Source organism: Oryctolagus cuniculus, chromosome 16 (genome assembly GCF_051225735.1).
Source record: "Oryctolagus cuniculus isolate XC-2025 breed Fujian yellow rabbit chromosome 16, ASM5122573v1, whole genome shotgun sequence".
NCBI classification, from domain to species: domain Eukaryota; kingdom Metazoa; phylum Chordata; class Mammalia; order Lagomorpha; family Leporidae; genus Oryctolagus; species Oryctolagus cuniculus.
The window spans coordinates 3104972-3171578 of record NC_142882.1 but is presented as its reverse complement, the minus strand read 5'-3'; the positions used below and the strand labels follow the sequence as shown (position 1 = coordinate 3171578).

The window sequence follows — 66607 nt, the reverse complement described above, 5'->3', positions numbered from 1 at the left end:
ATGTCCCCGACTCTGTATATAGCAAATTCATGAGATTTTACACTTCAGTAAAAGTTTATAAAGAAGGCGCCCCCAGAAGATGAACTTGGAAACAGGATGGTGTCAGGCAGAAAAACCAGGCAACAGAATGCGACACCAAAGACCATCTAAGAAAATGGACCTGACTGGGAAAACGCTCACCGTAAGCATCAAAGGCCAAGAGTGTGGAGGGGGGAGGTCAGCTTAACTCTGTATTACCCAACTTCCCATTATGAAATTACCTCTTAATTTGCCCCTTTGGCAAAAACATGCAAACACTTACACATATTCCTCGTCTTGAGGGATGACTACCCAACAGAATTACACCAGTCCCCGTGGCCGGTGAGATGCTTATCTGAAGTTTGTCTCGTCTGTATTAGAGACCTCCCAGCAAGACTCAGCCCAAATACAGCAGACACCCCCAAAGTCAGCCACTCCAAATACACAACATGTGGTTCACTCCTAAGCATCCCTGCAGCATGTTTATTTTAAAGATTGATGTATTCTTTGGGGCTGGTGCTGCTGTGTAGTAGGCTAAGCCTTTGCCTGCAGTGCCAGCATCCCATATGGGCACCCAGTTCAAGTCCCAGCTGTTCCACTTCCCATCCAGCTATTGCTTGGGAAAGCAGTAGAAGATAGCCCAAGTGCTTGGGGCCCTGCACCCACATGGGAGACCCAGAAAAAAGCTCCTGGATTCAGATTGGCTCTGCTCCAGCTGTTGAAGCCATTTGGGGAGTGAACCAGCGGATGGAGGACCTCTCTCTCTCTCTGCTCTGTAACTCTACTTCTTAAATAAATAAATAAATCTCTTTTAAAAAGACATATGTATTTTTGAAAAAAAGAGTTATAGAGAGATTGAGAGACAGAGAGGAGATGAGAGACAGAGAGAAGATGAGAGAGAGAGAGATGAGAGAGATGAGAAAGAGAGAGAGAGAAAGCCTTTCATTCACTGGTTGGCTCTCCAAATGACTACAGTGTCTAGGGGGCTGGGCCAGGCAGCAGCCAGGAGCCTAGAAATAAACCCAGGTCTCCCATGTGGGTGCAGGGGCCCAAGCACTTGGGCCATTCTCCACTGCCTTCCCAGGTACGTTAGCAGGGAGCTGGAATGGAAGTAGAGCAGCCAGGACTCAAACCAGTGCCCATAACAGATGCAAGCATAGTAGGCGGTGGCTTAACCCACTGCACCACAGCACCGGCCCTGAGTGCACCCCACTTCTGAAACGTGGCCCAGTTATTCCCAGTGTTAACACCTTCTTTTCTTCATGCCCACTTTTTTATAGATTAGAGCTGTGCAATACAGTCTTCAAACAAGCTGCTAGAAACAAGCCCCATGGTGTGATCTCAAAACCTGGGCTGCATCACTTGTCCAACTGCAAATATCCAGGGTTCAAGCCCCTCGTCATCAGCTCCAATGAAGTGGAAACTGTCTGAACTTCAAACTTAGTGACCTGGGGCAGTCATGTGGTACAGCAGCTAAGTTACCCCTTAGGACACCTACGTCCCATATTGGAGGGTGTAGTTTGAGTCCCAGGTACTCCAGTTCCAATCCAGCTTCCTGCCAATGCACACCCTAGAGGCAGCGGCGGCGGCTCAAGTATGTGGCCCCTGCTGCCCACGTGGGAGACCCAGATGCAGTTCCAGGCTCACAGCCTCTGCCTGGCCCAGCCCTGGCTACAGCAGATATTTGGGGAGTGACAGCAGATGGACGAGCCCTCTCTGTCTTTTCTCCATCTCCCTCCCTCTCTCTCCTTCAAATAAAAATAGAAAATAAGTAATTTTTAAGCTTCAAATACCTAAAGGGTGGGTGTTTGGCACAGCAGGTAAAATGCCGCTCGAGGACACCCACATCAGAATTCCTGGTGTAAGTCTCCACTTTGCTCTTGACATCAGCTCCATGGAGGTATCAGGTGATGGCTCAAGAGTTGGGTCCCTGCCACCCACCTGGGATACCTGGGACACCTGGACTGCATTCCAAGCTCATGGCTCTGGTATCTCCAAGCCCTGGCTGTGACAGGTATTTGGGGAGTAAGCCAGTGGATGAAGATATCTCTCCTTCCCTCTATCCAACCATCCCTCCCTTTCTCTCTCTCTCCCTCTCTCCCTCTCTCTCCCTCTCTCCCTCTCTCCCTCTCTTTCTCTTTCTCTGCCTCTCTGTAACTCTGCCTTTCAAATAAAATAAATCTTTAAAAAAAGAGAGAGAGAGCCCATTAGAGACCAGCCAAGCCAACCCACACTCAGAAGACAATGTCTAGCCAACCCACAAAACCATGCACTAAATGAAGTATTGTTATTTTAGGCAAAAGAAAAAAGGTAAATCATAAGTGTGAGTTGTTCTACAGCCAAAGTTCCTTGCACACAAGCAGTCAGCCTGGAACAGTCTGACTTCCCCTCCCAGTCCCAGCTGACTGGACCATGGATTGGTCCACAAGGCGATCAACGGGAGCCAAGCAGAGACGCCTCCCTTGGAATGTTTCTCTCTATTGGACATTGGCGCACCTGTTCATCCAGTTTGTGTTTCTCTTGGACAGTGGGAGTGAAAATACCCAGAGAGGGAGGCACACACATACTGTGGAGTAGCCTCTGAGCCAATGAACAGATGAAAAAATAACAGAAGCAGAAGCCATGAGGAGGCTTGGTTGAACTAAGCCATGAGGAGGCTTGGTGAATAAGCCATGAGGAGGCTTGGTTGAACTAAGCCATGAGGATGCTTGGTTGAACTAAGCCATGAGGAGGCTTGGTTGAACTACGCCATGAGGAGGCTTGGTTGAACTACGCCATGAGGAGGCTTGGTTGAACTATGCCATGAGGAGGCTTGATTTGAAATTTCCCTGCAGTCTCTCCTTAGGGTAGAACAGCAGGAGGATATCTTACCCATTACCCTCGCAGAATATGAGGGAACGAATGCCCATTTGAGAAACAAAATTGGGTGTGGTCACTTCTCAAACTTAAGATTCATTTCAAAGGCAGAGATGGAAATGTAGAGACAGAGATCTTCTATCTGCTGGTCCACTCCCTAAATGGCCACAACATCCAGGGCTGGGCCAAGCCAACGCCAGGAGCCCGGACCTCCATCTGGGTCTCCCAGGTCAGTAGTATGGGCCCAAGTACTTTAGTCATCATCTGATGCCTTCAGGTACATTAGGAGGGAGCTGAGTTGGAAGATCAGCCAGGACTTGGCATGCCAGCATTGCCACCGGTGGCTAAACCAGCTGTGTCACAATGCCAGGCCCCCTTCTCTAACCTGAACATGCATTTAACAATTCACTCCAGGCAACTGTGGGAAAATCTGCCCTCCCTCCATCCTCCTGTGCCCTACTCCAAGCACGGAGACGCCGTCTTTCAGGAACTGTATGTGGAGCCCTCGTGTGTTCTGTCTGCCTCTGGGTTGGGAAAGGGGAGCCATAGAAGGAGAGAAGATGGCTAGAGGGGTGAGAGATGGGAGACTTAGCTCCCCAGCACCTGTTGAGCCTGCGCATCTGGGTAGTGGTTGTGTTCTGTTTCTAGATTAGGAGTCTTTTCCATGTCACCATGACTTCCTCCCCCTTACCCCATCAAGCCAAGGAGAGAACTCCCCCAAGCTTGCTGGCCCCAGGGTCTCCCTTAACCCTACCCACATCTGAATAAATAGTCCCTTCATAAAATGCTTGATATTCACTGGGTCAGCTTCTTCTCACCAAGTCACTGACTTCCCACTCCCCGGCATTAAATAGACCCTACTCACAACACCCAGAAGCCAGACCCTTTTTTACCAATCATCACACAAGAGGAAACCACAGTTCAAGAAAGGAAGAAAAGCATCAACCCTCTACCTACAAGCAAAGCAAAAACACAAAACATGACCACTGCTTCCTCCTTTGCAAGACACCGTGTTGAAAGATTGCTTCTCTGGGGGCTGATGCTGTGGCGTAGCAGGTGAAGCCGCTGCCTGCAGTGCTGGCATCCCATATGGACGCCAGTTCATCCCAGCTGCTCCACTTCCAATCCAGCTCTCTGCTATGGCATGGGAAAGCAGTAGAAGATGGCCCAAGTGCTTGGGCCCCTGCACCCATGTGGGAGACCTGGAAGAAGCTCCTGGCTCCTGGTTTTGGATCAGTGCAGCTCAAGTTGGGCCATTTAGGGAGTGAACTGTGGATGGAAGACCTCTGTATCTCTAACTCTGCCCTTCAAGAAAATAAATATTTGTAAAAATATAAAATCACATGATCAACTCAAACATGCAGAAAAGGTATTCAATAAAATTCAACATTCTTTCATGACAAAAAAAAAAATACTCAACAAATTAGTTCTAGATTCCAGAAAGAAGGTAGCTCAGCATAGTAAAGTCATACAGAACCAGCCGACAGGTAAGTTCACACTGGGGGGGTAAATGTGAAAGCTTGCTCTCTCAGCCCTGGAGCAAGACAAGCGAGCCCCCCCCTCCTTCTCCACGTTCACAGCAGCTCCCTGCTAACACGCCTGTGAAAATGCTTACCCATGGGGCAGCCCCAGCCAGAGTTCCAGGCTCCTGGCTTCAGCTTGGCCCAGCCACAGCTGTTGTGGCCGTTGGGAAAGTGAACCAGCGGATGGAGGATCTGTCTTGTGTCTGTCACTCTGCCTTCCCGATACATCCTAAACACCTAAAACCCTATCTCTTAGCAAAGTTCCAGCACAAAGCACTCACTGGAAACCTCATGACATCCGATAGTCCCCAGGCTCTTCTCTTCCTGCGGGACTACAGCTTCAGCTTCGTCTCCAACGACCTCCCCTTTGCCAGAAAACCACCATTCTATCCCGTTTCTAGGTATTTACTGGGTTTTTGTCATGTTTTAGATTCCACATATAAGACAGATTATGCAACCAAGCTCCCCTGGTACATTCACTTTTTTAAAATTTTTTTAAAGATTTATTTTATTTATTTGAAAGAGTTACAGAGAGAGGTAGAGACAGAGAGAGAGGTCTTCCATCTGCTGGTTCACTCCCCAGATGGCTGCAATGGCTGGAGTCGAGCCAATCCAAAGCCAGGAGCCAGGAGCTTCTTCCTGGTCTCCCACGCAGGTGCAGGGGCCCAAGGACTTGGGTCATCTTCTACTGCTTTCCCAGGCCATAGCAGAGAGCTGGATTGGAAGTAGAGCAGCCGGGACAGGAATCAGTGCCCATATGCGATGCCAGCACTTTGGGCCAGAGCTTTAACCTGCGGCGCCACAGCGCCAGCCCCTTAAAAATACTTTTTGTTTTAGATTTAAACCATTTTTAGCATTTTCCACACTCACTTCATACACAGACATTACATACATGAACATTTATGCCATTTTTCCTTGCAAAGAGGAATATTAATATCACAAGATGAGGGATTCATGACAATGAGAGTAACGTGGGGGAAAGGAGGGTACATTGTTGTGGACGTGGTATATAATTCCATGAAGCCATCTTTGGAGCTGTACACCAAGTGACATGACAGCCACACAATTTTTGTGTCCTACGTATATTAACTTCCACGAGCATTTGTCTTCCTAAGTCTGGCCAATTTTGCCCATCACCATGATCTCCAGGATTTCCTTTTTCAATATGGCTGCGTAATGTCCCCTACACCCCACTAGAGGGAGACAAGAGACTCATGCTAGAAGCTGCAAGGTTCTCACGTCTCATAACCGCCACATGACATCATTTGGTCTCAGGGTGCAAATCATTTGGGGTGCCCTCCTAATTGTGCCTCTGCTTGCTGCAAATTGCAGGACCACATTCTGTGGGTTCTTTATAAAGATTTATTTATTTATTGTAAAGGCAGAGTTACAGAGAGGCAGAGACAGAGAGAGAGACACAGAGAGAGGTCTTCCATCCACTGGTTCACCCCTCAAATGGCCGCAATGGCCAGAGCTGGGTTGATCCAAAGCCAAGAGCCAGGAGCTTCTTCCAAGTCTCTCACGCAGGTGCAGGGGCCCAAGGACTTGGGCCATCTTCCACTGCTTTCCCAGGCCACAGCAAAGAGCTGGATCGGAAGTGGAGCAGCCAGGACTCAAACCAGCACCAGTGTGGGAGGCCAGCCGTGCAGGTGGTGGCTTTACCTGCTACACCACAGCACCGGTCCCCACCTTCTGTTTTAAGGCCGAATGATATTGGTGACTAGTTTTTTTTCCAAGGTGGATTTGAAAATATTGTTTTTGAATTCACTTCTCTTAAAACCACGAAAGCAAAATTGTGATAATGCTAGTCCAAGACTAAATAAAATGCTTAAGCCTAAAATGATGCTGTAAGTTCTCTGAAACCCTTGTTTTCAATTGTTCAATACTTTTCCAAGTACTTTAGTATTCTGAGTCAGGGGCACCACAAAACATCTGGACAATAGGAGGGTAAAATGGGGGATACATTTAGCTCAGGAGTTCAGAGGCTGTTGGGGGGGGGGGCAGCACTGTGGTGCAGTAGGTCAATCCTCCACCTGCAGTGCCGGCATCCCATATGGGTGCCGGTTCTAGTACCGGCTGCTCCTCTTCCAATCCAGCTCTCTGTTGATGGCCTGGGAAGGCAGTGGAAGATGGCCCAAGTCCTGGGGCCCCTGCACCCATGTGGGAGACCTGGGGAAAGCTCCTGGATCCTGATCGGCCCAGTTCCAGCCATTGCCACCATTTGGGGAGTGAAAAAGCGGATGGAGGACTTTTCTGTCTGTCTCTCCCCCTCACTGTCTATAACTCTACCTGTCAAAAAATAAAATAAAATAAAATAAAATAAAATAAAATAAAATAAGAGGCTGCTTGGGGGCTGGTGTTGTGGCACAGCAGGTAAAGCCACCTTCTGCAACCCCAGCATCCCACAGGGGCACCAGTTCATGCCCCAGCTGCTCCACTTCCAGTCCAGCTTCCTGCTAATGAACCTGGGAAGGCAACAGGGATGGCCCAAGTGCTTGGGTCCCTGCCACACATGTGGGAGACCCGGATGGAGTTCCAGGCTCCTGGCTTCAGCCTGGCCCAGCCCTGGATGTCGTGGGCATTTGGGGAGTGACCCAGCAGATGGAAGATCTTGATCTGTGTGTGTGTGTCTTGCAAATAAAATAAATACCTTACAAAGGAGGGCAAAGTAATTTCACATTTTACCTATGAGATTTGAGAAACCCTGTCGTTTTCATGTCTATTATCTCCCTCTAGTGGACACAAACGGGAGTCCAGAGGCAAAGGAATTCGCTGTGGCTGGTTTCTAAGAAAAACTGCTGCAGAGGTCACAGCTTGTCCCCACTCACCTCAGAAACACAGCTCCCTCTGTGACTGTTTAGAGCAGCACAGGACACCCCTACAAAGACAAAGCCTCGCACAAGTCTTCCATCAGGAAGAACTTTATTCAACCGGTCCAGAATGCGCGATGCCCAGAGCTCAAAGGAAACCCAGGCTGGAATTAAACAGAACGTGGACACCCTACCATGTCGTGCCCGGTGGCCTTCACCACACACAAGGCTCCTGACAAACCTGCCCCAGAACCTGGGGCCTTTAGCCTCTGGCGTTTACAGCTGCTCTCATCTGTGGGTGACTCAGGCCTGCTGAAGTAGGCTGGACTCACTCCCACCACTGCAGCTGGCCACAAGCTGGTGCAGCCAACTTCTCCCCAGCCCGCCATGCTAGGGCCTTTGCTCAGGGTGGAGGTAAGGGAGCGATCATGAGCAAACCCAATGGTGGTGTGCAGGTAAGGGAGCGGTGTGCCCGGCAGGAAGGAAATCACATCCGTTTGCAACTCCTGTTCGAGTCTCCATCACTCACCTTCAACTGGCCAAAGTGAGCTCAGATCTAGACTGAATGGGAGAGAGTCACAAAGTGACGGGGACAGGGTGTGGGCAGATGGAGACTGTTCTCGGGGCCACTGATGCTATCAACCCCCACAGCTGGACACGGGTGAGACCCTGACACCTCTGGCTCCTCCCATGCCCCCGGGAGCTTCCCCTTGGGCACAACAAACCCTCCTTGGAAGCATGGGCTGCCCCCCTCCCTGGTTGCAGTTCCAAGAATGGCCACGGTGGAGCCTCCATCTACTGAGTGTTAACATCGTTATCCAACTCTCCAGCACCTGCTGCTCCTGAGCTAACTGGATCCCAGTCGCTCGGATGACTCAAAGCAGATTTTCATTCCTTCTTTCCGGTGCACCCAGCCTGAGGATTCCTGGTGGCAAAATGGAGAAGGAGCAGGACAAATGGTGCAGAGGACAAATTCTGTGGCCAGCAGCTCGAAGCCCAGCTCAGCCACCTGGAACTGTGTGACCCTGGGCTGGTGGCTTCACCTCTCATCACCTGCAACACGGGGAGCAACCACTCATTCATTCAACGCATTTATTGAAAATCTACTGAACAAATCCCACGCCATCTGGAGCTCACAGTCTAAGTTGAAGACACAAAAGAAATTATAATGCAAGATGAAAAACCATGAGTCTTTAGGAGCAAATAATCCCCTGTTTCTCTAAGCCTGACCCCGTTAGTAAGATCAAAGGACGCTTCCTAGCAGAGGCCATGCCCAGACTGCGTCTCAAAGAGAAGACAGAAACGACTCAGGATCTGACAGATGGCAGGTGCAGTCCCCACATCAACAGGAAGACACTTCCCCTTCTGGTTTCTGGACAAGCTCTGCTGTCGGCTTAGGTTCCAGAAGGTTCTAGAACACTGAATCTCATACAACCATATCTATGGGTCCCTGGGACATGAAAAGCACAGGTTCTGGATGAGCAGGTCTGGGGTGAATTCTGAGACCCCCAATTTTCTCATCGACCGCTTTGCCAGCCATTCTCCCACTACCGATCCAGGCATCCTCTCCTTGGGGAGGCTGGGAGTGTTTGACTCCTTAAATGTCCACCTGCTTCCTCGCTAAAGCTCTCCAGGCGTTAGGGATGGGTGGCCATCACAGTGCAGGCACAGTGAATCCAAGCTGAGTGCTAACAAGGTTGAGCAGAGGGAACCGTTGGTTACGCGAAAACCCCAGGAAACCAGAGCCCTCGTGAGAGAGGCGTCGTCAGCAGCGAGTGCTTCAGCCCTCCGGGAAAGTCTAGAATTCGCTCCGTGGAACACTCTAACACACCCAAGCAGTTCTTTTGTGTCTGTGCCAGTGTAGCCCGCATATCTGTGTGCTGGGGGGAACCACGGGACTGGCACAGATGAGTTCCTGTTTCTTTAAAACAAGAGTCTTTGTGCCAGTGAGACAGGGGACAGACCAGTGAGGACCACTGTGTGTCTGGGACGTGCCCGGTGCTGGAGGGGCAGGCTTGGAGCCATGCACTGACAAAGTCGGGAGAAAGCAACCTGGCAGCCAGGAGCCCTGGTCACGCCTTTGAGTGGGGATCTGTCACCTCCCAAAACTGCAAACTCGAGTCGCAGAACCACAGAAGAAAACAGTCCCTGGGAACAGAACGCTGGCTCCTGGCCAGTGCAGGAATCGAGGAGGACGGCCCCACCCACCCCGGCTCTGAGTCCCAGGGGTCCCTGGCAAGCGGGCTCTTGGTTTCCCCAGGAAGCTGCAAAGAGATTTCCCAGGAGGCTCCTGGAGGCTTGGCCAGTCCTCAAACGGCGCTCCATGGCGTACTTGAAAGCGAGAGAGGACTTCAACCCTGGGAGAGAGAGAGAAGGGTTTTCTGAGTCTACAGCACAAACATTATGCTGGGATTCTCAGGATACATTCCCTGGGGCACGGGCGTTTCACAGGCTCACAGAGAAACACAACCGCAAAGACTAGAAGGAGACCCATTAGCTACCGCAGGCACTGCTGGAAACCGCCAGCCACTCCCAACCTCTCAGCCACAAGTCCTCCCCCTGCAGACACCAGAGAGCCAAGTGCTACTTGGCTGCAAGTGCACAGGCTACTGTGCACCCGGGAGTGGTCACAGGATACAGGTCTGACCAAGTCGGTGAACAGGAATCCACCGAGTGCATGCTGGGAAACCTCTATTTCCTGTCATAGAAAGAGGCACAGAAGGAGAGTCTCCGCTTCTGCTTCATCCATCTTTTTCTCGCCTTAGACATATTTCTGATGTCTGGAGCTGTGACAGCCATCTTGCAACCATGAAACACTAAGCTGAAAAGCCAACGTGCCCATAGCTGAATGGAAACTCATGGTGAGCCTGTATCTTTCACAACACCACCGAGCAACAAAACAATTCCAGCAATGCCTCACTCGGGACTTCCATTGTTTGAAGATTTATGTTATTTATATGAAAGGTGGAGAGAGAGAGAGGGAGAAGGAGAGAGAGGGAGGGAGGGAAGGAGGGAAGGAGGGAGGGAGGGCGGGAGGGCGGTCTTCCATCCACTGCTATGCCCTCCCAAATGGCTGCAAAGGCCAGGACTGGGCCCGATCGAGGCAGATGCCTGGAGCTCCACCCAGGTCTCACACGTGGGTGTAGGGGCCCAAACTCCTGGGCAGTCTGCTGCTGCTCTCCCAGTTGCATTGCCAGGGAGCTGGATCAGGAGTGGAGCAGCCTGGTGCCAAGCCTGCTCGCTGACACAGGATGCTGGTATCACCGCTATGCCAGCCCCTGGACTTCCGTTTTTAAAAGGAAAACAATTCCCTATTTATCCAAGCCACTGGATCTTGGTTACTTGGAGTCAAAAGTATTGCGGACCCTCATGTGTGGGAGAATGGTAACTTTCATTTCCTTGTTGTTATTGCTTCTAATAGTTTTCTAAAATTTTCTATACCTATAAAACCTTTGTCATGTGGCAGATAGTACATCTTATTACATACACATAAGCTATACAGAGACAAATATAGAGGCAAACAGATACAAAAAGACTTCAAAAAATTTATGGAAAATAGAACCAAAAATTTTTTTTGGTGCCAAGAAAACCTGAAATCCATGCATATTGTTTATACTATGCATTTTCCACAAGCTTTGTAAATTTTCTGCACCTAAATAAACTGATCTTTTAGCTCCATTTTCAACAAATGTTTAGAAGTACCTTGGACATATAGCCGCTCTTTGATTTCTCTCTTTTGAATTTGAGAGAGAGAGAGAGAGAGAGAGAGAGAGAACCCCCCTCTGCTGCTCCCCAAAGGCCCACAGGAGCCAGAGAGGGACCAGGGCCAAAGCTAATAGCCAGGAACACAGTCCAGGTCCCCCACAGGAAGGTCAGAATCCCAGGGCCGGTGCCGTGGCTCAATAGGCTAATCCTCCGCCTTGCGGCACTGGCACACTGGGTTCTAGTCCCGGTCGGGGCGCCAGATTCTGTCCCGGTTGCCCCTCTTCCAGGCCAGCTCTCTGCTGTGGCCCGGGAGTGCAGTGGAGGATGGCCCAAGTGCTTGGGCACCTGCACCCGCATAGGAGACCAGGAGGAAGCACCTGGCTCCTGGCTTCGGATCAGCGCAATGCACCGGCCGCAGCGGCCATTGGAGGGTGAACCAACGGCAAAAGGAAGACCTTTCTCTCTGTCTCTCTCTCTCTCACTGTCCACTCTACCTGTCAAAAAAAAAAAAAAAAAGAAGGTCAGAATCCCAGGCACCCTAGCCAGCACCGCGGCCTCCCTGGAGTCAGGAGCCAGGATCTGAGCCCAAGCAGGCTGATGGACGCTGTGCGTGTCTTTACCACTAGACCAAGGCATCTTCTGAGCTGGCTGCAGTCTACCTGCTTCCTCTGATTAACGGGGTGGGATACGATTGTTCATACTCGCTGATTATGCCAGCCTCAGGCACTGCGTGATCTGCTTTTACATTGCACTGTTGGTTAGGGCCAGGGCTGGGATTTAAACCCAGGCTGTCTGGCTCCTGAATCTCAACTCTTTTCTTTTTTAAAAAAATTTGTTTATTTGAAAGGCAAAACAACAGAGATAGAGACAGATTCCCACCCACTGGGTCACTTCTCAAGTGACCACAACAGCCAGGGCTGGGCCAGGCCAAAGCCAAGAGCCTGGAACTCAATCCAGTCACCCACGTGCCTGCAGGGGCCCAAGTCACTGGACCATTACCCCCCCTTCCCAGGCGCATGCACAGGACGCTGACTAGGAAGTGGAGCAGCCGGGACTTGAACCTGCACTCCGATATGGATGCCAGTGTCCCAAGAGGCAGCTTAACCTGCTGCGCCCCAACACCAGTGCCCCAAACCCCAACCCTCAGTCCCCACTCTCCATGCAACCAGCCAGCCAGGGTGGACAGGCCCGGCTCCCACCCCCACCCCGCAGTGCCAGCAAACCCACAGTCCCTCACCATTTTGGAAGCGGATGGCGTGGACAACAGGACCATCCCCGTGCTCTGGGACTGGGAGCTGGGCTCGGGCCTCCTGCACAGGCACCTCCTGTATTCCTCTCGTACCTGGGGGTGGAGGCAGAGCACGGGGAGGGGTGAATCCCTCCCAGCCCTGGGGGATGTAGGGAAGGGGCGTGGGGGAGGGGAGGGCAGCCCGCACCTGGCGGCTGAGCAGGCAGTGGATGAGGAAGATGAAGGCCCCCTGCAGGCTGTTGACCACGGTGAACAGGTACGCCATGACACTGGCCACGGGTCCAATCTGGAAGATCCCCAGCACCCAGGTGCAGCCCAAGATGAAGAGCTGGGCAAAGGCCTTGAATGTCAGCAACCTGGGGGAGGGGATTCGCAGAGCGTGAGGTTCGGCCGGTGCCCAGTCCTCCCAGACCACACTCGCTCCAGGAAGGGCCCGAGGAAGCTGCCAAGTGACCCAGGATGCCACCTGGGAGTGGACAGACGGAGGGTGGGGCCTCCAGGCCCACATGGGGGGAATCAAATCCTTATAGGTACTTAGATGAGGGGAGGAAAGGGGAGAGGGGAGGGGAGGGAGAAGGGGAGGGGGAGGGGGAGGGGAGAGAAGTGAAAGATATGGGAAGGGAGGGAGGAGGGGGGAGGGGAGAGGGGAGGGAGAAGGGGAGGGGGAGGGGAGGGGGAGGGGAGAGAAGTGGAAGGGAGGGGAGGGGAAGGAGGGGAGGAGAGGAGAGGGGGGAGGAGGGAAGAGGAGAGGGGAACAGAAGGTAGGGTAAAGGGAAAGGATGGGGAAGGGAGGGGAGGGGGAGGAGGGGAGGGAAGAGAGGGAAGGGAAGGAGGGGAACAGAAGGTAGGGTAAAGGGAAAGGATGGGGAAGGAGGGGAGAGGGGAGGAGGGGAGGGAGGGAAGGAGGGGGAGGGGAAGGAGGAGGGGAGGGAGGGAGGAGGGGAGGGGAGGAGGGGAGATGGGGAGGAGGGGGCAGGAGAAGGGGAGGGGAGTAGAAGGTAGGGTAAGGGGAGAGGATGGGAAAGGGGAGGAGAAGTGGGGATGGAAGGGGGGGAAAGGGAGGGGAAGGGGGAGAGGGGAGGGGAGAGGGAAAGGGAAGTTGGGAGAGGAGAGGGGAGGGGAGGGGAGGAGAGGGGAGGGGACGGAAGGGGGAGGGGACGGGGAAGGGAAGTGGTGGAGGGAGCCGCACCTGGTGTCTCTGAGCGTGGAGACCTCCGCGTTGACACTGGAAAGCTTCTGCCGCAGGACACACAGCGTCCATGTGAGCAGCACGGAGTTGATCTGCGGGGCAGGGGGAGGGGTCGAGAGGTCGCCAGGAGCAGGGCCACGACCCCCAGGGCCCGCTGCAGGGCCCACAGCTTCCCTGATCGCTGTCCGCGCGAACCCCCGCACACCCCAGTCTCCCAGGCCCAGAGCGCAGTATCCCGGGGCATCCTTGCCACTGTGTGCTTGGAGGAGCCCAGCCAGGCCCCTGCACTCCCTGGAGGCCGGGGTGGAGCTCCTGGCTCCTGGGTCCACCTGGCCCAGCCCTGGGCCGGGGCCATTGCGTGGGCAAACCAGAAGATGGAGGATCTGTCCCTCTCTCTCGCTCTCTCCTCTCCCTCTCTCCCCCCCCCCCCCACTCTGCCTTTCAAATAAATAAATCTTTTTTTAAAAAAGATGGAACAGAAAAAAAATCCTAGCAGACGGAAAAAGAAGGCAAATTTTCTGTCTGTGCTTTAGAACTTAATGCAGTGGAAGAGAACGGAGAGAGGGAGGGAGGAGGCCTGAGGAGGGGAGAGGCGGGGACAGAGCAGGGTGGAGCCCTGGCCCCTTGCGGGCTGGGGGCTGAGGCTTCCGCTTCCTTCACCGCCTGGGAACCCTGACAGAATTTATGTGAAGTTCTTCAGGCGGTTAACACCTGCAGTGGCTTGAATGTGTGTGTGTGTGTGTGTGTGTGTAAGACAGAGTGTGTGTGTGTGAGTGTGAGTGTGTGAGACAGTGTGTGTGACAGTGTGAGTGTTTGTGTGAGACAGTGTATGTGTGAGTGTGTGTGTGAGTGCATGTGACAGAGTGTGTGTGTATTGTGAGTGTGTGTGTGAGACAGTGTATGTGTGTGTGTATGTGACAAAGTGTGAGAGTGTGTGTATATGTGAGTGTGTGTGTAAGACAGAGTGTGTGGGAGACAGTGTATGTGTGAGTGTGTGTGTGAAAGTGTGTGACAGAGTGTGAGTGAGCATGTGTGTGAGTGTGTGTGTGTGACGTGTATGTGTGAGTGTGTGTGACAGTGAGAGTGTGTGTGAGTATATGTGACTGTGTGTGAGACAGTGTGTGTGTGAGACAGTGTATGTGTGGGTGTGAGTGTGTATGTGTGACAGAGTGTGAGAGTGTGTGTATGTGTGAGTGTGTATGTGAGAGTGTGTGAGATAGTGTGTGAGAGTGTCTGTGTGAGAGAGAATGTGTGTGAGAGTATGTTTGTGTCTGTGTAAGGGAGTGTGTGTGTATGAGTGTGTGTATGTGTGAGTGTGTGTATGAGAGAGTGTGTGTGTGTGAGAGAGAGTTTGTGTGTGAGAGAGAGACAGAGAGAGAGATGTGAACCCTCCCCCCAGCGGTGTTTTCTCTGGAGGTGGGTCTCCACAGGGGCGGAGGTGGTGGGAAGTGGTCCTCGAGGACCGGACCATCATGGGACAGGAAGCTGAGACACAGAGCCGCCGCTGGGAGACACGGGGTTGGGCAGCCCGCGGCTCGCGGGAGTGGGAGACAGCCTTGGGAGGGACCCCCGCCGCCTGCCCCATGCCTCGGCTTCAGCCCTGGAGCCGCTGGACCCCAGGAGGACTGGCACCCGTTTGACAGCCAGAGGAAGGAACCCTGTCTGGGAGACACAAGCCCCAGCATGGCCAGGATGCAGGTCAGGACCGAGCTACAACCAGCCACAAGGCAAAGCTGAGGTCCTAGTGTACAAGGACAGCGACAACAGGGACGGTGGGGTGGCAGAGTCTGCCCTGGAGCTGAGGAGGCAGCCATGGGCTCAGCCATCAGCCCCTCTGCCTGCCCCCAGCTTCTCACTCCATCCTTCCACCCTCACCCTGCACTACTCAGAATCCATTTCTGCCATTCCTCTCATCCAGCAGCTGCTCTTAGGAGAGGCTGATAGACCACACTCTAAATAATAATAATAATAATTAATTTGTGTATTTGAAAGGTGGGGTGAGAGAGAGAGGTCTTCCATCCACTGCTTCACTCCCCAAATGGCCACAACATCCAGGACTGGGCCAGGAGCTCCACCTGGGTCTCCCACGCAGATGCAGGGACCCCAGCACTTGAGCCATCTTCTGCTGCTTTCCTAGGGGCATTAGCAGGGAGCTGGATTGGAAGCAGAGCAGCCTACAGGGATGCCAGTGCTGTAGGTGGTCTAACCCAGCACCCAATAGGTTCCTTCTTACTGAAGCACAATAATGGAGACTGTGGCCTCTCCAAGGGACATCTGCATTTTTTTCTGAGATAAAAGTACTTTATTGAGGAGTTTGAGGGGGTGGGCGGGGGAATTCGGACATGCACTGGTACTGATTGAAGTCCAATGACCTCAGCCAGGACCTGCTGATGGTCCCAGTCCCCGAAAAAGGACATTTGCATTTTGAGCATGAAATAACAACTACAAGTTAAAAAAATACATAATTTTAGAATGAAAAAGCAATCAGAAGGGGCCAGCACTGTGGTGTAGCACATTGAACCACCATCTGTAACACATTTGGGCACTGGCTGAAGTCCTGGCTGCTCCACTTCCCATCCAGCTCCCAGCTGTGGCCTGGGAAAGCAGCACAGGGTAGCCCAAGTGCTGGGGCCCCTACACCTGCGTGGGAGACCTGGGTGAAGCTCCTGGTTTCAGCTTGGCCCAGCCCCGGCCATTGCAGCCATTTGGGATATGAACCAGCATTTGGGAGATCTCTATCACTATGCCTTTCAAATAAATCTTTCTTTAGGGGCTAGCACTGTGCCACAACAGGTTAAAGCCCTGGCCAGAAGAACCGGCATCCCATATGGGTGCCAGTTTGAGACCCAGCTGCTCCACTTCCAATCCAGCTCTCTGCTATGTCCTGGGATAGCAGTAGAAGATGGCCCAAGTCCTTGGGCCCCTGCACCCACGTGGGAGACCCAGAAGAAGCTCCTGGCTTCGGATCAGTGCAGCTCTGGCTGTTGTGGCCATCTGGGGAGTGAACCAGCAGATGGAAGACCTCTCTCAGTATCTCTACCTCTCTCTAACTCTGTCTTTCAAATAAATAAAATAAATCTTTTTTAAAAATCTTTCTTTAAATTACATTCATTTTTGGAATGAAAACAATTGCAAGTCAAAACATCACACTTCAGGTTCAGAAGGGAGAATTCTCAGGGCCGGCACTGTGCCGCAGCAGGTAAAAACTACCACCTGCAGTGCCAGCAACCCATGTCGGCACCAGTTCAAGTCCCGGCTGCTCCAGTTCCCATCCAGCTCCCTGCTAACAGCCCGGGAAAGCCGCAGGAGATGGCCTGAGGGGCGGGGACCCCCGCGGAGACCTGGATGAAGCTCCTTGGCTCCAGCCTGGCTCAGTCCTGGCTCTTAGGGTCACTTGGGGAGGGAACCAGGGATGCAAGACCTTACTGTGGGTCTCTTGACTCTAACTTTTAAATAAATAAATATTTTTAAAAAATGGAGGGGGAAGTCTTCAGGGGAACGGAGACTCCGAGGCTGGGCCTTTCATTCGCATTTTCTGATCCGTGGGGTCTCCTCGCTCCCCACCTCCACCAGAACACAGTTCCCAGATCCATCTGCTCACCTTAATGATCACACACACCGGCCCCAGAAAGCTCCAGACGAACCCGGTGTCCGTATTCAGCCAGCAGCTGTGGAGAGAGACAGGCGGCGTCAGGGTCCCGGGCTCAGTGACTCCGGGTCAAAAAACGCACCAGCGGAGAGGACCAGCAAAAACAAAGTTCTCTCCCAGGGCGCGTGGCATCAGGGCCTGGGCGCAGCCTCTTGCAGACTTCCCTGGGCAGAAGCGCGCCCCCTGCTTGTTCTCAGTCCCTTCTCAGTCCCTTCCTCATCTCCCCTGCTGCTCCGTGTCATTTGGCTCTCATCCCACAGGTCACCTCCCCTGAGAAGCCTCTCCTGACTACCCCCAACTACACTGCTGTATGTGGCAGCCCTGAGCCCAATACTACCACTACGAATATTGCTCTTCTAGGAGCTGGCATTTTCGCGTAGCAGGTTAAGCTTCTGCCTGTGACTCCAGCACCCTGTGTGGGCACCAGTTAGAGACCTGGCTGCTCCATTTAAGACCCAGTTCCCTGCTAATATACCTGGGAAAGCAGCAGAAAACGGTTCAAGTGCTTGGGGCCCCTGCACTCATCTGGGAGACCTGGAAGAAGCTCCACACTCCTGGCTTCCACATGGCCTAGCCCCAGGCACTACGGCATTTGGGGAATAAACCAGTAGACGGAAGATCTCTCTCTCTCCCTCTCTCTCTCTCTCTCTCTCTCTCTCTCTCCCCCATCTCTCTCTATTCACCCTCTCTCCCTTTCTCCCCCTCTCTCCCCTCCTTTCTCCTCTCCCTCTCCCTCCCTCTCTCCTCTCTCCTCCCTCCCTCTCTTCCCCTCCCTCTCTCTCTCTCTCGTCTCTCTCTCTCCCTCTCTCTCTCCCTCTCTCTCCCCTCTCCTTCTCCCTCTCCCTACCTCTCTCTCCCTCTCTCTCTCCCTCTTCTCTCTCTCCCTCTCTCTCTTCCTCTCCCTCTCCCTCTCTCTCTCTTCTCTCCTCTCCCTTTCCTTCTCTCTCCTCTCCCTCCCTCTCTCTCTCTCTCCCTCTCCCTCCCTCTCACTCACTCTCTCTCTCTCTCTCCCCTCCCTCCCCTCTCTCTCTCCATCTCTCCCCTCCATCTCCCTCTCTCTTCCTCTCTCCCTCTCCCTCCCTCTCCTCCCTCTCCTCTCCTCTCCCTCTCCCCCTCCCTCCCTCTCTCTCCCTCTCTCCCTCCCTCTCTCTCCATCTCTCCCCTCTCCCTCTCTCCCTCTCTCTCCCTCTCTCTCTCCCTCTCCTTCTCCCTCCCCTACCTCTCTCTCCCTCTCTCCTCTCTCTCTCTCCCTCCTCTCTCTCCCTCTCTCCTTCCTCTTCCTCTCCCTCTCTTCTCTCTCTCTCCTCTCCCTTTCCTTCTCTCTCCCTCTCCCTCCCTCTCTCTCCTCTCTCCCTCTCCCTCCCTCTCACTCCCTCTCTCTCTCCCTCTCCCCCTCCCTCCCTCTCCTCTTCCATCTCCCCCTCCATCTCCCTCTCTCCTCTCTCCCTCTCCCTCCCTCTCCCTCTCTCCCTCTCTCCCTCTCTCCCTCCTCCTCTCTCTCCCTCTCTCCCTCCCTCTCTCCCTCCTCCTCTCTCCCTCTCTCTCCCTCTCTCCTCTCTCTCTCTCTCCTCCCCTCTCTCTCCCTCTCTCCCTCTCTCTCCCTCCCTCTCTCTCCCTCTCTCTCCATCTCTCCCCTCCATCTCCCCTCTCTCTCCTCTCTCCCCTCTCCTCCCCTCTCCCTCCCTCTCCCCCTCCCTCTCCCCCTCCCTCCCTCTCTCTCCCTCTCTCCCTCCCTCTCTCTCCATCTCTCTTCCTCCATCTCCCTCTCCTTCTCTCTCCCTCTCCCTCCCTCTCCCCTCCCTCTCTTCCCCCTCCCTCTCCCTCTCCCTACCTCTCCCTCTCTCTCTCCCTCTCCCTCTCTCTCTGTCCCTCTCCCTCTCCCTCTCCCTTTCCTTCTCTCTCCCTCTCCCTCCCTCTCTCTCCTCTCTCCCTCTCCCCCCACCTCTCTCTCTCCCTCTCCCTCCCTCCCTCTCTCTCCCTCTCTCTCTCTCCCTCTCCCTTTCCTTCCCTCTCCCTCTCCCTCCCTCTCCCTCCCTCTCTCTCCTTCTCTCTCCCTCTCCCTCCCTCTCCCTCCCTCTCCTTCTCCCCATCCTTCTCTCTCTCCCTCTCCTTCTCTCTCTCTCCCTCTCTCTCTCCCTCTCCCTCTCTCTCCCTCTCTCCCTCTCTCTCTCTCTCACTCTCTCTCTGTCCCTCTCTCACTCTCTCTCACTTTCACTCTTGATGTTTCCCTCCCTCCTCTTCCTTTCTCTGTAACTCTGCATTTTAAATAAATAAAAAGTAAATATTTATTTTTTAAAGATTTATTTATTTACTTTGAAAGTCAGAGTTACACAGAGAGGAGAGGCAGAGAAAGGGGGAGAGGTTTTCCATCTGATGGTTCACTCCCCAATCGGCCGCAAAGGCCAGAGCTGCGCCAATCCGAAGCCAGGAGCCAGGAGCTTCCTCTGGGTCTTCCCATGTGGGTGCAGGAGCCCTACGACTTGCGCCATCTTCTACTGCTTTCCCAGGCCATAGCAGAGAGCTAGATTGGAAGTGGAGCAGCCGAGACTAGAACCAGCGCTCATATGGGATGCCGGCACTTCAGGCCAGGGCATTAACCCACTGCACCACAGCGCCAACCCCCAAAAAAGTAAATCTTTAAAACATATACATGGGGCCAGCGCCCTGGAGCCATAGGTTAATCCTCTGCCTGCAGTGCCGGCATCCCATATGGGCACTGGTTCTAGTCCCAGCTGCTCCACTTCCAATCCAGCTCTCTGCTATAGCCTGGGAAAGCAGTAGAAGGTGGCCCAAGTCCTTGGGCCCCTGTACCCACATGGGAGACCGGGAAGAAGCACCTGGCTCCTGGCTTCGGATCAGTGCAGCTCCAGCCATTGCAGCCATTTGGGGAGTGAACTAACGGACAGAAGACCTTTCTCTCTGTCTCTCCCTCTCACTGTCTGTAACTCTAGCTCTCAAATAAATCAATAAAATCTTTTTAAAATTTTAAAAAATAAAAAATATGCATTATACACACCGCTCTTGTCTACACATCATGAACTCGGGCAGCAAGGGTTCAGGGAGAGTGAGGCCAACACTCACCGGTTGTGCATCCCGTAGCCCTGTGGCTGGACGCCGGCAGAGACGGCCACCACCAGCGCTGGGAGCCCGTAGCCAAAGGCACAGAGGTATACCATCTTGATGTTGCGGGAGCTGAAGTAATTCACCACCTTCAGGTTCCTGACCGTCAGGGTGAGCACGATGGCCTCTAGTAGCATCCAGAAAAAGCAGGCGAGGAAGAGGTAGTGCAGGAAGCCCGCGATGATGGCACAGACCATCTGCAGAGGGCGAGCACAGGCGTGAGAACCCCCCAGCCAGGGCACAGGTCGAGGGGCAGTGAGCATGAAGGGGAGTGAGCAGAGCACCTGCAGAGGCCCCGAGGAGGGAACCGGCATGCAGGGACCCAGGGGTAGATACGGGGAGATGACGACCTGGGTGGGGGCACTGCCCAAGGGACACAGACCCGGTTCTCAGTCTTGTCTATCCCGACGAGGAAGAGAATCTTGGCCAAAAAGAGGCACACGCAGAGGTGCAGGTGCAGGTAGGTGTTGTGGTTGCGGATGGAGTGGCACAGCAGGAAGGTGAAGATGGCCAGAGCCAGGCACAGCAGGGAGATGACCATGCCCGTGTGGCTGATGACGTACAGGGCAAACTCCAGCTGTCGGGAAGCAGATGTGGTCAGCATCCCCCAGGCAGGGCAGAGAGTGACCCAGCCCCTCGGCATGGCAGGAAGGGCCATGCAGTCAGATCTCCCCGTGTTCAAATCCCACCTCTGTCTATTCATGACCAGGCAGGCTACTGAGCCCTCATCTCCCATCCTGGTATGTGGATGTAGAAACACTTAACCAGGCAAGTGAGTGGTGTCACGGTTGGGACACCACCTGGGGTCCTCACGTCTCATGTGAGAGGAACTGGGTTCAATGCCTGGCTCTGCTCCCGGCTCCGCCTCCCATTCGTGCAGCTCCTTGGAGGAGGCAGCAGGTGGTGGCTCAAATATTTGGGCCCCTACCACCTGCGTGGGAGGCCTGGACTGAGTTCCTGCTCCTGGCTTCCGCCTGGTCCAAGCCCCAGATGTTGCAAGCATTGGAGGAATGAACCAGCAGATGGGAGATCTCCCTCCCTCCTCCTCCTCCTCCTCCTTCTCCTCCTTCTTTCTCTCTCTCTCTCTCTCTCTCTCTCTCTCTCTCCCTCCCTCCCTCTCCAAAAACACCTAACAAAATAGCCCAGCTCATGCTAGGTATGAATTAAATGAGACTTGTGATTCCCACAATGTTGTTCCTCCCTAGAATCACCATCTCTCTCCGAGTCCACTACTTCCCAGCCTGACAATGGCGCCCTGAATGACAAAGACGACCCACCACTCTCTGTCCCCATGGCTAACCTCCCATGACACCCCAACCATGAAGGACACGACACTCAGTCAGCATTTTCTAGTTCAATCTGGGACCAGACTCTCAGAGCACAGATCACCAGCACTGACCGTGAGCTCCCCAGAGGCCATGATGATGGCCAAGTTCACCATCCGGTTACAGCTGCAGACGGTGTATGTCTCGGAAGCTTCCAGAATCACACAGCCAGAGCGTGTCCACCTTCCACCATCCACATCGGTGCTCCAGGAAACACAGATGGGCCTCTCATGCTCCTGTTTTGGCTGAAACACCCAAAGTTTGGGTCAACTGAGAATTCCTTCTCCAGCAATTCAACGGGGGCTTCCCAAGAGCCACGAGGGACAAGGATGTATCAGGTGTGCTCTGTAGGGAACGGGGCGGGTCCACCAACGTGCAACAGTGCACAGCAAGTCCTGTGGCATTCCATAGGCAACGGAGACCAGTCTGAAGGGGCAGCCCATTCGGGTTGCCAAAAAGACAGCTCCTGGCTCCATCTGGTCCACGACAGGGCTTCCAAACTAGCCATTCATTTCCTCACTCACTCATCCACCGTGTTTGGTTGAATACCTACTGTGTGCCTTGAGTGGTGCTGTCTGTGGACAACATCAGTAAGACAGACGCGGTTCTGTCCCCCAGTGAGATAATGGGAGGAGAAAAGTAAGGAAAACAAGTCAACAGGAATACTTCTAGCCACTGCTGAAAATGACCAAGAATGTATAAAAGAAGTTCAATGAGGCTGGAAGAAATGAGAGATGCACCGTGGCTATGCAGAAGAAACACTGGCAATGGAGCACAGCACAAGGGGGCAGGGTACTCTGAGCAGTGTGTGCAAGTGTCCTGGGGCACAGAGGAGCAGGATGCATTGTCAGAACTGAGTAAGTCTGCGGGGCTGGGAAGCAGTGAACAGTAGAGACATAAGACTGTGCACGTGCTGGTGCAAAACACAACACACAGGCTCACAGACCGATGGAACACATTCCATGGAACTAACTATACCTGCCGCTTATTAGAAAATTAAAACCTATTTGGCAAACTTTCAGAAGTGAGATTATGGGAAATTTAAGGGGGAAAAAGCAGCTGTGACCAGTTGAAGAGTGTTAGGGACTATTATGGAGAAGAGGAAGAAAGGATTTTGCTTATATTAGTGCAAGTCGAATTTGTTATCCCAGGAAATGCAACCAGGCCTTTCCTACTTCTTTAGCTGGAAGATCAAGGGGCCTGGGCATGGGAGAATTCCCTTTGAGTGGATTCAGTGTTGCCAACCTTAATAGCTGAGAGTGGCAGGCATAGGGCTTGGTTGTGAGGGTACCCGTTGGTGTCCTACTCACACCCCCCCCCCAGCGGAGTGCCTGGGTTCGAGTCCCGGCTTCGCTGCTGATTCCAGCTTCCTGCTAATGCAGGCAATGCTCAAGTGGCTGTACCCCTACCATCCACGTGACAGACTCAGACCGAGTTCTGGCTTCTGGCTCCATCCGGCCCCTGCCCCTGCTGTCGCGGAAATCTAGCAGATGAACCAGCAGACAGATCGACATCTCTCTCTCTCCTCCCACATCCCCCTGTCGCTCGGCAGGTACAGATGCATGTCGCTGACCCCGGGCTCACGTTGCTAACATGAGTGGCCTGCGCCTTGGCTGCATCAAGGGGCAGAATGCTAGCCATGATAGAACTTTCTAGATCTTACCATTTGGGGAACCTGGCAACAGCTATATTGGGGATCTCTGTGTTACATCCTACTGCTGAACCTACAGTTATCTCCGAATAAAAGCCTTCATCTATAAAATGAAGACCTTTAATGCCACTGAGAGAAGTGAGGATGGGGGGGTGGATGGGGGTCCCCTTCGCACACCTGCATGTTCTCCAGGGTGTAGACAATGGGCTCCGAGAAGCCCTCCTTCTTCTCCCCAGTCGTGATGCCACCAACAACACGCGAATTCATCTTCAGCTTCCTCCCGGAGTTGTCCCCAGAGCCCCAGGGGTCTTCTAGGAAGCGTTCGTCTAGAATGGACTCCATGCCCGCGAAGGACACAAAAGCCACTCCGGAGAGCCCTGCAGGTTCCCCCCGGACGAGAAAGCACAGGAGAAACCGTTAGCTGCACACACAGCCATTCCTGCGCCCATCTTCGTCGGTGCCCAACCCCCCGGTGCTGGGCTTGGACTTCGCCGGCAGGGGGCGGTCACCCGCACCATGCCCGGGACCCTCGGGAGCAGACTGGTACCTGTGGGCTCAGCTTCCTCCACCGTGGAGCAGCCGATCTTCATCTTGTCCCCTTTGGCCTTCAGGCTGAAGAACTTGCTCTCCCCGACGCACCCATCCTTGATAACTTTGCTCTCAATATCTAAGACCAGAAGGTGGTGGTGCATGAGGGGACGCGGATAGCAGGTCCCAAGAGGTCTCTGTCCACGAAAGGTGCTGTCCACAGCAGAGAGTGGAGAAGGCCATGGAAAAGGCGTCGGGCGCCATGGCATGTGGCCACAAACCAGTGAGAAAGGGAGCTGGAGCTTGGGAAGTGACCTCTGAGTCTCGGGGGGGCCGGTGCTGGAGAGACAGCAGGGGCTGAAGTCCAAGGGGACAGCGAGCCACAGACTTGGGACCCTCTGGCCGCTCCAGACTTTAGCAAGTTTCCCAAAGCAAAGGAAACAGAAAGGGAGCTAGGGGGACCCGGCTCTACCGCCCACCAGCTGTCAACCAGGACGGGGGCTCCCAAGTTTCCTCTCTATCTCATCTACTGTCATTAAAAAAAAAGCCAACAGGGGGCAGCACTGTGGCACAGTGGGCTAAACCTCCCCCTGCAGCAACGACATCCCCATGTGTGCCAATTCGAGTCCCGGCTGCCCCACTTCCAACCCAGCTCCCTGCTGATGGCCTGGGAAAGCAGTGGAAGATGGCCCAAGTCCTTGGGCCCCTGCACCTGTGTGGGAGACCGGGAAGAAGCTCCTGGCTTCAGCTCCAGTCATTGTGGCCATTTGGGGAGTGAACCAGCAGAGGGAAGACCTCTCGCTCTTTACCTCTCAAATAAATAAGTAAATCTTTAAAAGAAACAGATAGTAACCTTGGCTGTTGGGGGGTGGGGGACTTTTGTAGGAAGCTTAGGATTCTAGCACGGATCCTAAGAGACACAGGGTCTCTGCTACCCCCAGCACATGGAGGCAGCATCATCACACAGGACACATCGCGTGAAGAACGAGGAGACAGGCCCTGGAAGCTTCTGAGCGTGGAGCAATGGAGAGCAGCCCTGTCTGGCCTAGCTGTGACGATGCCACCGGCAGGAACACCATGCCTCGCGGCAGAACGCCTGGTTCCAGTTCCAGCTCTGCTCTTGAGTCCAGTCCTGCTCATGCAGTCTGGGAGGCAGCAGGCGATGGCCCAAAGCAGCCGAAGCCTGGACTGAGTTTCCGGCTCCCACCTCTGGCCCAATCCTGCCCCATTGTTGCAGGGTTACTGGGGGGGGGGGAGTGAACCTGCCCCATCTGTCTGTCCATCTCCACCTCTGTCTATCCCTATGTCCATGTCTGCCTCTCAGGGACTAAGGAGATGGAAACGCCAGTGATCCTGGTTGGACTGGGACACGTGGAGTGCATGGATTGAAATGAGTACCATTCTCATAGGCGAGATTTAAAAGCAAACTAGCAGAACCTCAGTGGCCGGGCATGAGCACCCTACCGACAGGCACCCTACCTAATTGTTGTGTGCGGACGCACTGGCCGCCACTCTCCGCAGTTCTCAGCAGAGTCGCCACGGTGGCGCTCTCCACACTCTGCAGCAACACCGTGGCCAGGGCTGATGACTCCGCCCTGGTGAAGTTGCCAGACGACACCGACGCTTGGTCCAGCACAGAAGCAAAGTTCTCAGCCACAGTCTGCAAGAAGAGACATCTGTCTCCCTCCCCCTCCCTCTCCCTCTCCCTCTCCTTCCCTCTCCCCCTCCCTCCCCCTCCCCCTCCCCCTCCCCCTCCCTCCCCCTCCCTCTCCCTCCCCCTTCCCCTCCCCCTCCCTCTCCCTCCCCCACCCTTCCTCTCTCCCTCTCCCTCTCCCTTTCCCCTCCCCCGCAGGAGAGCAGGCTGGGAGTAGAGCCCGAAGGAGAAGGGAAGGGGCTCACCCTCTCCAGGCAGCCCTCCTCTTCCTGATTCAAGAGCCCCCACCCCCAGAAAGCACACAGTTGCCCTCACTCACTCACTCTGCCTTTCAAATAAATATTTTTTTAAAAAAAAACCTATGCTTTATTTTATGAGCCAATGACCCCAAGGTTCCAACCACAAAGTAACGTTAGGGAGGGAAGAATGTGGATTACCTCAATTTGATCAGTACACATCACATATACAGGTACTGAAACGTCACAGCGCACTCCACACATAGGTACAGTTACCGTCAAAAGTAAACTATGATCTTTTCACTTTGTATTAAACTATTTAGTCTTTGTAATGCAAATTAAAAATGTTACCTCAAAAATAAATATTAAGCTGGAAAAAATAAATATTGCTGTAGTAAGCAAATTTTCAAAAATGAAAAAGTTCAACTGATTGGTGAAATAAATGAAGATGTAATCAAATTATGGAATAGAATGAAGCTGTTAAAAAATATTGTAGTATGTTCAAAAAGTTAGCAGAAAGTAGAAGTAAAACAAAACCATTTTGGTAAAAAAAACATCTGAAATCCATGCGAACTTTTTCATTTTTCCATGAGCTTTTTTGTGACACCTCCTATAAGTTCAGGTCCTGGCTCCTCTGTTTCTGGTCCAGCTCCTTGCCGTGCACACCATGGGAGGCAGCAGTGAGGGTTCAAGTGCCTGGACCCCTGCACCCATGTGGGAGACCTGGGTGGAGCTCCTGGCTCCTGGCTTCAGCCTGGCTCAGTTCTGGCTCTCGTAGGCATTTGGGGAGTGAACCAGCAAATGGGAGATACCTTTCTCTCTCTCTCTCTCTCTCCCTCTCTCTCTCTCTCTCGTTCTTTTTAAGTAAAATGAAAATGCTTTTGAAACTCTTAACAGTACACCAAGAAAAAAACTAATTTTGTAATACAAAGTAGCTCAAAAGCCTTCTTGGATAATGAGATTCAAAGATGAGCTTATATCTGAGGCTAGCATTGTAGTGTAGCAGGTAAAGCCGCTGCCTGGGATGCCAGCATCCCACACGAGTGTTGGTTCGAGCCCCGGCCGTTCCATTTCCCATCCAGGCCCCTGCAAATGGTCTGGAGAAAAATAGTGGAAAATGGCCCAGGTGGTTGGTTCCCTGCCATCCATGTGGGAGATCTGAATGAAGTTCCTGGCTCTTGGCTTCAGCCTGAACCAGTGCTGACCATTGTGGCCACTTGGGGAGTGAACCAGCAGATGGAAGCTCTCTGTCTTTCCTTAACTCTTTCAAAATAAATAAATCTTCTAAAAAAGAGCTTATTTTGATGCAAAAATTTTAACTCCTTGCATAATCTTTTCACAAGACATAGCTTCATGTGTGTCAGGGTTTTCAACCTCACCCTAACATGCTACACATCAGCTCACAGCTCACTTATCACTCTCTGCTCCCCAAGTGACACTGAGACATGAGGACGAAGGCAGCACCGTTACCTTCAGAGACGTTGGGGGAGCTTTGCTCTCACAGGATTCATCCAGCACGCCGAAGGTGGCATTCATGAGTGTGCAGAAGGAAACCTGTGCCCAGGAGAGAGACAACCTGTGAGCGTGGGTCCACCTGTCCCCCTAGCATGCCACCCAGGGACTGCACCAGCAAGACCAGCAGGGGGCGCTCCCTGTGAGCACAGGTCCACCTGTCCCCCTAGCCTGTCACCCAGAGACTGCACCAGCAAGACCAGCAGGGGGCGTTCCCTGTGAGTGTGGGTCCACCTGTCCCCCTAGCCTGATGCCCAGGGACTGCACCAGCAAGACCAGCAGGGGGCGCTCCCTGTGAGCACAGGTCCACCTGTCCCCCTAGCCTGCCACCCAGGGACTACACCAGCAAGCCCAGCAGGGGGCGCTCCCGAATTCCAGCATCGCCAGAGTTCTCAGAGAAGTGAGAAAACCCCTCAGAGCCTGTCACCATAAATTAACAAGTTTTGATCGCATAAGTCCATGGGGTGCTAAATCATGAAACAACATACATGGACAACTCTTGGAGAAATAGAACTACAAAATAAGTTTAGGTGTAGGTATCTGGGGCATTCCACATCCCCTATCAGAGTGCCTGGTTCAAGTTCCAACTCCTCTGCCTCCGATCCAGCTCCCTGCTAAGGTGCAACCTGGGAGACAGCAGGTGGTGCCTTGAACACTTGGATCCTGAAACCACGATGCAGTTCAGGCTCCTGGATTGGACCTGGACCAGCCCTGGCTGTAGCAGGTATTTGGGGAGCGAAGCAATGGATGGACAATCATGTGCGTGTGTGTGTGTCTCCCTACTTTTCAAATAAAAGTAAATAATTATTAAAAGTTTATTCGGCGCCGCAGCTTACTAGGCTAATCCTCCACCTTGCAGCGCCGGCACACCAGGTTCTAGTCCTGGTCAGGGTGCCGGATTCTGTCCCGGTTGCCCCTCTTCCAGGCTAGCTGTCTGCTGTGGCCCGGGAGTGCAGTGGAGGATGGCCCAAGTACTTGGGCCCTGCACCCCATGGGAGACCAGGATAAGTACCCGGCTCCTGCCATCGGATCAGCGCGGCATGCCGGCCACGGCGGCCATTGGAGGGTGAACCAATGGCAAAGAAAGACCTTTCTCTCTGTCTCTCTCTCTCACTGTCCACTCTGCCTGTCAAAAAAAAGTTTATTTTGGTGCAAAAATGCTTAATGCATGCATTGATTTTGCAGCATACTCATTTTCCATGAATGTTTTTAAGTAGCCTCATACGTTTACAATGCAGAATGATTAAATCAAGATAACAAGGCCAGTGCCTCAGATAACTAGGACTTTTCCCGGTGAGAACCATTGAAGGGCACTATTTTAACAGTTTTTAAATATTCAACGCACTCTAATTAGCCATAGTCTCCATTTTGCCCAATGAAGCTCAAAAAGCTTATTCCTCCTGCATAACTGAAACTCTGTATGCAAACTATCTCCCCAGCACCCTGCCCCCCGCCCCTGGAATCACCCCCTTCTCCTCTGGTCTTCCGCACAGGAGAAAGAACACCCACGCTTGGTCTGTGTCTGCTCCCACTCCCGTCACACAAAGCTGCCACAAGTGACAGAATAGTCCCTTTGCTAAGGCTGTATGCATCTCACCAAGTTAGAAACTTCAGTTTTCTCTTCCACAAAAAAAAAAAAAAGTAAACAAAAAGCAAAACTATTTAGTGTGGGGCTGGCATTGTGATGTACTTGCAGCCAGCATCCCACATCCGAGTGCTGGCTCAAGTCTCGGCGGCTCCACTGGGGACCCAGCTCCCTGCTACTTGGGTCTCTGCACCCCTGTGGGAGACCCGGATGGAGTTCCAGGCTCCTGGATTCCGCCCAGCCCCAGATGCTGTGAGCCTCAAGAAGTGAACCAGCAAATGCAAGATCCCTTTCTGTCTGTCTCCTTCTCTGCCACTCTGCCTTTCAAATAAATAAATTAAAAAAAAAAACTATTTAGAGGCCAGCATTGTGGTACAGTGGGTTCAGCACTACCTGCAGTGCCGGCATTCCAGATGGGCACTGGCTCAAGTCCTGGCTGCTCCACTTCTGACCCAGCTTCTTGCTAATGCACCTGGGAAAGCAGCAGAAGACGGCCCAGGTCCTAGAGCCCCTGCACACACATGCAAGACCTGGATGGAATTCCAGGCTCCCAGCTTCCGCCTGGCCCAGCTCTGGCCATTGCACCCATTTGAGGGATGAGCCAGTGGATGGAAGATCTGTCTGTCTCCAACTGCCTTTCAAGTAAATAAATACTTTTTAAAAAAAAAACTATTTAGTGCAGTAAAAAAGATGGGGAAAGGTGTGAAACCTAGCAGTTCAAATGGAATAGTATTCAGCCATCAAAAAGAATGAGCTTCTGATCTATGTTACAATGAACCTGAAAATCATTCTAAGTGAGAGAATCCAGACAAAATGACACAGATTGCATGATTATATCCATATAAAACGTGCCGAGTAGACAAATCCACAAAGACCACAAGCTGATTTGTATTTGAAAGCGGCAAAGCTGGGGGGGTGGATAAGTGGAAAGTTACTGCTGAATGGAGATGGGGTCTCCTTTTGGGAGGTGACAAGGATATTCAAGAACCAGACCATGGTGCTTGTCTCACAGCCCAGCGAATGTGTCCCGTGCCACTGTGTTGTGCACTCCAGAACACTCAAGTGGCGAGTTTTAGGTTGTTCTGTTTTACAACAAGTAAAGAGAACACCAGCACCCAAGGTACCCAGGAATGCCAGAGCTAGCATGCATGCCCATGTTTAGAACAACACATCACCCACCCCACGTCACCCAGAGGAGCACCAAAACCCTCACCAGTATGGAGACTCCTCTGTAGTTCTCTGTATTCTGTGAGCCAAAGAAGCCCTGTTACAGACAGGCAAAGACTACCTTTCCTGCATCCCTTGCAGCTAAGCATGGTCATGTGACTGCCTTCCAGCCAATGAGGCATAAGCAAAAGTGATAGCGAGTCATATTCTTAGAGGACTGGGCTGTGCCTTTCCCTTTTCCCATCTTCTTGTTCATAAACCGAAGTGCAGTTATGACAGCAGGCACAGGAGCAGCCATCTTGGGCCACACAGTGGGAGGCTTGTGTTGGTAGAGACTCCGATCAGGGGTTCCCAGCTTACACTCACTGCTACAGAAGAGGAAGGAAAGCAGCCGTCCACTTCAGGGCCCTGTGACCTCTGTCTTCACAAAACCTGGGAAAACAGCCTTCCTACGTGGTTTCCAGGGACAACTTAGAGAGAGGAGCTCCAGAAACACTTACGGCTTCAGGTTCCTCGGCTGCTGCCCCATGACATCGCTGCACCTGTTCGTTGTGGGGTATCACATCTTCCCTACATTTGAAGGGGACTCCTGGGAAGAAAACAAAACCATCACACCACACTCCAACCACGGCAAGGCGTGAGCAAGGGGCCAGCGTGGTGGCCATGGGCTAAGCCACCACCTGCAACACCAGTATTTCATAGGATTGCTGGTTCAAGTCCCAGCTGTTCCACTTGTGATCCAGCTCCCTGCTAATGGGCCTGAAAAAGCAGCCAGAGATGGCCCAGGTCCTTAGGTCTCTGCCACCAGTATTAGAGACCTGGATGGGTTTCCCAGAACTCAGCCTCAGCCTGGTCCAGTTCCATTTGGAGAGCGAGCCAGTGACTATAATTTATCTATTTCCTTCTCAAATAAATACCTCTAAAACGATCCAACATTATATTTTTAAATCTTTCATGTGTGTGCTTGGGGAGATAAATTCTCCAAACTACTTTGCATGGCACCAAAGCCCAGCAGAAACTGACCCCTGCCCACCTCATCAGGTGTGGCCAATGTCCCTGCCCCCAGCTCTCCCTCCACGTGAGCCTCAGGACCCTGAACACGCCCACCACCCTCCGTCCGGAATGTTCCTACTCCCCCTTCAAGTTGTCACCTAAACGTCATTTTGCTGGACTGCATTGAATACCCCGCTGGTCACCCCAAAGCTCACCACGGTTCTTAAACTGCTGCCTCCTGTGATTTCCATTAAATCACCGTGATGTGCGTGCACGTGGATGCTCCCCCCAATCTTATATTTTTATTTTCTAAGGAATACAGATTTCCTAAGTATAACTTCAGGAATATAGTGATTCCTCCCACCCCTCCCCCTCCCTCTCCCCTTCCTAGTCCCATTCTCCATGAAGATTCATTTTCAATTAACTTTGTACACAGAAGACCAGCTGTATACTAAGTAAAGATTTCAACAGTTTGCACGCACACACACAAAATAAAACTGAGAACAAGTTTTACCGTTAATGCTCATAGTACAACTCATTGAGACAGAGGTCCTGCATGGGAAGTTAGTGCACAGTGACTTCTGTTGTTGATTTAACAATTAACACTCTACGTATGACATCAGTGACCACCCAAGGCTCTTGACATGAGCTGTCAAGGCTATGGAAGACTTCTGAGTCCACAAACTCTCAGTATTTAGACAAGGCCATAAGCAAAGAGGAAGCTCTCTCCTCCCTTTAGAGGAAAGTACCTCCTTCTTTGATGGCCCCTTCTTTCGCCTGGGGTCTCACCCACCGAGGTCCTTCATGTAGGACATGTTTTGCCACAGTGTCTCAGCTTTCCATGCCTGAAATGCTCTCACAGGCTTTTCAGCCAGACCAGAATGCCTTAAGGGCTGATTCTGAGTTCAGACTGCTGTTTAGACCAATTGTCATTCTATGAGTCTGCTGTGTATCCTGCTTCCCATGTTGGAATGTTCCCTCCTTTTTAATTCTATCTGTTAGTATTACCAGACACTTTATTCTATTTATATGATCCCTTTAACACTTAATCCTATCTACGTGTTCACTTTAACACTTATTATGATCACTTTAACACTTCAGATGGCATTGTTACCACCAAGATTAATGGGATTTGGAGTCCCATGGCAAGTTTTTAAACTGAACCCTTAGAAGTGAGCCCATAGGACTGTATGCAGAACTATACAGCTTTATAATCACAAACTTCCTCCTCCCTCTCTTATTCCCATTCTGATTTTTCTTTTGAGATCTATTTTCAATTGACTTTATACACATATGATTCACTCTATGTTAAGTAAAAATCTCAACAAATAGTATGAAGAGAAAAAAAACTGAAAAAACTAAAATGAAACCGTTCCTCAACAGTCAAGACAAGGGCAGCTCAAGTCATCCCTTCTCAGAGTGTCAATTTCACTTCCACAGGTTTCCTTGTAAGTGCTCTGTTAGTGCTCACAGATCAGTTCCCCAACTGTAAGCTGCGTGACAGCAGGTACCACGCCCATCGTGTCCAAGACTGAACACAGGGAAACTGGTGCCCTGGCCTGTGGGGTCAATGAACTGGTTACAGCTCCAGAAATAGGTCAGTGGATGACGGTGGGAGAGAGAAAGAGGGGAGAGAAGGGAGGGAGGGAGAGAGGAAGAGGGGAGGGGAGGGGAGAAGGAAGGAGGAGGGGGAGGGAGGAAGGCGGGGGAAGGGGAGGGAGGGAGGCGGGGGGGGGGGAAGAGGCAGGGGAAAGAGGGAGGGGAAGAAAGCAGGGGGGAGGGAAGCAGGGGGAGGGAGGGAGAGGAGGGAGGAAGCAGGGGGAGGGGGAGAAAGGCGGGGGGAGGGAAACAGAACAAGGACTTTCTCAAAACAACAGGCAGAAGTCATTGCTCGTGGACCTGTTGTACAAGAAGTGCCAGAGACCAGACACAAATATATCACAAACTCAGATCTACACTAAAAAAAAAAATAACAGTTTCAGGAAAGAAATGAATGGAGGTAAAATCTAAAACTGAAAAGGAGAAAAACATGTGGATGAGGAGAAGGCAGGATAAGGCTCCAGAAGTCGGGGAGAGCAGGCGTCTAACAACCAGAGCGCGAGTGGGAGGTTTTTACTTTTGCAGCTGAAGTTGCCATGTCGCTGGGAGCCTTCTGCACGGGGACGGAAGCCCGCGGTGCAGCCGCAGCTGTAGGAGCCTGGTGTGTTGGTGCAGACAGAATTTGGGCCACACAGTGAGGGGTCTTGGAGGCATTCGTCGACGTCTGCAAGGAATTCGAAAATATCAACAAAGTTGGAGGAAGGAGAAGAAACGCCTCCCCCAGGCCGACTGGCAAGCCCTCACATTCCGCTTCATGGTTCTTGAAAGTCGGCTGCCCACTTCTGGGTGCAAAGCCAGGGTAGCAGGTGCAAAAGTAGCTCCCAGGGGTGTTGGTGCAATCCGAGTTGAGGGGGCACTTTTCAACACACTCACTGATATCTGGGGGTGGAGAATGGGGGAGATGAAGAGCTGCCCGAGATGGCAACAACACACTTCCCCTTCGGGGCAGCCCCGCGTTGCCCTGCACTGGCAACAGCTTCTGAGAAACACGGCATTGGGACACCCTGTGCCTGTGCGGTCAGCATGGAGCGCGGATTTGCACAAGCTTGGGTGGTGCAGGCTGATGTTGCATCGAGCGACGTGGGAGGTGCGGCTGGCGTGACACACGTGCTGTTTCATAGAAAGCTACTTCTATTCTTAAATAAATAAAAAAAAGAGAAAGCTACTTCCGGTAGGTTGAAGGAGCACAGGCTAAAATACTGGTGAAAAATGTACTATGTACCTAAAGCAGCCACAGTCCCTTATGCCCAAGGGTGCCGTCTGCACACTCGGGCGTGTTCTGCACTTACACGGCTGGCAGTCCCGTCATGTGCACCTCAACCTGCGTGATGCAGTGCACTGGGACCTCACTGGGCAACGGGAAGCACTCAGCTCCATTCCAGTCCCTGGGACCCACCACCTCACACACACCCATCATTCTCCATGTCCACTTATCGAACTCATTTGAAAGGAAGAGAGACAGAGAGAGCGTGGTGTTGGGCATTTGTGATTCAAGTGTAGATGGACACTGACACCTCCAAGGACAAGAGAATGGCCTGTGGCTGGAGGGTGTGGAGAAGTGGCTTCTCTCTAGTGAACGGATGACATTGGTAGTGGTGATCACTCCACTTCCAGAATTACTTAGCTGCAAACCAGGTGAGCTCTCGTCAGACAGCACAGGTGCAATTTACACTTTGCATATGGAGCTGGGTAACGTGCATGACTGCAAAACCTTGGGGCCTGGAAGCTGGAATTCACGTCATGTGAAACCGGAATAAGTCAAACCAGTAAAAGAGATGACAACTTGATAGACAGGTGGGTGGAGGGGCTGGCGTTGTGGTGCAGCAGGTAAAGCTGCCACCTGCAGTGCCGGCATCCCATATGGGTGCCAGTTCAAGTCCCAGTTGCTCCACTTCCCATGCAGTTCTCTGCCATGGCCTGGAAAAGCAGTAGAAGACAGCCCAAGTTCTTGGGCAGCCGCACCTGTGCAGGAGACTGAGCGGAAGCTCCTGGATCCCAGCTCCGGATCAGCCTAGCTCCAGCCATTGTATCAAATTGGGGAGTGAACCAGTGGATGGAAGACCTCTCTCAAAACTCTCTGTGTGTAACTTACGTCAAATAAATAAATAAATCATTTTTTTTCAAAAATGAACGGGAGCACAGGGCCTTATGGGCTGGCCTTTTCCCATAGCCTTGATGGGGACACACAAGGGCTCCTTGGGGTCCCCAGAGTTCTAGTAACATATCATCAAGGCCCCTCTAAGTTTCCCCTCTATTGTTCTGCTTCTAAAAACATCAGAATAACAATTAACAAACAGTTGTTGATTTTAGAAGCATGAGTTTTCCCAGGAAATTAGAGAACATAACACGGCCTCTGTGTGCCTTTGGTAGACACTGCAAAGACGGCCTCCAGTGATGCCCCACTTCCTGCAAGTGCAGGGGGATTAACCAGCGAGAGAGGGGGCTAGCTCCATTCCTTTGGAACCCACAGGCCCTGGGACTAATCCCACTAGAATGCTAGAAAAGACTCCTTCCCAAATTTCTTTTTTTTCTTTTCTGACAGGCAGAGTGGATAGTGAGAGAGAGAGACAGAGACAGAGACACAGAGAGAAAGGTCTTCCTTTTTGCCATTGGTTCATCCTCCAATGGCCGTCAGGGACGACGCATCGCACTGATCCGAAGCCAGAAACCAGGTGCTTGCCCTGATCTCCCATGCGGGTGCAGGGCCCAAGGACTTGAGCCATCCTCCACTGCACTCCCGGGCCATAGAAGAGAGCTGGCATGGAAGAGGGGCAACTGGGACAGAACCCGGTGCCCCGACCAGGACTAGAACCCAGTGTGCCAGCGCCACAAGTGGAGGATTAGCCTATACAGCCACAGCACTGACCGCCTTCCCAGATTTATAAGCCCAGATCACAAAAAAAAAAAAAAAAAAAAAATAGGTCCTGACTTCTTCCTCTTGGAAGTCGGTTGCCATGCTGTGAGGAACCCCAAGCAGCCATGAGGAAGCCTGAGGCAATCAGCAGAGCCCCGACAGTGGCCAGCACAAACTGCACCCATGCTAGCCAGGTTCCTTTGACCTCCCAACCACACTAGAGCCCCAGATGACACCTCGCTACACAAAAGAGCCCTGGGATCAACCCCTAGAACCATGAGCTACTGCAGGGGTCATTGTCACAAGCCACCTACGTTTCCGGATGGTTGGCTGCCCACTGAGAAGCCCTCGGCTGGGCTGTGAAAGTCACCTGTGCACTGCAAAGCCGTGGTGTCCGCGGGGGCCCGACCGCTGGCTGAGAAGAACCCAGGCAGGCAGGAGCAGCTGTACTCCCCAGGGGTGTTGACGCAGACCGAGTTGGCACCACAGAGAGAGGAGTTCTTGGAACACTCATCCACATCTAAGCAGAAAGCAGTCCACGTCACAGCCTTGGAGGACGCTGAAGCACGGCCCCTCTCTCTCGCCACTGACCACAGTCGGCAGCTTCCCCGGCTCCAGCCTCACCTTCTAGAACACGTGTTCACCATGCACAGAGCAGCCGTGTAGAGGCACACCCACCACCCTGTCGGCCTTCTGAGAAGTCTCCCCTCCACTCAGGAGGAAACCTGGGCCCTTCGATAGGTGGACAAGGCCCTGGGAATCTGGCCCTAGACAAGCTCTACCTGTCCCTTGCTTCTAATCTCTTCCTAATGTGTGGTCGAGATGCCTTAACTACTAGTGGCTCACAAAGGAAAACTGTGGCTTCTGTTAGCTTCCACACTCCCTTCCAGAGAATCACAGAATTATTAATAGTAGCACAAAGTGAAGGTCAAGAGCATCGACGATCGAGGTTCAAAGCTTGCCTCTGACACTCATGGCTATGACATAATCACACACCCTCCCCACAAATTCACATGCTGAAGCCCAACCCCTGGCAGGTGGTATTCATGGGTGTTAGCCACTGCTACATTCCTAGTACTGAGAACAGTGCCTGGAATGGTGTTGATGCCCCATTCCTTGGGGGAGTGCACGAATTAATAAATGAACAGTGACTTCAACTCTGCAGAAAATGTCTCTAACTCATCCGAGACCCTTCCCAACCCCTCACCACCGTCTCTGCAAATAGATTCAGACTGGAGTGTCCCCAAGGGCTCCACCCACCTTCACACGCCTCTCCCAGACCCCGGAAACTCTTGCGGCCACTTCTGGATTCAAACCCCGGGTTGCAGGAACAGGAGTAGCTGCCGAGAGCGTTGAAGCAAGTGGCGTGCTCCGGGCAAGCTCGAGGATCGGCACATTCATCCACGTCTGGCAGATGCAAGAGAAAACCCAACCCACACCGAGGGAAAGGAAGAATCAGGGCTGAGACTGCAAACAGGACGTTCACGCTGTGAGACAGGGACACACTGCCCAACACCCACACTTCCCTTCAGCTGGATGCACGGCTCATCGTGTGTGTGTGTGGGTGTGTGTGTGGGTGTGTGTGTGTGTGTGTGTGCGCAGCATGGTGGGAGAGGGGTGTTTCCCAGCCTCCCCTGCACTCATGCTCAGTCATGAGAAACTCTGCTCAATGCTGGCTGAGCAGAAAGGTGGCAAATACTTCGAACACATGACTGTCAGAGACTGCATAACCATGCATGGTCATCGAGGCTCCTGCAGGCACACACTGGCAGGTGGACTGTGGGAAGAGGCGGAGTACAGTCCTTCATCCCCTGAATCAAGCCAGCCCTGTGACTGCCAGGAAAAAGGGCACCCGTTCTGAACCTGGACCTTAGAACCCTGTTTTCAGGGCCAGCGCTGTGGCACAGTGGGTTAATGCCCTGGCCTGAAGCACCCACATCCCATATGGGTGCCACTTCAAGACCTGGCTGCTCCACCTCTGACCAAGCTCCCTGCTATGGCCTGGGAAAGCAGTGGAAGATGGCCAACGTCCTTGGGCCCCTGCACCCACATGGGAGACCTGGAAGAAGCTTCTGGCTCCTGGCTTCGGACCGGCCCAACTCTGGCCATTGCCGCAAACTGGGTCTGAGCCAGTGTATGGAAGACCCATCTCTCTCTCGCGCTCTATCTGCCTCTCCTCTGTGTAACTCTGACTTTCAAATAAATAAATAAACCTTTTTTTAAAAAGTGCATGGGAGCAAATGGCCTTATGGGCTGGCCTTGTCCCGTAGCCGTGATGGGGACACCACAGGGCTCCTTGAGGCCCCTGGAGCTCCAGTCACATACCGTCAAGACCACCTAAGTTTCCCCTCTATTGTTCTGCTTCTAAAAACATCAGAATAACAATTAACAAACAGTTTTTTATTTTAGAAGCTTGAGTTTTCCCAGGAAATTAGACAACATAACACTGGCCTCTGTGTACCCTTTGGTAGAAAATTCAAAGACAGCCTTTAGTGACACCCCACTTCTTGCGAGTGCATGGGGATCTCCCGGCGAGAGAGGGGGCTATCTCTGTTCCCTTGACACCCACACGAGCCCTGAACTGCCCCCAAAAGAATGCTAGATAAGGCGCCTTCCCAGATTTCTAAGCCCAGATCATTAAAAAAAAAAAAATCAGGTCCTGACTTCTTCCTCTTGGAAGTCGGTCACCATGTTGTGAGGAACCTCAAGCAGCCATGAGGAAGCCTGAGGCAATCAGCAGAGCCCCCGACAGCAGCCAGCACCAACAGCACCCTTGCTAGCAAGGTTCCCATGGACCTCCCAACCACACTAGAGCCCCAGATGACACCTCGCTACACAAAAGAGCCCTGGGATCAACCCCTAGAACCATGAGCTACTGCAGGGGTCATTGTCACAAGCCACCCACGTTTCCGGACGGTTGGCTGCCCACTGAGAAGCCCTCGGCTGGGCTGTGAAAGTCACCTGTGCACTGCAAAGCCTTGGTGTCCGCGGGGGCACGACCGCTGGCTGAGAAGAACCCAGGCAGGCAGGAGCAGCTGTACTCCCCAGGGGTGTTGACGCAGACCGAGTTGGCACCACAGAGAGAGGAGTTCTTGGAACACTCATCCACATCTAAGCAGAAAGCAGTCCACGTCACAGCCTTGGAGGACGCTGAAGCTGCGGCCCCTCTCTCTCGCCAATAACCACAGTCGGCGGCTTCCCCGGCTCCAGCCTCACCTTCTAGAACACGTGTTCACCATGCACAGAGCAGCCATTTAGAGGCACACCCACCACCCTGTCAGCCTTCTGAGAAGTCTCCCCTCCACTCAGGAGGAAACCTGGGCCCTTCAATAGGTGGACAAGGCCCTGGGAATCTGGCCCTAGCCAAGCTCACCTACCTTGTCTTTGCTTCTAATCTGTTCCTGATGTGTGGTCGAGATGCCTTAACTACTAGTGGCTCACAAAGGAAAACTGTGGCCACTTTAGCTGCACACTCCCCTCCTGAGAATCTCAGGATTATTAATAGTAACACAAACGTGGGCCTGGCGCCATGGCTCACTTGGCTAATCCTCCACCAGCGGTGCCGGCATCCCATATGGGCACCAGGTTCTAGTCCCGGTTGCCCTATTCCAGTCAAGCTCTCTGCTGTGGACCCCGAGGGCAGTGAAGGATGGACAATGTGCTTGGGCTCCTGCACCCATGTGGGAGACCAGGAGGAGGCACCTGGCTCCTGGCTTCAGACTGGCGCAGCGCAGGCCATAGTGGCCATTTGGGGTGTGAACCAACCGAAGGTTGTCTCTCTCTCTCTCACTGTCTATATTTGTCAAAAAAAAATAGTAACACAAAGGGAAGGTCAAGAGCATCAATATTCCAGGTTCAAAGCCTGGCTCTGACACTCATGACTATGCTCCTGACAGAATGGAATTAATCACACCCCCTCCCCACAAATTCACATGCTGAAGCCCTGACCCCTGGTGGGTGGTATTCATGGGTGTTAGTCACTGCTACGTTCCTAGTACTGAGAACAGTGCCTGGAATGGCGTAGACGCCCCATTCCTTGGAGGAGTACACGAATTAATAAATGAACAGTGACTTCAACTCTGCAGAAAATGTCTCCAAATTATCTGAGACCCTTCCCAACCCCTCACCACCGACTTTGCAAATAGATTCAGACTGGAGTGTCCCCAAGTGCTCCACCCACCTTCACACGCCTCTCCCAGACCCCGGAAACTCTTGCGGCCACTTCTGGATTCAAACCCCGGGTTGCAGGCACAGGAGTAACTGCCGAGAGCGTTGAAGCAAGTGGCGTGCTCCGGGCAAGCTCGAGGATCGGCACATTCATCCACGTCTGGCAGATGCAAGAGAAAACCCAACCCACACTGAGGGAAAGGAGGAATCAGGGCTGAGACTGCAAACAGGACGTTCACCCTGTGAGACAGGGACACACTGCCCAACACCCACGCTTCCCTTCAGCTGGAGTGCACGGCTCATCGTGTGTGTGTGTGTGTGTGTGTGCACAGCATGGCGGGAGAGGGGTGTTTCCCAGCCTCCCCTGCACTCAGGCTCGGTCATGAGAATCTCTGCTCAATGCTGGCTGAGCAGAAAGATGGCAAATACTTCGAACACATGACTGTCAGAGACTGCAGAACCTCTCATGGTCATCGAGGCTCCTGCAGGCACACACTGGCAGGTGGACTGTGGGAAGAGGCAGAGTACAATCCTCCATCCCCTGAATCAAGCCAGCCCTGTGACTGCCAGGAAACAGGGCACCCATTCTGAACCTGGTCCTCAGAACCCTGTTTTCAAGGCCGGCGCTGTGGCATAGTGGGTTAATGCCCTGGCCTGAAGCACCCACATCCCATATGGGTGCCACTTCAAGACCTGGCTGCTCCACTTCTGACCCAGCTCCCTGCTATGGCCTGGGAAAGCAGTGGAAGATGGCCAACGTCCTTGGGCCTCTGCATCCACATGGGAGACCTGGAAGAAGCTCCTGGCTCCTGGCTTCTGACCATCGCAACTCCGGTCATTGCCACCAATGGGAAGTGAACCAGTGATGGAAGACCCCTCTCTCTCTCTCTCTCTCTCTCTCTCTCTCTCTTTCTATCTCTCTCTCTGTCTCTATCTGCCTCTCCTCTGTGTAACTCTGACTTTCAAATAAATAAATAAACCTTTTTTTAAAAAGTGAATGGGAGTCATGGCCTTATGGGCTGATTTACCCATAGTCGTGATGGGGACACCACAAGGGCTTCTTGAGGCCCCTGGAGCTCTAATCACATACTGTCAAGACCACCTAAGTTTCCCCTCTATTGTTCTGCTTCTAAAATCATCAGAATAACAATTAACAAACAGTTTTTGATTTAAGAAGCTTGAGTTTTCCCAGGAAATTAGACAACATAACACTGGTCTCTGTGTGCCCTTTGGTAGAAAATTCAAACACGGCCTCTAGTGACACCCCACTTCTTGCGAGTGCATGGGGATCTCCCAGCGAGAGAGGGGGCTATCTCCCTTCCTTTGACACCCACACCAGCCCTGAACTGCTCCCAATACAATGCTAGATAAGGCGACTTCCCAGATTTCTAAGCCCAGATCATTAAAAAAAAAAAAATCAGGTCCTGACTTCTTCCTCTAGGAGGTCGGTCACCATGCTGTGAGGAACCCCAAGCAGCCATGAGGAAGCCTGAGGCGATCAGCAGAGCCCCCGACAGCAGCCAGCACCCACCGATGGCCATGCTAGCCAGGTTCCTTTGACCTCCCAACCACACTAGAGCCCCAGATGACACCTCGCTACACAAAAGAGCCCTGGGATCAACCCCTAGAACCATGAGCTACTGCAGGGGTCATTGTCACAAGCCACCCACGTTTCCGGACGGTTGGCTGCCCACTGAGAAGCCCTCGGCTGGGCTGTGAAAGTCACCTGTGCACTGCAAAGCCTTGGTGTCCGCGGGGGCACGACCACTGGCTGAGAAGAACCCAGGCAGGCAGGAGCAGTTGTACTCCCCAGGGGTGTTGACGCAGACCGAGTTGGCACCACAGAGAGAGGAGTTCTTGGAACACTCATCCACATCTAAGCAGAAAGCAGTCCACGTCACAGCCTTGGAGGACGCTGAAGCTGCGGCCCCTCTCTCTCGCCACTGACCACAGTCGGCGGCATCCCTGGCTCCAGCCTCACCTTCTAGAACACGTGTTCACCATGCACAGAGCAGCCGTTTAGAGGCACATCCACGACCCTGTCGGCCTTCTGAGAAGTCTCCCCTCCACTCAGGAGGAAACCGGGGCCCTTCGATAGGTGGACAAGGCCCTGGGAATCGGGCCCTAACCAAGCTCACCTACCTTGTCCCTTGCTTCTAATCTGTTCCTGATGTATGGTCGAGATGCCTTAACTACTAGTGGCTCACAAAGGAAAACTGTTGCCACTTTAGCTGCACACACTCCTCCAGAGAATCACGGGATTATTAATAGTAACACAAAGGCTGGGCCGGCACCACGGCTCACTTGGTTAATCCTCAATCTGCAGCGACGGTATCTCATATGGGCGCCGGGTTCTAGTCCCTGTTGCTCCTATTGCAGAGGGCAGTGAAGGATGGACAATGTGCTTGGGCGCCTGCACCCACATGGGAAATCAGGAGGAGACACCTGGCTCCTGGCTTCAGTTCGGTGCAGCACTGGCCATAGTGGCCTTTTGGTGAGTGAACCAACGGAAGGAAGACTTTTCTCTCTGTCTCTCTCTCACTATCCATCTCTATCTGTCAAAAAAAAATAGTAACACAAAGGGAAGGTCAAGAGCATCGATGTTCCAGGTTCAAAGCCTGGCTCTGACACTCATGGTTATGCTCCTGACGGAATCAACTTAATCACACCCCCTCCCTACAAATTCACATGCTGAAGCCCTGACCCCTGGTAGGTGGTATTCACGGGTGTTATTCACTGATATAATACTGAGAACAGTGCCTGGAATGGCGTAGACACCCCATTCCTTGGAGGAGTGCACGAATTATTAAGTGATCATTGGCTTCAACTCAGCAGAAAATGTCTCCAACTCATCAGAGACCCTTCCCAGCCCCTCTCCACAGTCCTTGCAAATAGATTCAGACTGGAGTGTCCCCAAGTGCTCCACCCACCTTCACACGCCTCTCCCAGACCCCGGAAACGCTTGCGGCCACTTCTGGATTCAAACCCCGGGTTGCAGGCACAGGAGTAGCTGCCGAGAGCGTTGAAGCAAGTGGCGTGCTCCGGGCAAGCTCGAGGATCGGCACATTCATCCACGTCTGGCAGATGCAAGAGAAAACCCAACCCACACCGAGGGAAAGGAGGAATCAGGGCTGAGCCTGCAAACAGGACGTTCACCCTGTGAGACAGGGACACACTGCCCAACACCCACGCTTCCCTTCATCTGGAGTGCACGGCTCTTAGTGGCGGGGGGGGGGGTGTGTGTGCAGCATGGCGGGAGAGGGGTGTTTCCCAGCCTCCCCTGCACTCAGGCTCGGTCATGAGAAACTCTGCTCAATGCTGGCTGAGCAGAAAGATGGGAATACTTTGAACACGTGATTCTCAGAGACTGCAGAACCACTCATGGTCATCAAGGTTCCTGCAGGCACACACTGATAAGTGGACTGTGGGAAGAGGCAGAGTACAATCCTCCATCCCCTGAATCAAGCCAGCTCTGTGACTGCCAGGAAACAGGGCATCTGTTCTAAGCCTGGTCCTCAGAACCCTGTTTTCAGGGCCGGCACTGTGGCATAGCGGGTTAATGCCCTGGCCTGAAGCACCCACATCCCATATGGGTGCCACTTCAAGACCTGGCTGCTCCACCTCTGACCAAGCTCCCTGCTATGGCCTGGGAAAGCAGTGGAAGATGGCCAACGTCCTTGGGCCTCTGCATCCACATGGGAGACCTGGAAGAAGCTCCTGGCTCCTGGCTTCGGACTGGCGCAACTCTAGCCATTGCCACAAAATGGGGAGTGAACCAGTGGATGGAAGAACTCTCTCTCGTGCTCTATCTGCCTCTCCTCTGTGTAACTCTGACTTTCAAATAAATAAATAAACCTTTTTTAAAAAGTGCAAAAGAGCAAATGGCCTTATGGGCTGGCCTTGTCCCCTAAATATGATGGGGACACCACAGGGCTCCTTGAGGCCCCTGGAGCTCTAGTCACATACCGTCAAGACCACCTAAGTTTCCCCTCTATTGTTCTGCTTCTAAAAACATCAGAACAACAATTAACAAACAGTTTTTGATTTCAGAATCTTGAGTTTTCCCAGGAAATTGGACAACATAACATGGCCTTTTGTCTGCCCTTTGGTAGACACTGCAAAGACGGCCTCCAGGGACGCCCCACTTCTTGCAAGTGCACAGGGATCTCCTGGCGAGAGAGGGGGCTATCTCCCTTCCTTTGACACCCACACCAGTCCTGAACTGCTCCCAATAGAATGCTAGATAAGGCGGCTTCCCAGATTTCTAAGCCAAGATCAAAAAAAAAAAAAAATCAGGTCCTGACTTCTTCCTCTTGGAAGTCGGTCACCATGCTGTGAGGAACCTCAAGCAGCCATGACGAAGCCTGAGGCGATCAGCAGAGCCCCCGACAGCAGCCAGCACCAACAGCACCCTTGCTAGCAAGGTTCCTTTTACCACCCAACCACACTGGAGCCCCAGATGACACCTCGCTACACAAAAGAGCCCTGGGATCAACCCCTACAACCATGAGCTACTGCAGGGGTCATTGTCACAAGCCACCTACGTTTCCGGATGGTTGGCTGCCCACTGAGAAGCCCTCGGCTGGGCTGTGAAAGTCACCTGTGCACTGCAAAGCCTTGGTGTCCGCGGGGGCCCGACCGCTGGCTGAGAAGAACCCAGGCAGGCAGGAGCAGTTGTACTCCCCAGGGGTGTTGACGCAGACCGAGTTGGCACCACAGAGAGAGGAGTTCTTGGAACACTCATCCACATCTAAGCAGAAAGCAGTCCACGTCACAGCCTTGGAGGACGCTGAAACTGCGGCCCCTCTCTCTCGCCACTGACCACAGTCGGCGGCTTCCCCGGCTCCAGCCTCACCTTCTAGAACACGTGTTCACCATGCACAGAGCAGCCGTTTAGAGGCACATCCATGACCCTGTCAGCCTTCTGAGAAGTCTCCCCTCCACTCAGGAGGAAACCTGGGCCCTTTGATAGGTGGACAAGGCAATAGGAATCTGGCCCTAGCCAAGCTCACCTATCTTGTCTTTGCTTCTAATCCTTTCCTGATGTGTGGTCGAGATGCCTTAACTACTAGTGGCTCAAAAAGGCAAACTGTGGCCTCTTTAGCTTGCACACTCCCCTCCAGAGAATCACAGGATTATTAATAGTAACACAAATGTGGGCCTGGCGCCATGACTCACTTGGCTAATCCTCCACCAGCGGCGCCGGCATCCCATATGGGCGCCAGGTTCTAGTCCAGGTTGCTCCTATTCCAGTCTAGCTCTCTGCTATAGACCCAGAGGGCACTGGAGGATGGCCCATGTGCTTGGGCGCCTGCACCCACGTGGGAAATCAGGAGGAGGCACCTGGCTCCTGGCTTCGGTTCGGCGCAGCACTAGCCATAACGGCCATTTGGGGAGTGAACCAACAGAAGGAAGACCTTTCTCTCTGTATTCTCTCTCTCACTATCCATCTCTATCTGTCAAAAAAATAGTAACACAAAGGGAAGGTCAAGAGCATCAATGTTGCAGGTTCAAAGCCTGGCTCTGACACTCATGGCTATGCTCCTGACAGAATGGAATTAATCACACCCCCTCCCCACAAATTCACATGCTGAAGCCCAACCCCTGGTAGGTGGTATTCATGGGTGTTAGTCACTGCTATGTTCCTAGTACTGAGAAGAGTGCCTGGAATGCCGTAGATGCCCCATTCCTTGGGGGAGTGCACGAATTAATAAATGAACATTGACTTCAACTCAGCAGAAAATGTCTCTAACTCATCCGAGACCCTTCCCAATCCCTCACCACCGACTTTGCAAATAGATTCAGACTGGAGTGTCCCCAAGGGCTCCACCCACCTTCACACGCCTCTCCCAGACCCCGGAAACGCTTGCGGCCACTTCTGGATTCAAACCCCGGGTTGCAGGCACAGGAGTAGCTGCCGAGAGCGTTGAAGCAAGTGGCATGCTCCGGGCAAGCTCGAGGATCGGCACATTCATCCACGTCTGGCAGATGCAAGAGAAAACCCAACCCACACCGAGGGAAAGGAGGAATCAGGGCTGAGACTGCAAACAGGACGTTCACCCTGTGAGACAGGGACACACTGCCCAACACCCACGCTTCCCTTAGGCTGGAGTGCACGGCTCATCCTGTGTGTCTGTGTGTGCGCAGCATGGCGGGGGAGGGGTGTTTCCCAGCCTCCCCTGCACTCAGGCTTGGTCATGAGAAACTCTGCTCAATGCTGGCTGAGCAGAATGATGGCGAATACTTTGAACACGTGATTGGCAGAGACTGCAGAACCACTCATGGTCATCGAGGCTCCTGCAGGCACACACTGGCAGGTGGACTGTGGGAAGAGGCAGAGTACAGTCCTCCATCCCCTGAATCAAGCCAGCCCTGTGACTGCCAGGAAAAAGGGCACCCGTTCTAAACCTGGACCTCAGAACCCTGTTTTCAGGGCCAGCGCTGTGGCACAGTGGGTTAATGCCCTGGCCTGAAGCACCCACATCCCATATGGGTGCCACTTCAAGACCTGGCTGCTCCACTTCTGACCCAGCTCCCTGCTATGGCCTGGGAAAGCAGTGGAAGATGGCCAACGTCCTTGGGCCCCTGCATCCACATGGGAGACCTGGAAGAAGCTCCTGGCTCCTGGCTTCGGACCGGCCCAACTCTGGCCATTGCCGCAAACTGGGGAGTGAGCCAGTGGATGGAAGACCCCTCTCTCTCTCTTGCTCTATCTGCCTCTCCTCTGTGTAACTCTGACTTTCAAATAAATAATAAATCTTTTTTTAAAAAGTGAATGGGAGTCATGGCCTTATGGGCTGATTTACCCATAGTCGTGATGGGGACACCACAAGGGCTTCTTGAGGCCCCTGGAGCTCTAGTCACATACCCTCAAGACCACCCAAGTTTCCCCTCTATTGTTCTGCTTCTAAAAACATCAGAACAACAATTAACAAACAGTTTTTGATTTCAGAAGCTCGACTTTTCCCAGGAAATTAGACAACATAACACGGCCTCTGCGTGCTCTTTCATAGACACTGCAAAGACGGCCTCCAGTGTCGCCCCACTTCTTGCAAGTGCATGGGGATCTCCCAGCGAGAGAGGGGGCTATCTCCCTTCCTTTGACACCCACACAAGCCCTGAACTGCTCCAAGTAGAATGCTAGATAAGGCGCCTTCCCAGATGTCTAAGCCCAGATCATTAAAAAAAAAATCAGGTACTGACTTCTTCCTCTTGGAGGTTTGTCGCCATGCTGTGAGGAACCCCAAGCAGCCATGACGAAGCCTGAGGCGATCAGCAGAGCCCCCGACAGCAGCCAGCACCCACCGATGGCCATGCTAGCCAGGTTCCTTTGGACCTCCCAACCACACTAGAGCCCCAGATGACACCTCGCTACACAAAAGAGCCCTGGGATCAACCCCTACAACCATGAGCTACTGCAGGGGTCATTGTCAGAAGCCACCTACGTTTCCGGACAGTTGGCTGCCCACTGAGAAGCCCTCGGCTGGGCTGTGAAAGTCACCTGTGCACTGCAAAGCCTTGGTGTCCGCGGGGGCACGACCGCTGGCTGAGAAGAACCCAGGCAGGCAGGAGCAGTTGTACTCCCCAGGGCTGTTGACGCAGACCGAGTTGGCACCGCAGAGAGAGGAGTTCTTGGAACACTCATCCACATCTAAGCATAAAGCAGTCCACGTCACAGGCGTGGAGGACGCTGAAGCTGCGGCCCCTCTCTCTCGCCACTGACCACAGTCAGCGGCTTCCCCAGCTCCAGCCTCACCTTCTAGAACACGTGTTCACTGTGCACAGAGCAGCCATTTAGAGGCACACCCACCACCCTGTCGGCCTTCTGACAAGTCTCCCCTCCACTCAGGAGGAAACCTGGGCCCTTCGATAGGTGGACAAGGCCCTGGGAATCTGGCCCTAGCCAAGCTCACCTATCTTGTCCCTTGCTTCTAATCCTTTCCTGATGTGTGGTCGAGATGCCTTAACTACTAGTGGCTCAAAAAGGCAAACAGTGGCCTCTTTAGCTTGCACACTCCCCTCCAGAGAATCACAGGATTATTAATAGTAACACAAATGTGGGCCTGGCGCCATGACTCACTTGGCTAATCCTCCACCAGCGGCGCCGGCATCCCATATGGGCGCCAGGTTCTAGTCCAGGTTGCTCCTATTCCAGTCTAGCTCTCTGCTATAGACCCAGAGGGCACTGGAGGATGGCCCATGTCCTTGGGTGCCTGCACACACGTGGGAAATCAGGAGGAGGAACCTGGCTCCTGGCTTCCGTTCGGCGCAGCACTGGCCATAACGCCAATTTGGGGAGTGAACCAACGGAAGGAAGACCTTTCTCTCTGTCTCTCTCTCTCACTATCCATCTCTATCTGTCAAAAAAAAATAGTAACACAAAGGGAAGGTCAAGAGCATCGATGTTCCAGGTTCAAAGCCTGGCTCTGACACTCATGGCTATGCTCCTGACGGAATGGAATTAATCACACCCCCTCCCCACAAATTCACATGCTGAAGCCCTGACCCCTGGTAGGTGGTATTCATGGGTGTTAGTCACTGCTATGTTCCTAGTACTGAGAAGAGTGCCTGGAATGCCGTAGACGCCCCATTCCTTGGGGGAGTGCACAAATTAATAAATGAACAGTGACTTCAACTCAGCAGAAAATGTCTCTAACTCATCCGAGACCCTTCCCAATCCCTCACCACCGTCTTTGCAAATAGATTCAGACTGGAGTGTCCCCAAGTGCTCCACCCACCTTCACACGCCTCTCCCAGACCCCGGAAACTCTTGCGGCCACTTCTGGATTCAAACCCCGGGTTGCAGGAACAGGAGTAGCTGCCGAGAGCGTTGAAGCAAGTGGCGTGCTCCGGGCAAGCTCGAGGATCGGCACATTCATCCACGTCTGGCAGATGCAAGAGAAAACCCAACCCACACCGAGGGAAAGGAAGAATCAGGGCTGAGACTGCAAACAGGACGCTCACCCTGTGAGACAGGGACACACTGCCCAACACCCACACTTCCCTTCATCTGGAGTGCACGGCTCATCGTGTGTGTGTGTGTGTGTGTTTGTGGGTGTGTGGGTGTGCGCTCATGGCAGGGGAGGGGTGTTTCCCAGCCTCCCCTGCACTCAGGCTCGGTCATGAGAAACTCTGCTCAATGCTGGCTGAGCAGAAAGATGGCGAATACTTTGAACACGTGATTATCAGAGACTGCAGAACCACTCATGGTCATGGAGGCTCCTGCAGGCACACACTGGCAGGTGGACTGTGGGAAAAGGCGGAGTACAGTCCTCCATCCCCTGAATCCAGCCGGCCCTGTGACTTGCCAGGCAATAGTGCACCCGTTCCAAACCTGGACCCCAGAACCCTGTTTTCTTCTGCACTTTATCTTGGTCCTCTTGCATCTGCCATGGGCACAAGCCCCAGGATAACAGACCAATGGAGGGAGGGAGCGATAGAGAGAGGGAGGGAGGGAGACGGGGACATTGCGCCAAAAGGCCCAAACTTGAGAGACAAGATTGAATGATTACAGATAAAGGAACTCAGAAGAGATCTGAAGAACTGACCCAAATATCCAAACCTAAGTTGCCAAACTGTTCAATCAAGAGCTACATAAACGAGGAGCCAGCCCTGTGGCGTAGTGGGCAAGGCTTCTGCCTGCAGGGCCGAGATCCCACACAGGCGCTGGTTCAAGTCCCAGATGCTCCACTTCCGATCTAGCTCACTGCTATGGGTTGGGAAATTAGTAGAAGATGGCTCAAGTCCTTTGGCCCCTGCACCTGTGTAGGAGACCCGGAACAATCTCCTGGCTCCTGCCTTCTAATCGGCGCAGTTCTGGCTATTGCCACCAACTGGGGAGTGAACCAATGGATGGAAGACTTCTCTCTCTCTCTCTCTCTCTCTCTCTCTCTCTGCCTCTCCTCTCTTTGTAACTCAAATAAATAAATAAATCTTTTTTTTTAAAAGAGCTACATAAACGGTTGTTGCTTTAGCCATTAACTTGTAGGGCACTTTGTCACTCAGCAAGAGTTAACTGACACTGACCAGCGCTGTGGCTCAATAGGCTAATCCTCCACCTGCGGCACCGGCACACCAGGTTCTAGACCCGGTTGGGCGCTGGATTCTGTCCCGGTTGCCCCTCTTCCAGGATACCAGGACAGCTCTCTGCTATGGCCCAGGAGTGCAGTGGAGGATGGCCCACGTCCTTGGGCCCTGCACCCACATGGGAGACCAGGAGAAGCACCTGGCTCCTGGCTTCAAATCAGCTCAATGCGCTGGCCGTAGCGCTCCAGCGGCAGCGGCCATTGGAGGGTGAACCAACATCAAAAGGAAGACCTTTCTCTCTGTCTCTCTCTCTCTCTCTCTCACTGTCCACTCTGCCTGTCAAAAAAATAAATAAATAAATAAAAAGTGGGAAAAAAAAGAGTTAACTGACACCTGACACTGACACAAACAGGTCAGAGAAAAAGCAGAGATGGCTTCAAACATCTCTTCAACTAAGCCATGGGGAGGTTCTGAGGGTGTGGCCCGGCTGTTCCTTGCTCAGCAGTCGCTCTCTCTGAACAGGAGCTGCCCTAGCACAGCAAGACAGAGCTCATCCCTCTCGATGAAGGCATTTGGGCACTGCACGGAGAGAGCTGGAGAAAGGTGGCGGAGTGAGGAGGTGCTACAGTAGGGAAGCTTGAGCCAAGATGTAGGGGCCGAGAGGGTTCAGGGTGCACTTCACAGGTGCAGGATGCACAGGTGGTGGTTAATTCAGAGGCAGAGGGAGAACAAAGGGCACCTCTTCTCAGATCAGAAGTCCAATTCCTTTCAGGGAGGAGGAGTTCTGGAGCTGAGATCTGAGCGCTCCCTGAGGGAGGTCTCCTTGGCTCAACCCTTCTGACCTTCGCGGCTGCATCCGTCTCGGCTGTGAGGGCTGCTCTGTGCGTTGCAAGATGTGTAGTAGCTCTTCTGGCCTCAACTTACAAGATGTCACCAGCAGCACACACACAGCCACACCCCTATCCCCAGTTGTGACCATAAAAACTGTCTCAGACATTGCCGACGTCGCCTAAGGATGCTACGTTTCCAGAAGTGACTTCTGAGCCCCATGGTTCTCATCCCATATGTCCCACCCCTTCCATGTGCTCCTCTAATGGGCGGATGCTGGTTAGCTAGGGATGCCCACCATGGAGAGAGCTGGCCCTCTATACCTTTGCAGGTGGAGTTGTTAGAGACGAAGCCAGCACGGCAGCTGCAGCTGTAGCTCCCCTCGGAGTTGGTACAGACGGAGTGCTCGGGGCAGACTCTGCGGTTGAGGCACTCGTTGATGTCTGAAAGGCCAGGCAGACAAGAGATGGGGCATCTACACTTGCCAACACGCAGACGCGACTCACCAGAAACCCCTGCCTGGGGGCGTTACCCGTGCAATGGAAACGGCCAGGCTTTCCCTGGATCCAACCGTCGCCGGGGGGTGAAGAGAACCCCGGAAGACAGCTACACTTGTATCTTCCACGCCGATTTTCACAAACCGAGTGAGGACCACACGGCGAGGGGCTTTGAGAACATTCGTCAATATCTGGACAGAGAGAGAGATGGTTACTGACATGGGCACTCCTCCCATGGAGGGGGGATGTCCAAGTCCCCTCCCCTTGAACCTGAGCACATGACGCTAGGTCATCAAGATGCCAACACCAAGTCTCGACACCACACACTTCCGCTCCGTTCTCGGAACTTGCCACCAGACTTGAGGAAGCCCAACCACCCCTGCATTTTGATAGGCAAGGAGGAGTCATTTTCACCAAGAGAGAGAGACTCAGAGACAGAGAGAAGCTTGGACGTTTGAGGGTTGGAAAGGAAGTACCTGTATCCGCTCCAGCCAGCCAGCATCCTGCCGAGTTTCCTACCAAAGGCTGGAGGGTTTTGAGTGCCTGTGTACTCACCGAGGCATTGCACTCCTGGGCCTGTGAAGTGAGGCTGTCCATTACTGGACCGGAAGCCTTGTTTGCAAGCACAATAGTAGCTCCCGATGGTGTTGGTGCAGGTTGAAAATGTGGGGCAGATGGTGGAATCCGCACACTCGTTCACATCTAGGGAGGTTTGTGAACAAGAGTTAGAGCATGAGAGAGTGAGGCTGTGGAAGGCAGGGGTGGCTGTGAAGCTGGGTTCCCAACAAGCTAGGCTGAAGTCTTAATCCCCAGGACCTGTGTACGTAATCTCTTTTTTTGGAACTAAAGTCTTGTACGTTAAGATGAAGTAGTTCTGGGGCAGGGTGGGCCTCCAATCCAGGATGGCTGGATTAGCCCAAGACACAGGGGCAGGAACAGGGAAATGCGTGGGACACAGGGGACAGATCCGAGGGATGCGCCTACAAGCCAAGGATTATCAGAAGCCAACAGTCACAGGCCAGTTTCTTACCCTCCAGCTCTTACTCCAAGAAGGGTCCCACCAACACCTTAATCTCAGATTGATGGCCGCCTCCAGGACCATGAGAGAAGAGATTCCTAGTTTGCAGCCACTGAGTGCCTGGTGGTTTGCCATAGGAATTTTTAAGAAATTGGCACAGCAACCAACAACACTTAAGCAAGCACCTTGAAGACCCAAAACCCTTGGTTCTCCATGTGCGATCCATACACGGAGGGGCAAGTGTGCACCTGCACAAGCATCCCCCTGCAAGCCCAACACGATGCAGGAGCTCAGGACCCAGACCCAGATCAACAGCATCAGGACTTGCGTCTGGACAAGATCTGCAGTTGGCTCGAGTTTGTGCCCAGGAAAATTTGAGGAGCACCAATCTGCATGTTCGCTATTCACAGTGTGGTCCATTGACCAGCAGCACCCACCTCCCCTTGGATGCCCAGCAGACCTTGGAAAATTGATCCCCGATCCAGCAGGTCTGAAGAAGGGAACTGAAGTGCTCATCTCTTTTTTTTATTTGACAGGTAGAGTTAGAGAGAGAGAGAGAGAGAGCGAGCAAGGTCTTCCTTGTGGGGAGCAACTCAGACTAGACTAAATTACTCGAATTAAGACTTATTCTATGCATCTGCTCTCCCACAATATGGCGCTGGGAGAGGAGTAAACAGCTTCTACGCAGCTGCCTCTCGCCAACTTGAGTGATGACCTGCAGGAGCTGATCCTGTTCCTGATTGGAGGAGAGCAGCGTACTCGGCATGTGGGTAGCAGAGTTGGGATTGGTGGAAGAGGACTATAAAGGAGGAGAGAGACAACATGCACCAGGAACATCTAAGAGGAACATCTATGAGGAACATCTATGAGGAACACCTGAGCAGCCCCCAAGAGAGCCGGCCGGTGGTGTGCCACTCCCCCGCGGAAGTGGGGAAAGTGGCAGGGGAAACCACCCTTCCACGGAGGTGGAGGGGTCGGTAGCCAACCCGGGAAGAACCAGCAGCAAACCCGGGAAGGGCTGAGCAGACAAAAGAACAGCGCAGGGTCCTGTGTCGTTCCTCCGCGAAGAGGGGGAGCGACATAATGGTGCCGTGACTCGGATATGAAGCCTAGGCAGGGTTTAGTGTCATTCCTCCGTGAAGAGGGGGAGCGACACTTCCTTCCATTGGTTCACTCCCCAAATCGCCGCTATGGCCGGTGCCGCACCAGTCCGAAGCCAGGAGCCAGGTGCTTCCTCCTGGTCTCCCATGCGGTGCAGGGCCCAAGCACTTGGGCCATCCTCCACTGCACTCCCGGGCCACAGCAGAGAGCTGGACTGGAAGAGGAGCAACCGGGACTAGAACCAGTGCCCATATGGGATGCCGGTGCCGCAGGCAGAGGATTAACCAAGTGAGCCATGGCACTGGCCCCGAAATGCTCATCTCTAACAGCAGAATAAGGCTGCTGGTGCTGGCCCGGGGATCACAGCAAAGCAGATCTGAGTCCAGGTCCCAGCAGTGAAGCTCAAAGTACAGAACAGCGCTGTCCCCCCAGGCTCGTTCTTCCCCCTCCCTGGAGTGACCCGACCACCCACGGAAGACTGCGTTGCTAGCTTCTCTAGCAGCGAGGGGTGGAGACATGCCTGAATCCTTGCCAAAGGAGACGAAGAGAAGGCACATGTTCTTGTTTCTCTACCTCCTCGTTCCCCTCCCACCTGGGCTGGCGCGTGGGCAGAGTGGGCTCACTGTCCTCGCCCGTGAGGTAAGGCTCAACCCAGCGTGGCAGAGGCATCCGAGCAGGACTGTGCTACCATCCCCAAGCCGGCGATGGGGGTGGAGAGGATAACGCAATTTCTACCTTGCCTAACTCACTGTTTCTTGGTTTCCATGGAAACGGCCAACACTCCATCCTAGCCAATCCAGCCCTGGGGTGAGTGATTTCTTCCCCTGTGTCTCGGTTTACCTGTTTAACCCTCACCTCCCTGCAATCCCCGGAACCTGTTGATTCTCCTTCCCGGGGATCATTCGACACCTACCAGCTTCCCTCCGTCCCCCTGGCCATGCCGGGCCCACTGCCTCCCCTTCACATCCCTTGTTCCCAGCAATCCCTTCTCTCTGAATGCAGTTTGACCACTGGCGCCGTGGCTCACTAGGCTAATCTTCCGCCTTGCGGCGCTGGCACACCAGGTTCTAGTCCCAGTCGGGGCACCAGATTCTGTCCCGGTTGCCCCTCTTCCAGGCCAGCTCTCTGCTGTGGCCCGGGAGTGCAGTGGAGGATGGCCCAAGTGCTTGGGCCCCGCACCCCATGGGAGACCAGGAGGAAGCACCTGGCTCCTGGCTTCAGATTGGCACAGTGTGCTGGCCATAGTGGCCATCTGGGGGGTGAACCAACGGAAGGAAGACCTTTCTCTCTGTCTCTCTCTCTCTCTCTCTCTCTCTGTCTCTGTCTCTCACTGTCTAACTCTGGCTGTCAAAAAAAGAAGTAAATTTTAAAAATTGCAGCTTGACCCCCATACCCCACCCCTTGCCTCTTCCACTGCCTGTTACACTGTGGGTTGAAATCCAGAATACTTGACATGAGCACAGTGCCCCAGCAAGAGGACTGACCACAGCACTCAGCATTGTCTGCTGCCGGTCTCCCTCGGTTCCCCATTTTGAGCCTTCCTGCTGCAGGCCCTGTGCACATGCTGTTCCCATTTTTTCTGCTTAGCCCTGTTAGCTTCTACCCATTCCCTCTGACTTATTTTAATGTCACCTCCTCCAAGAAGCCTTCTCTGATTCCCTCATAACTCCCTGAGCTCCTTCTTCATGACACTTGTAATAATTGCTTCTATGATCAGCCAACACCCCTGCCCGCCATGAGGACAAGAAGACACCGGTCATTTCATTCCTGTGCTGTACAGAGTAATGGTGACCATGCCCAATCCTGAGAACTCAGGAACGTTAGCCTCCCTGGCAAGCGGAACTTAAAGCTGCAGATGGAAGGAACAGCCTAGCCAGCCACACCAGCAAGGACAGTCCAGGCTGGGCTGTGACCCATGCAAACGAGGAAATTGGTAAGCGAGAGACAAAACCAACAGAGGCAGAGGCCGACGATGAGGCGCCAGGGACCTGACAGCAACTGCCGTCCTGGAAGACAGAGGAAGAACCCACGAGCCGAGGAACGCAGCCGACCCTGGACACCAGAGAAAACGGATTCTCCACTGCCGCCCCAGAAGGGACACATGCATCAGGCAGAACCATTCTGGACTTCCGACCTGTGGAACTGTGGGCTACTAGGTCATGAGTTTGTGGTTTTCTATGACAGCAGTCACGGTAAATAAACCAATTTCCTCTCTACAGATGTGCAAATGGAGGTTCAGAGGGGCTGGTGCTGTGGCACAGCAGGCTAAGCCATTGCCTACAACGCCAGCATCCAATGTCTAAGCACTGGTTCAAGTCCCGGCTGCTCAGCTTCCCATCCAGATCCCTGCTAATGCACCTGGAAAGGCACCAGACGATGGCCCAAGTCCTTGGATCCCCGCCAACAATTTGGGAGAGCCGTAAGGAGTTCCAGGCTCCTGGCTGTTGCAGCCATTTACAGAGTGAACCAAAGACGTAAGATCTCTTTGTCTCTCCCTCTCTCTCATTCTACCCTTCAGATAAACAAATCTTTTTGAAAAAGAAAAGCTTCAGAACCAGAACTTTTAGAACTGAAAGTGCTAGGGTCGGCATTGTGACACGGCAGGTAAAGTGGACACCAGCATCTCATGTGGGCACCAAGTCAAGTCCGGCTTCTGCACTTCCAATCCAACTCCCTGCTAATGCACCTGGGAGAGCAGTGGAAAATGGCCCAGGTGTTTGGGCCCTTGCACCTACGTGGGAGACCTGGATGAAGCTGCTGGCTTCAGCCTGGCCCAGTACTGGCCATTGCAGCCATCTGGGGGGAGAACCAATCTGTGTGAAGGATCTCTGTGTCTCTCCCTCCCTCACTCTGTAACTTTGATTTAAAGCAAGTAAATCTTTAAAAAAAAATCTAAAGATCTAGAGGAAAGGGGGTGGCTCTGGTCAGAAATGGAACAAATTTCCAAGCGATTTCAGCTCTTGCCGTTGATTTTACAAGCGCTTCCAGAGGCCGGGGCTGTGCCTCGGTCCTGCTTACTGCTGTATGGATCGGCCCCTGTCGCATCTGTCACCATGGAACACGTGGCACGAAGGAGCCACTCTGCCTTGGAGGGGGAGGGGCAGAACGGAGAGAGGCAGGAGGAAGACAGACAAGCAGCAGATAAGGAATTGCTACAGGGAGTCAGATGTCCAGCAGAGATAGAGAAGAAAGCAAAGGAAGGGGGTGGGGGAGTTAGGGAGTGGGAGGAGGTGCAAAGTTCAACAAGGAAGTTAGCAAAGATGGCAGAGACCTGGAGGAGGCAACAGGAAGCCACTGAAGTCCAGGAAAGGAAGTGCAAAGACCCTGGGTCAGAACCACACCTGGTGATGCCACAGAATAGCAGGAGGTGGGGGAGGGAGTGGGGGAGAAGAGCGAAGGGAACGGGAGGGAGGGAGGCGAGCGGGTGACCCAGGCAGTTCATACAGAACCTTCCAGAGCACAATAAGACTTTGGGTTTTGATCAGAGAGAGCTGGGGGCCGTGGAGGAGCACAGGGTGACCAAGGCTCTCACAGGACCCTCCTGGTGCTGGCTGGAAGATGAGCAGCACGTGCAGAGAAGCAGAAGTGTGGAAGAAGTGGCGGTCCTTGTCCTGCTGACCCCGGGGACAGTCGCAGTCCTCATCCAGCTGACCCCGGGGACATCACGGCCCTTGTCTAGCTGACCCCGGGGAGAGTCATGGCCCTCATCCAGCTGACCCCGGGGAGAGTCACAGCCCTCATCCTATGACCTTGGGGACAGTCGCGGCCCAGGCAGCAGCAGCGAGCAGGAGCAGATGCCAGGTTTGTCTTTAAGATTCATTTATTCATTTGAGAGACAAAGTCATCGAGAGCGACACAGCGAGAGAGACTGATCCTTCCCCTGCTGCCTCACTAAACCACTAAACCCTAAACCACTTCAATGGTTGGGGAACAGCCAGGAGCCAGGAGCTCCATCCGGGTCTCCCACATGGGTACAGGGGCCCCAGCACTGGGGCTGTCTTCTGCTGTCTTCCCAGGTACATCAGCAAGCAGCTGGATGGGAAGTGGAGCAGCTGGGACTCAACCTGGCACTCCAGTGTGGGATGCAGGGGTCATAGGCGGCGGCTGAACCAGCTGCACCCCAACACTGGCCCCATATTCTGGATTTACCTTGAAAGTGATGGCTGACAAGGTTTCCAAGCCGAGTGGATACAGGGCATGAAAGAAAGAGGAGCAAACAGAAACCCCCTACGAGGACAGCGACACGGGGAAGCGCTCTCTGAAGTGGCTCCAGAAGGGGGTGCTGGTCCCTGCGCTCGCCTTTAGCCCCTGCACACCCCTGCTCCCCTCCCAGGCCCAGTGGCGTTTCCCACCCTGCATGTTCAGGGCCTCACGGCTTAGGGTCCCGTCACCCCCTTCCCCAAGTTCAGCCTCTGCAAATTCAAATCTACCGCAGGCCCTGTGACACTGGCTTCACCCTGGCCATTGCAGCTATTTGGAGAGTGAACCAGTGAATGGCACCACTCTCTCGCTCTCTCTCCTCCACCCCTGCCACCTCTCCCTGCCACTCTTTCGAATAAATATTTTCTTAAAGAACACTACACATACACTTTTAAGGAGGCTGCCACACTGAAATTGAATATGAAGGAATTCAAGTCTCCGATGTGGAGAATGTTCCAGAAGTATCCTGTTGCCCTGAGGCAAACATCCCTCCCTGTCTACTGTGTCTCACATCGGGACGCCGTCTCCGCACCCAGCATCGCACGGCGACCAGCGGCGCCAGGCCAGCCAGTCATGCACCATGGAACCCACACCTCCCTTCTCCGACTCCCCCACCTGCACTGGGATGATAAAAGCATCCCCGTGGTGGCGTTGCCGAGATGTAGAGTTTGGCACAGTGTCTGGCACAGCGTCTGGCACAGAATCAGGACCTTCTGGGTCAGAGCTGCTCACTAGGAGCCCTCTGGGGCAGGCTGGATGCAAAGAATGTAAGAAAACCCAGGCCCACAGAAATTCAGCCCGAACACCCAGACCACAGGTGGGCACAGGGCAACAGAGGTTAGGTCACTGCCTGGGATGCCCACGACTCCTTTCAAGTCCTGGTTACTCTGTGGTCCGGCTTCCTGCAAACAGCAAGTGAAAGCTGGGATGCTTCCATCCTCCTGACCACCAGGATCCACCCCTCGGATGAAGTCTCTTTGTACACAGCTCCCATCGGTTCTGCCACATTTGAGACCCGTGGCTGACACAAGCACCCACCACCCTGCTGGGTACTCACAGAGGCACTGGGAATTCAGCCATGGAATCTGAGACAGAGGGAAATCGTGTGAAGGGGCGGGGCTTTGGGAGGATGGATAGTCAACAAGAATGCATCCCGTGAACAGACTTGAAGGGAGCGAGGGTACACAGACAGCAGGAACATTCCAAGTATACAGAGCCACGTGTGCAAAGGCCCTGGGCAGGACTGAGGCTGGCACGTTGGAGATACGATGAGGGAGGTCCATGGGGCCCAAGCAGAGTGAATGAGGGGGAGGTAATAGGTCACTCATCCAGGGTCCCACGGGCCATGGGGTAGCCTGGAGCTTTTACTCCCAATAGAGGTAGGAGCCACAGAGGACAGTGGACAGAGGTGGAACCTGACTCAGGTGCCCACAGGTGCACCTGGAAAAGAGGGGCCGGTGCTGCAGTACAGTGGGCAAAGCCGCTGCCTGAGGCACCAGCATCCCACAGGTGTGCCAGTTCGAGTCCCGGCTGCTCCACTTCTGATCCAGCTCCCTGCTAATGGCCTGGGAAAGCAGCAGAGGATGACCCAAGTGCTTGGGCCCCTGCACCCATGTGGGAGACCTGGAGGAAGCTCCTGGCTCCAGACAGGTCCAGCTCCATCCATTGTGGACCAGAGGATGGAAGATCTCTCTCTGTCCCTCCCTCTCTCTAATTCTGGCTTTTAAATAAATAAATACCTTAAAAAAGTAGCTAAGAGACCAGAGTAGAGGCCACTTCAGCACACATAATCCTCACCCAGGATCAGCCTCAGTGGAAAGGGGCAGAGGGAGGGGGAAGGCAGCATTTGATTCTGCAACAAGGCTTCCCATCTCATGGGCACCATCCAAGCACCAGACCCCAAGTGCACTTTCACCAAATGCCCACAAGCATGGCCCCAGGGAGGATCACCAAGCACCATGATCACCCAGGACGTGCCTGGTATTGGCACGGCAGGTGAAGAGTCCTGGGAAACCCACCCAGTGCCCAATCCTCACAACCATCCCATCAGGCAGACGACGAAACCCAGAGACCAGGGCACTGGTTCAAGTCCCAACTCCCTTCCGTCCCAGAGACGCTGGCCAGAGTGCTGACCACAGTGGGAACGTGTGTGCACCAAGGAGAGTGGCACATGGGGTCCCTTGGACACCCCCGTCCCAGTACGAGGGGAAGCTCAGGAGTCGCACACACACCCTCCTCTCAGGCGGTACCCCCTCCCCAGCCTCTCCACCTGCCTTTCCCAGGCCCTGAGTCAGCGTCCCCTGAACAAGCCATGCTCGGGCACTCCCTGCAGGATCTGGCCGGCTGGGGCTGAAGCCTCGTCCACTACCAGCTTCCTCCCCCTGCTCTCAAATGCTCATACACAGCCTGAATTGTGGTCCAGAGCACAGGTTTGAGTCCCGGCTGCTCCACTTCTGGTCCTGCTCCCTGCTGATGTGCCTGGGAGGTAGGAGTGATGGCCCAAGTGCTTGGGCCCCTGCACTCACGTGGAAGACCTGGACGGAGTTCCTGGCTCCTGGCTTCAGCCTAGCCCAGCCATTGGCTGTCACGGCCATCTGAAGAGTGAACAGCAGAGGGGAGATCTCTCTCCTTCTCTCCCTGTCACTCAGCCTCTCAAATATCTTTTAAAGATATATAAGTAAATTATTCACATAAGGATCCTCATCTCAAATAACTTCGCATATGTATGGGGTACAGTATGTTTTGATATATGTGGATAATAGTTAAATCAACCTAATTCATATATCCAGCATCTCACAGACCTATCACCATTTATTACTTGTCAATCAGAAATTAAAAAATACATAGGGCCATTGCTGTGGAGCAGTGGGCTCAGCTGCCACCGGTGGCCCTGGCATCCCATATAGGCGCTGGCTCAAGTCCTGGCTGCTCCACGTCTGATCCAGCTCCGTGCTAATGGCCTGGGAATGCAGTGGAGGGATGGCCCAAGTGATTGGGTCCCTGCCACTCACATGGGAGACCCGGATGGAGTTCCTGGCTTCAGCCTGGCCATTGCAGCCATCTGGAGAGTGAACCAGTGGAGGGAAGACCTCTCTGTGTGTCTCTCTCCCTGTCTTCCCCCTTCTCTCTGACTGTGCCTTTCAAATATATAAGTCAATCCCTTTAAAAAAGAAATAAAGAATTTAAGAACCAATAAGGTAAATAAGGAGCACATTTCTGGTTTATTCCCGGTCGCTACCTAGACGGCACCAGCACATCACCTGAGACTGGGGCACTGTGTCTGTACATTCTGTGAATTCTCTCTGGTAGATGTCTCTGGGCTGAGGGCTGGGGCTCCCATGTGCGGGTGCTGTCTTATAACCCTTACTGGTTACAATGTACTGAGAACATGTGTGTGTGTGTGTGTGTGTGTTTCTTATAATCTTTACTGGTTATAACATACAGAGAACATGTGTGTTGTCTTACAACTCTTACTGGTTATAACATATAGAGAACATGTGTGTTGTCTTATAACTCTTACTGGTTATAACATACAGATAACATGTGTGTGCTGTCTTATAACCCTTACTGGTTACAATGTACCGAGAACCTGAGTGTGTGGGTGTGTGTGTGTTATAATCTTTACTGGTTATAACATACAGAGAACATGTGTGTTGTCTTATAACTTACTGGTTATAACATACAGAGAACATGTGTGTGCTGTCTTATAACCCTTACTGGTTACAATGTACCAAGAACATGAGTGTGTGTGTGTGTGTGTGTCTTATAACTCTTACTGGTTATAACATATAGAGAACATGTGTGTTGTCTTACAACTCTTACTGGTTATAACATATAGAGAACATGTGTGTTGTTTTATAACTCTTACTGGTTATAACGTGCAGAGAACATGACACAAGGCATAAGGGCACAGCTCATGGAGCTCACGAAACCAGCAACCTGCATTCATTTTTTCTTTCATCCCAATCCTGCCCAATTTTCCTGAAAGTGAAGCCATCTGGACACTGCATGTGCCAGTACTCTGCGCTGCATGTGTGTGGCACGGAGGCCTCCTCATCTGTCTGCGCTTGTTGCCCATGCACCGGGCTTCCAGAGCCTTGGAAACAGACATGGCCTACTCTTCACCCCACGCCAATGGCAGCCCCCTGGGACCCAGCAATCCCACTGCCAGTTACCTGCCCACATACTCCGCCCCATTTATGCAGCGCCACCCATGGGATCAACCAAGGTGTCCGTCACCAGATGAACAGATAAGAAAACCGTGATACACATGCACACACATTGCATACACGCACACACATGTGCACACACATGCACATACACACAACCAATGGAATATTAATCAGCTATGTAAAGAACAAAATTCTATCGTTTTCAGTAAATTGGTTGGAACTGGAAGATATCATGTTGGGTGGAATAAGCCAGACAAAGAAAGACAAATATTGCATGTCCTTCCTTACATGTGGGGAGAGAGAGGGGAGAGAGAGGAGACAAAGAGGGGAGAGAGAAGGGAGAGAGGGGGGAGAGAGGCAGGAAAGGGGGGAGAGAGGGGAGAGGGGAGAGAGGGGAGAGAGAATGTGGAGCGCCTGTGTGTATCAGTTTTGCTACAAATAGTGTTTTTGTCAAGCTTTGTTTTAAATGTGGATCAAACCCAAACCGATGGGAATTCACCCTTGTGTGGTCTCAGGGATGTTGAGACCGGTTCGCCTGCTGCACCGTGGCCTTCACGACGGGTCTGCCCAGCCTCTTTTGCGGGGAGATGGGAGCCCTTGCCTGGGGCGCATGGTGGATTTGCGGGAAGCCTCTGTGCCTGCGCCCCCACCGCTTCCACAAGGGAAGCGCGGGTTTCTGCGGACACAGGCGGCTGGGCTCGGGCAGGGGGGAGCTGCTCCACGGTCCGCGGAAACATCGGGAACCTGGGCTGTAGACAGGACTCTGTCTACAAGTGAGGCTACCGGGGCCACCCTCGCCACCTGCCTCACAGCCCTGGAAACTGAAAACCCAGCAAGTCCCCGGCACAAAGGAAAGAACCCAAAACCTGCAAGGAGCAGGGGCCCAGGAGACACCAGGCAAGCAGAGACCTCCGCCCCGGCCCCAAGGACCACCCCCACCCATCCATCGCGCCAGCCTACCTACCATCCAGAGTGGGGTGCGGCCGAGGCAGCCTGGTCACCGCTCCAACGCAAAGGCCACAGCACCCTGTGAAGACAGAGAAGGGGACGTCAGACCCGCAGAGACCTCAGGGAGACAGGGCTGCTTTGATGGACAGCAGCATCTCAGAGCCACACTCAGGGTCACAGCACCACCCCAGGGGCTGCTCTCGGCTTTCCCAGCCTTTTGTGCGTGGTGCTGTTGGGTTCAGTTTTATTTTGCTTTTTTTTTTCCTAAAGATTTATTTTATTTATTTGAAAGGTAGAGTTAGACTGGCATAGAGAGAGAGAAAGAGAGAGGGCTTCCACCGACTGGTTCACTCCCCAAATGGCTGCAATGGCCGGGGCTGGTTCAGGCTGAAGCCGGGAGCTCCATCTGGGTCTCCCACGTGGGTGCAGGGACCCAGGCACCTGAGCCATCTTCTACTGCTTTCCCAGACCATCAGCAGAGAGCTGGGTCAGAAACGGAGCAGCTGGGACTCGAACCAGTGCCTTTATGGGATGCCGGCGCTGCAGGTGGCAGCTTTACCCGCTACACCACAGCGCCCGCCCCTTCCAGTGAGGTTCATTCTCCCATCTGTCTCCGTGGAATCTATTTGAGAATCTTCGAGCTTCCTGGATCTGGGTCCCACGTCTCTCTCAAGAATTGTGAGGTTTTCAGCCAGTATTTTATCAAATACATTTTCTATGCATTTTCCTCTCTTCTTCTACAATTCCCAAAATGCAAACATTCGCCTACTTCACAATACTTCATAAATACAGTGGACTTCCTTCATTCTTTTTTGTTCCTTTTTCCTGTTTGTCTAATGAGTCATTTCAAAAGCTTTGTCCTCGAGGTCAGAAACTCCTCCTTACAGGCACAGTCACCCCAGGGACTGAGAACAGACTTGTCAGGGCTGTCCCGTCCCCAGCAAAGCTGCAGCCTAAGCCACGGAGGCACCCACAGACACGACCGGCATTGACTGCAGCCGAAGGAGCTGCACCCACCAGGGCCACCCGTAGGCAAAGTCTCTCCCTAGGAGGCACACTCCACCAGGTGGCAAGAGGCGACTACTACATCAGAGGCACACAGATCAACAACGGGACACAAGAAACAAGGAGAGCACGATTGTCCAGGGACGTACCCCAAAGAAAAGAACACCCATGAAATGCCTGAAAAGAACTCTCTCTGACTCTGCCTTTCAAATAAATATGTTTTAAAACAGAATTCAAGGGCCAGCGCCGTGGCTCACTAGGCTAATCCTCCACCTTGCAGCGCCAGCACACCGGGTTCTAGTCCCGGTCAGGGGACAGGATTCTGTCCCGGTTGCCCCTCTTCCTGTCCAGCTCTCTGCTATGGCCTGGGAGTGCAGTGGAGGATGGCCCAAGTGCTTGGGCCCTGCACCCCATGGGAAACCAGGAGAAGCACCTGGCTCCTGCCATCGGATCAGCACGGTGCGCCGGCCACGGCGGCCATTGGAGGGTAAACCAACAGCAAAGGAAGACCTTTCTCTCTGTCTCTGTCTCTCTCTCTCACTGTCCACTCTGCCTGTCCAAAAAAAAAAAAAAAAAAAACAGAATTCAAAAAACGGCTCTTCAGGCACCCTGAGCTAGACTACAGATAGGTATTTTAACAGAATCTGGAAAATTGTTGTCTGAAGGGCGAATTCAACAAAAACGTAGGTGTCGGGGCAGTCACGTGACCTGGGAGCTGCCACTGGTTGGAATGACTATCGGAAGGCCTGGGTTCAAGTTCTACCCCTCCTCGATTCCAGCTTCCTGCCAAGGTGCATGCTGGGAGGCGGCAGGGACAGCTCAAGTGTTTGGACCCCATCACCACCATCATCATCGTCACCACCACCATCACCGTCACTATCATCAGCACCCGCAGCACCAGCAACACCATCTTTGTAACTCTTTGTTGCCCAACCTTACACACGATAAGGGGTGACTCTGGCTGACACCAGTGCCCCACCCCGAAGCGAAACCCCACACCCCTCCACTTGAGATCAATAGCCATCTGCTGGCCGAGGTCAGCAAGTCCCAATGTGGCCGCCCACCGCCACCAGTGGAATTCTCTTCCTTGTTAATCACTTCAGAGACAACGCAGCACAGGGCTTGAGCCTGCAGACTCTGGACTCCTGCTTTGGTTTAAAAGTTTGCCATCGGGGCCAGCGCTGTGGTGCGGCCGTCACCAGCATCCCACATCACCGCACCAGTTCAAGTTCCGGCTGCCCCACTGCTGATCCAGCTCCCTGCACGTGCACCTGGGAAAGCAGGTGATGGCCCGAGGGCTTGGGTCCCTGCCACCCACAGTAGAGACCCGGATGGGGTTCTGGGCACCAGGCTTTGGCATGGACCAGCCCTGGCCATTGTGGTAATTTGGAGAGTGAATCAGAGGATGGAAAATCAATCTCTCTCCCTCCACCCTCCATCTGTCTCTGTCTCTCCCTCTGTCACTTTCTCTTTGAAATAAGTGAATCTTTAGCAATTTGGCTGACTGAGCAGCCTTGAGCATTTATTTTTGTCATTGTTGGGCCTCAGTTTCCCACTCTGTAAAATGGGTGAATGAGAGCAATCCAAGAGCCACAGCAGAGGAAACCCACACTTGCCCTAACCAGTGACCAGAACTGACAAGACACAGAAGGAAAATTAGCGACATGGAAGACATACAGGGCCAAGACGAGCTGACGCCTGAAGAAAGAGAGCCCAGACAGGAAGGCTCCATCTCATAGCTCCTGTCTCAGCAAAAATCCAACCTGCTCAGAGAGACCGTCCCGACTTCCCCTTCCACAACCTAATCACACTACAACAGCTTCTGCTATAGGGCTGATCACAGCCTGAAATTCTCACTCACTCATTTTTATTATTTGTAAAATTTACTTTTATTTATTGGAAAGTCAGTATCCAAGGGAGGGAAAGGAGAGAAGACAGACAGACAGAGAGACGTCTCCCGTCCATTGGTTCACTCTCCAAATGGCCAGAACAGCCAGGGACGAGCCAGGCCTAAGCCAGGAGCCAGGAGCTCCATCCTGATCACCCACGTGAGTGCAGGGACCCCAGCACTTGGGCCATCTTCTGCTGCTTTTTTTTTTTTACAGGCAGAGTGGACAGTGAGAGAGAGAGAGAGAGAGAGAGAGAGAAAGGTCTTCCTTTGCCTTTGGTTCACCCTCCAATGGCCGCCGCGGCCAGCGCACTGCAGCCGGCGCATGGCACTGATCCGATGGCAGGAGCCAGGTGCTTCTCCTGGTCTCCCATGGGGTGCAGGGCCCAAGCACTTGGGCCATCCTCCACTGCCTTCCCGGGCCACAGCAGAGAGCTGGCCTGGAAGAGGGGCAACCGGGACAGAATCCGGCACCCTGACCGGGACTAGAACCCGGTGTGCCGGTGCCACAAGGCAGAGGATTAGCCTAGTGAGCTGCGGCGCCGGCCTTCTTCTGCTGCATTCTCAGGCACGTTAGTAGGGACCTGGATCAGAAGTGGAGCAGCCGAGACTCGAACCAGCGCCCGAATAGGATGCCAGTGTCACAGCAGCTTCACCCACTACACCACAGCTCCATCTTCTCCGCTTCTTCTGGGGGCAAATACAGCACCAGACCATGTGGCTTTCAATTCTGGGGCTACCCCCTTGCTGACCAAGTGGTCTCAGGGAAGCAACTTCATCTCCTTTCCCCATTTTCTCTTGCACAGTGGCGCCAACGACGGCTCCGTGACACAGAAACGGTGTGACGACGGCACACCATCCACGCTTGAGAAGCTAGGGCCAAAGGGGGTGGTTGCCCAGGCGTCTGCCTCCACCCCCTGCACAGCGCCCCCAAGCTCAGGGCTCTCATCCTCGAGTTCCCGGCTCTATCCTCAATGCCTGGAGCAGCATCTGCCGCAGGTGCTCCAGAAACCCACGTCCAAGCCATGACGGGAAAGAAGCTGGCCTGACAGACATGACGGCCAGCGTTACAGGTGCCCCGGCACAGGTGTCTACACTGTCGGCTCTGTCGGCTGGACCATCCGTGGCCCTCCTCCCTTTTCCTCACCCCCTCTGCCAGCCCAGGCCTCCCCCAGCCCCCACTCACCGCAGAAGAGGAGCAGGCTAAAGCCCCACATGATGCTCTGGTCCTGTCAGAGAGGGAACCCTCCTGTTGAAATGCTTCTAGTGGGCGGAGGCAGAATTGCTCAATGCCCCGGGCGGAGCCTCAGTGCCCTCTCACCGAGATGCGGACGCTGAGGGCAGGCAGCCCAGCAACCCCCGATTTTCCCCTCTGAGCCGGGGACGCACTCCCTTCTCCCTGGCCCTCCCACCACTTCCCCCTTTCGCTTTCCTTTTCCCCACCAACATCTGTCTCCCGCATTTCACTGCACCTGGTCAATGTGCATCCACTCCCTGCTCCCAGCAAAGGCCCCAAGCCCCCAGGGCTCTTCCT

At 53.3% G+C, this 66607-nt stretch overlaps 1 protein-coding gene across 5 annotated transcripts; it reads right to left on the bottom strand.

The window, feature by feature from the left end:
- Positions 1-8285: 8285 nt before the first annotated feature.
- On the bottom strand, positions 8286-66342 carry ADGRE1 (adhesion G protein-coupled receptor E1). Of its 5 annotated transcripts, XM_089316230.1 has the most exons (29): positions 66260-66342; positions 62197-62259; positions 51297-51443; positions 50777-50932; positions 50568-50687; positions 48129-48275; positions 46892-47041; positions 45225-45371; positions 43991-44140; positions 42321-42467; positions 41117-41266; positions 39404-39550; positions 38185-38334; positions 36484-36630; positions 35594-35743; positions 32887-33033; positions 30278-30366; positions 26984-27067; positions 25103-25283; positions 23643-23762; positions 23273-23472; positions 21519-21689; positions 20502-20696; positions 20081-20316; positions 16952-17018; positions 13351-13442; positions 12349-12517; positions 12150-12254; positions 8286-9564 (listed from the first exon to the last, which is right to left on the bottom strand). In XM_089316230.1, the coding sequence occupies exons 1-29, from the start codon at positions 66288-66290 to the stop codon at positions 9559-9561; spliced, it is 3864 nt and encodes a 1287-aa protein (XP_089172356.1). In that variant the 5' UTR covers positions 66291-66342; the 3' UTR covers positions 8286-9558. The 5 variants fall into 5 exon arrangements, with proteins under 5 accessions (XP_089172356.1, XP_089172357.1, XP_089172360.1 ...); XM_089316231.1 differs by lacking the exon at positions 35594-35743; XM_089316234.1 differs by lacking the exons at positions 35594-35743; positions 36484-36630.
- Positions 66343-66607: the final 265 nt, after the last annotated feature.

Bases quoted from the DNA above. Each gene is read 5' to 3' on its own strand.
- ADGRE1 (XM_089316230.1), bottom strand. From the start codon at position 66,290: ATGTGGGGCTTTAGCCTGCTCCTCTTCTGCG. The intron at 39,551-41,116 runs GTGACTTTCACA...TGCATCTGCCAG, and splicing joins CAAGGCTTTGCAGTGCACAG to ACGTGGATGAATGTGCCGAT. The intron at 12,255-12,348 runs GTGCGGGCTGCC...CTCCACCCCCAG, and splicing joins ACTGCCTGCTCAGCCGCCAG to GTACGAGAGGAATACAGGAG.